The sequence below is a fragment of the Prionailurus bengalensis genome, chromosome A3 (assembly GCF_016509475.1).
Source record: "Prionailurus bengalensis isolate Pbe53 chromosome A3, Fcat_Pben_1.1_paternal_pri, whole genome shotgun sequence".
Classification (NCBI taxonomy): Eukaryota; Metazoa; Chordata; class Mammalia; order Carnivora; family Felidae; genus Prionailurus; species Prionailurus bengalensis.
This window is the reverse complement of record NC_057354.1, coordinates 133403143-133464090: the sequence shown is the minus strand read 5'-3', so window position 1 is coordinate 133464090 and position 60948 is coordinate 133403143. Positions and strand designations below refer to the sequence as shown.

Genomic DNA, 60948 nt, shown 5'->3' with positions numbered 1-60948 from the left:
CCATTTTTTTCTTAAGTTCAGTAGATGTGTATGTGCTCACATGGAAAATGTTTAAGACATAGGAGATGGAAGGAAGCAAGCTGAGAGTTGGGCTGTGCGCAGTATGAATACCATTTGTGTAAGAAAATAAAACATACGGGGCGCCTGGGTGGCTCAGTCGGTTAAGCGTCCGACTTCAGCCAGGTCACGATCTTGCGGTCCGGGAGTTCGAGCCCCGCGTCAGGCTCTGGGCTGATGGCTCAGAGCCTGGAGCCTGCTTCCGATTCTGTGTCTCCCTCTCTCTCTGCCCCTCCCCCGTTCATGCTCTGTCTCTCTCTGTCTCAAAAATAAACATTAAAAAAAAATTAAAAAAAAAAAGAAAAGAAAACACACGTACACCTGTAGATACGTGGGCATTACCTAGTAAGATCCCCAAACACCGTTCACAGCGATTATCTCTGGATGGAGGAGGGAGGGACTCTGTGCTCTAAACCCTCTGTGTTACTTAAATTTGCGTGTAGTTTTTCCTTTATGTCTCCCTTCCTTTACTGCTTTTTTTTTTTAACTATGACCACATAGTATTTTTCTAACTTAAAAAAATAGTAAAAAAAAAAAAAAATAGAGAAGGTATTACCAACAGATAGGTGGAGAGCTCAGAGGTAAGGATTTTAACTTCTGTTTTAGAGAACTCTTGGAGACAAGTTCAATAGCCTATATGAAAATTTATAAAAACAGACCCAATGTTTTGTTTTTTGTGTTTTTTTTGTTTGTTTGTTTTTATCAATACCTCTAGGGTCTAAGAACCTCGGGCCCTTACTATTTTTGTTTTTGGTTATATGGTTTGATATTCACTTGTCCCATGTTTATTTTGTGCCTACCAAATACCAGGCACTGGGAGTGAAGCACGAGGCTTTTAGTCCTCTGTCTCAGGAAGGCCACGTAGATCAACCCCGGTCATGGTCAAGAAGGGAAGAGAGGCAGAACCGATGCCTGCAGGCTCAACGGACGCTTACTGGATAGTTCCTGTGTGTATACCACGAGGCTGGGGACATACACGCGAAAGCGATACAACCCCTGGCCTTTCTCGAAGAGCTCCCACTATGGTGGGGACAGATGCAAACAGAAAATCACATACTGCAGACAGAATGTGGTAATGGGGTGACGCAGAAGGGACTGTGGGGATGCACAGGACACTTAACCCAGCCTAGGAGGTCAGGGAAGCCCCGCCGGAGGAAAGGGGAGTCCTGGCCGAGTCTGGAAGGTTGAGTGAAGTTGGCCGAGTGGGGAGCGGAGGAGCAGGGAATTGGGGGCACGGGGTGGTTCTTAGTTCTGTGTATCGGGAGGAGAACAGCAAAGGGCAGGTTGAGCTATTCATCTACACACCCTGCTACGGAGTTTGCACTTTATCTGGAGTGTACTCGAGTGACACGATCTCAAATGTGTGCTTTAAATAAGGTTCACTCTGGCCACCTCTGGAAATGCAGCAGAGGGAGAAAAGTCGAGGTGGGGACAATGCCCACTTGGGGTTGCTTCAAGCCGCGCCAACTCTGATGATTTCCACCTATATGAAGACCCCGGTGGCCTCCCCGTTTCTAAGTCCTCATCTTTTGTGGCCTCCTGGCAACATGTGCCCCAGCTGACCGCACCTTCCTCCTGTCTCACTTTCTGCACCCAGCTCCCACGAATCCATTTCCCTCCCACCTCGCCGATCTCCCCTCTTTGGCCCCCTCTGCTGGATCTTCTTCTTCCCAGCTTTTCTGCACTGGGGGCTCCAGGATCCCCTGGGGGTCCTGTTGTGTCCTCCCCCTGCAGTGGAGATTCGTCTTATCCCCAGGCTTTCAAGACCATCTCTGCGCTGATGACTCCCAGATGTCCGTTCGGCCCCCTCTTCCCTGGACCCCCCCAGTCCCGTCGCACCCACTCTTCCAGCTTCTACCCGGAAACCTTGTAGCTGTCTTCGACTCTCGTCTTCTCCTACTTTACACCCACCTGTCAGGAAACCCTGCTGGCTCTACCTTCAGGACACACCCAGGCACTTCTCACTGGCCGCGCGACTATCAGCTTCGGTCGGGACTCCCTGCTCCCATCTTCCTGCTCCTACCGCCCAGGTTACTTAAAGACGTGAGGGACATCAGGTCACCGCTCTACCCCAAAGCCTCTGTCTTAGTAAAAACCAAAGTCCACACACCTCCCCCCTGTCCTCCTGCTTCGTCCTCCTCTGGTCACCGGTCTCCCGATGTCCACCGTCCACACCTTTTGCAAAGGTGTGCCTGTCCCACTCCTCCCCCACTTCCTTGAAGGCCTTTCCTCCTCAGGCCTTCCAGCCCCGGCTCCGCCCGGGGCTCTCCAGCTGCCTGCGTTTTCTCCCGCAGAACTTGCCCGGCTCCTGAGCGCGGTTTCCAACACACCTTACTCATACTGCTTATTGTGGGTTACCCCCTAGGATGCTGAAGGCAGGCAGGGAAATCTGCTCACTACCTCCACGTCTAGAACAATGCCTGGCGTACAGGAGTTCTCCCTATACTTGTTGAACGAGCCAGCTGACCCTGGAGAAGGGAACTTCCGCTCAGAAGGCGGCCGGAGTAGGGGTGGAAATGCCGGAAATGCTGGAAGGTTCAGCAGTGGGTTAGGGATGGAACCCCAGGAAGGAGCTCTTGGGGGGGGGGGAGGGGAGTGAGGGGTGAAGGGGTTGAAGCCCAGATGGGGACTCCGAGAGGGCTAAGGGGTGCGCAGGGACTAGAGGGGATGGGGGGCCAGCAGTGAGGTGGGGGCGCAGGAGAGGGGGAGGGGCAGGCACTTGGGACCAGGAGGCTAGGACGAGGCTGATGCCGCCACTCGGCAGGTCCTCACCCAGGCCTCACGAGGGGAAACAACGGTTAGGAGACGGGCAGTTGCCCAGTGACTGTCACATAGCGGACACTAGAAGATGGACGCGCAGAAGGTTCGAAAGCCCGACAGCTGCGGTGGGCACGGCGAGGCCGGAGACATCTGAGCTTTCTCAGGCCACAGCCAGAGGCCTCATAAATAAATGGACGCGGACTGAGAGGCGGCACGAAGGCGGGGCGCTGCACAGACCCGGAGAGGGAAAGGTGCCCGAGGCAGCCGAGCTGCGGACCGCGGCCGGGGTGGCTCCATCACTGGAGCCGCGGAGGGCTTCGGTGGGCTAGCGGGGAAGGAAGGACCCCCAAGGCCCGAGAAGGACCCCCAAAGCTTGGCCGGTCCCTCAGGTGAGCCGCCGAGGGCTGCGACCTCGGCGCCGGGCGGTGGGCGCGCGGAGGGCGGCGGAGGGGCGGGAGGTGCGCGCCTGCAGCCGCGCGGCCACGCCAGTCCCCGGCCCGAGGCAGGCCGAGAGCGCGGGGCGCGCCGCACCTACGCGGCCACGCGGAGCGGCGGTCCCCGCCCCGGCGGCCCGCGCGCTGGCCAATCAGGCGGCGCCGCCGGCCTCCCGGCCCCGAGGCCCCGCCCCGGGCGGGCGCGCTGCCAGCCAATGGGCGGTCGAGCCCGGGCGCCCAGAGCGCGCAGCCCGCGCCGAGCCGGCTCAGAGCGAGAAAAGCGAACCCAACCCGTCGGGGCCGCCGCTCCGGACCCGCCGCCGCCGCCGCCGCCGCCTCCTCCCCCCCGGATCGGGTGTACTGTCCCAACCCGAAAGTCCAGTTCTGCGGCCCGGCAGCGGCGAGCAAGCGCGATGACACAGGAGTACGATAAGTAAGTGAAGCGCCGGCGCGCGAGTCCGGCCGTGCGGCTTCAGGCCGCCGCTGCGCGCCCGGCCGGCCGCACCTGCCGCGAGGCCCGGCGAGGCGAGGCGAGGCCGGGCGGGCGGGCGGACGGACGGACGGACGGGGGTGTGAGGCCGGGCGCGGGGCGAGGCCCGGCGGGCGGGGTGCGAAGCCGGCCGGCCGGGCTGGGGGCGCGTCTCGCCGACCACTTTCTTCGCCGCCGCGGCCGCTGCCCTTCAGCACCCCCTCCCCCGCGCCTTTGTTCCTCCGAAGCCCCCGGGGAGACCCTTGCCTTGGGGACTCCATTCCGGAGAGGACAGCTCCCTGCTCAGCCCCCCTCCGCCTCGGCGGCACCACCCCGCGGGCGCGCCCCCATCTCCGCTCGGCTGGTGGCCCGGGTGCGGGGAGGGAGATTCGTGGTGCCGCGCCTGTCGGGCTGTGGCCGCGACGCGTGGACCCCCCCGTGCCACCCCCTGCCCCCTCCCCCCCGAGTGGGGTCGCGTTTGCTCGGGGGGGGGGGGGACTCGCTCCCCCGCTGAAAGGTAGATGTCTCGGGTAATCAGTCCCCTGTCGCCCAGCGGTCTCCTGCCTGCAGTCCGCCTGCTAGAACTTCCGAAAGGAGAGATTTAGGGAAAAGTTGAAGTGCTCTGGTGTCCTGGCATTTTTTTCTTCCCCTTGGCTGGCTGTGTGAGTGAGAAAATTGTTGTAGGAGTTATTTTGCCACTTGCATCATTGATGGTAATTACAGATTACTGTAATTAAAAATCCTCAGAAAAGATCAGGAGGATGAAATCGTCGAAATCAGGGTGATAAACAGAAAAGTACTGGGCTAATATGTCTTTTGGAGTTTGTGATTAAAGAAATATTTTTGGCCCGTGCAAGGTGGTAATGTAAGATGTTAACATTAAGGGACACAGGGTGAGGGATATTCCTGTATTTTCTTTGCAGCTTTTCTGTAAATATAAAATTGTTCCGAAATAAAAAAGTTTTAAGAAAAAAGTGAATCGCACCAAACGAATGGGTATATTTCAGATGAGTAAATCCAGATCAGGCGTATTCCTTCCAGGTTGTAACTTACGTGTGCTCTTTTTCTGATTGAGGGGGTTAGGTTGTGTATGGGATATCTTAAATGGATTAACCTGGTGTTGTCCATTAAGTGATCACTTGAAATATATGTCAGAAATCTTGGAGAGCTCATTGGTGAAGGGTTTAAGACTTACCCAGGGCGGTGAGAGGCCTTTCGGGACTAGCACCTGCCAGTGCCCGGCTGTCCTAGGAGGAAGTAGACTAAGACAGGCAACTGGGGACTGTTTGTTTCTTGACTTAGGGTTTAGATAAGGCAAATTTCCAAAGCTCAAATTTTGGCCTCTGGCACGCTTTGGAAATGTAAGGCACCTACCTTCAGGGTGATCCCAAACAAAGCCATTTGCAAAAAATATTTTCTGTTGCCTGGACAAATTTGGGATGGGGGCGGGAGAAGAAGGGAAGCTGAAAAACTAGCATTACGGGAATTGAATGAGCCAAGTGCTGTCATAATCTTCTGGAAGTAGCTATTACACTATTAATAATAGCTTAGCCGTGCCCCAGTAAATCACCTCAAGATAGCACTGATTCAGTGGTTGTTAATACTCGGCTCGGAATGGTGTAGGCAGTGCCCTTTTGTATGTGACGTATTTATTTCTTGTGCGTGTGAGATTTAAATCCGCTCCTGCGTTTCTAAGCAAACTGCCTCGTTGAGTTTGTTTTGTGTTAAAATAGTACATGCACCACCTCGAGTCTTCTTTTCCTGCGAAATGTAAGCTCCTTGGATTTTATGCCTAGACAGGAGTTTAAGCCATTGGCTTTGAAAGAAGACCTGATTTTGAGGTTACGTGGTCGGCCCGTGTCCCCCACCCCTTTTCAAAGATGTTCTCCTTTCTCAAAATCCGCATCTGCTTTTAAAGGGCCTGGGTGACTGCCAGACCCTAACCTGTGTTGATTACTTGAAAAGATAATCAATCTTTCTACATTCACTTTTAGAGTAGGCAGGTCACCTTTAGGCCATTTAACATATTTCATTTGTGTGTTGCAATGAGGCCTGATCCTTAAATTTGCTTGTTAGAATAGTGATAATTCAGAGCCGTTTTGAACATTAACAGGTTTTTGGTGGGGTTTTTTTTTTGTTTTTTTGTTTTTTTTTTTGCCCCTTCAACTTCATTTTGCTGGAGTGAGTGTTCCATTTTTTCTCTTTATTGACTTATTAAATAGCGCCAACCGAACAGTTGTTGAGACTGTTTACATTTCAGGGTTTTGGAATCAGTCATGTTTGTTTTAATCTTTAAAATTAAGTCTTCTGTAAGACTGTACTAAGATCTCCGTTGATTTTTCTGGATTTGTCCCACCAAACGACAGTGTTGAAACGAAACCGTTCTTGCCCGGTGTGAGAAACTAGAAAAGATTTTTAAAAACAAGATTTCCCACCTATTTTTTTTTTTTTTTTTAAAAAGCTCCTTTCGTTCAGTGGCTTTATTTATTGTCGTAGATTCTCAAGTGTTTTTATCTCTGAGATAAACAGTTAACTCCCATGCCAGAAACTTATGCCTCCTTATTGATTTACAGTCCCCTTTGGCCACATTCCATGCTCAATCTGCTGGGAATCAGTAGAATATTCTAACTTTCTCATATACCCCGGAGGATTAAGCGAAGTTTCCCTTTTTCTTTCCGCCCCCTCCTCCTCTCCCCCTCCTTTGTGGGTAGGAAGGTTTTTAAGGCATGATATCAACAGGAGAAGGAAGGAAGTAACATGTAGCAGCATGATGATCGAACCATGTAAACTCTTCTTGAGGAGGGTACAGTCCTGATCGGAGAGGTCTGAAGGGAGTGAATGTTCTGTTTTGCCTGACTTTGTCCTTGTGTTTGTTTACTTAAGTGGTTGAATAGCCCGACATTTTCTTAGAGCATTTTTTTGTTTTGTTTCGTTTTGCCCAATACTAGATCCTGGGTGACAGGTACAGGTAAACCGCCCAAGGTTTAGGTTCCCTGGCTGCCTAAATACCTTGCGTCTTACTGGGTGACCCCTCGGCGTGCATGTAAGCGGGTTGTCTCCTGGTCTTGTCTTCCTTTTCTTTGCCAGGGCGGGTCACTGATGAAACAATAAAGAACAAAGCTATTTGATTGGAACGTCAAGGAATTGGTTGTTTGGGTCTTGAAAAATGAGCTTATGGTGCCTTGCGGTAAAAAGTGCAATATACATACGCGTGTTTCTGATTTCTCCGAAGCAAACGGCCGGTGTTGGTTCTTCAGAACGAAGCACTTTATCCACAGCGGCGCTCCTACACTAGCGAGGATGAAGCCTGGAAGTCCTTCCTGGAAAACCCTCTCACCGCAGCAACCAAAGCAATGATGAGCATCAATGGGGACGAAGACAGCGCGGCCGCCCTGGGCTTGCTCTATGACTATTACAAGGTGGATTCGCCTCCTCTTTTACAAACCTAACAACAGTCCGAGATGCACTTGATTCAACAGCATATAAAACAGTAATTTGCTGGCAGAGTGTAATGCAAGTTGCTTCTCTGGTGACTATAAATAGTCTAATGAGTACTTTGGCTTACTGTGGTTCAAAGCTGAAAAGGGACGATCATAGAATCAAAGGGTTGTTTTTGCAGTGTGTGCAGTAGCCCGCTGTGCTAGCTCTATCTGAGAGGCGAAGCTACCGCAGAAGAAAATGGTAAGAGGTGTCGCATCGAGATTGAACGTTTTACCAAAGGTACTTCTTAGTGCCCTCAAGAAGAGACCGTGGTTCATTTACCTGTGCTCCAGCCGACATTCTGACGCAGTCAGAGTGACTTCCTTTTCCTTACGTGACATGACAGAGCTTTTGATTTGGTTGTAGGAGTCGTGAAGGGAAAAAAAGCGATTTTCTAGTCTTGGACTTGCTTGTTCTACGCTCAGGGTATATCTCGTTGCCTATTTCTATAGGTCAGTCCTAATCATTTATATCTCTGCCTGAAATCATTTATGTCATTTATTCTCTGCCTGAAGTTTTACGTGGTGTTCCTACCTGGAGGTTTGTGTCCTCGTCGTCGTCCTCATAATACTAGCCAGCGCTTACTGATGGTCTGTATCACGCTAGACATGTTACCAGCACGTGTGTTCTTTTTGATCCCTCCAGAAGGCCTGCAAAATATGTGCTATTATCGCTATTTTGCAGATGCGAGAAAATTAAGTCCTCAGGTCACACAGCCAGGATGCGTAGCGGCCAGGGTCTCAGTCCCGGTCTGGATTGTGCCAAAGTCACCCTCTTCAGTATGCCATGCCGTCTCCTCTGGGACACACTTTGCTTCCTGTATTTGCTTTGGCATTTCTCTCTCTGCCCAACGATAGTATGTGGAGATGGCCATACGTCACAGTTTGGTTTTGCCCTGTTTTTTCGTTTTTAAAACTTCCAAAGCCATAGGAAACTTAAATTTGACTGGAAAATTAACCGCCAGATACAGTCACCTAGATTCACCAGTTGCTTGCCTTCTGTTCCCTTCTGGCACTGTATTCTTTCCGGAATACAAGAAATGCAGAGGGGACAAAAGCAAAGAAGATAGTTCGATTATGGTCACCAAATAGAGTGGGACCTAAACGCAAGATTTAATTATTTTCTTATGTGAGGCTGTGTATCCGGCTTGTTGTGTTTGAGAGGCTGAGGTAAGATTTGTTTTGTTTTGTTTCCCTTGAATATGAAGGGAAACCTGTGACTCAGGATGCTGGAAGAAATCTCTGCCTGGGAAGTGTAGCCGAAGGATTCCTTTAAAGTGGAGCTTAGGGGCGCCTGGGTGGCGCAGTCGGTTAAGCGTCCGACTTCAGCCAGGTCACGATCTCGCGGTCCGTGAGTTCGAGCCCCGCGTCGGGCTCTGGGCTGATGGCTCAGAGCCTGGAGCCAGTTTCCGATTCTGTGTTCTCCCTCTCTCTCTGCCCCTCCCCCGTTCAGGCTCTGTCTCTCTCTGTCCCAAAAATAAATAAACGTTGAAAAAAAATTTTTTTTAAAAAAAATAAAGTGGAGCTTATGATATATCTGTTCTCCTTACGGCTTGTTTTATTGACTCAATCCGTATAAAAATCATAAGTTCCTAAGTATTATGAAGTTTGAGGTTACATATTTTTTTAAGTTTTTTTTTTTTTTTTTTTTGTATTTATTTGGAGAGGGAGAGAGAGAGGGAGTGCACACACAAGCGGGGGAGGTGTAGAGAGGGAGCGAAAGAGAATTCCGAGCAGTCTCTGTACCGTCGACACAGAGCCCGATGCGGGGCTCGATCTCACAAACTGTGAGGTCACGACCTGAGCTGAAACCAAGAATCGGAGGCTTAACTGACTGAGCTACCCAGGCGCCCCAAGAAGTTTCATGTTTTTAACTGAAATTTTGAGAATGGGAAAACACCAGCAAGTGTAGTGGCAGAAAGACTGATGTAATAATACTGATTGTAGTGCTTGTATATATGTATGTTTTAGATATAGGGTCCTAGAAGTATCTTACATCTTAGGGGGAGATAAATCATCACGTCTGTACTTTAAAGGTCACAATCTTATGTCTGTATGTCAGACTTCTTATGATCGGTGTAGGGTGATTTTCTTTTCTAAATGAACTGATGAGTTTGAGGGGTTTTTTTTTTTTTTTTTTGCATTTGATCTGAAAGGTAGGGCAATGGAAAGGAGCAGCGAGAACACCGAAAGAGGCCAGTTGTGTTTTCAGTAGCTTCTTGTTTGTTCCATCACGTGGATAAGTGGGTAAAACCAGGCCAGTGGTTTTTGTTTAAGAGATGAGCCCAAACTCAATGACAAATTAAATTTGTGATGCCCTGGGTTTATTTGGCAACTAAAGAATCGTTGGCTTTTGCTTATTAACCTGGCGACCGGAACGGAAGCTCTTGCGGGCAGACGCTGCCTTCATCGCGTTGTCCCCGCAGCCTGGCATTGGGTGGGCAGTCTGGTAAACCTGCGAATGGTTGGGCTTAACTGAAAAATAAAAGGCTGGGTCTATACTCCACCAAGTGAGAACTGAATTGTCGTCTCGTGTGTTCATATCTAAGGTCCCAAGAGAGAGGAGATCGTCAACAGCAAAGCCAGACGTTGAGCACCCAGAACCAGATCACAGCAAGAGGTAACGTCCAATAGCACAAAATCCTACTCTTGAAAAATGCCAGGTTTCTGCGAAAGTAAGACTGGGAGTTTGTTTAAACAAAAAAGCTCTGGTGGAAGAGATAGGTGATAATTATGATTCTGTTGCTCCGAAAAGTTACCAGGTTCTTTAGACATAGTTGCCTTTTCTGGAAAACAAAGCATTAACTCTCTTTTCCTGCGGAGGGATGTTTTTGGTGAGAACGGAAGGGGAAGGGACGCGTTTGCTTATCCTCTTTGAGGTTCTCTCAAAAGAGGTGTGGCTTAATGCAATGGTAGGGGTCCTTTTAAAGAAATTAAGTAGCCAGCAATCTTGAATAATTGCCTAAGCAAAACTTAATGAAGTAGCTCGTGTTCCCAATTCGTGTTGAAGTTATTTTGAAAATGTTTTAGGTTAAAACTTCTAGAAAGTTAAGGCTTCGCTTTGGCCAGGAAAAAAAATTAAATACACCTTTTAAATTTCCCTGTGTTCTATTAGTAATAGAGGAGTAAAACATTTTTAAAGAAAGAATGACCACTCAGAATCCCACTGTCTTGACGATTTCTTTATTTACTCTTTGGGTGTGTGTGCACATTTTATGCGGTTGTGGTTGTATTCACAGATCGGATTTGATAGTTTGGGTTCTGCCTAATCCCTTCTGTGAGTGTTTTCCACGTTGCTGTTTTAATCGTCATAATTACCCTTTGGAGAAGGGCTGATGGCTTTTATTATGTTACTCTTTATCATGGGCATTTTCAAACAACAGAAGTAGAGAAATAATATAAACCCACATACGTCATCCCTAGCTTCAGCAGTTACTACGTGATTCCTCCTGTTTGATCTACTCTTCCCTGTTCTCCAACTGTTAAATTCACTTTGTATTTTATTTTATTTATTTTTTTATTTAAAAAAAAATTTTTTTTAACGTTTATTTATTTTTGAGACAGAGAGAGACAGAGCATGAACGGGGGAGGGGCAGAGAGAGAGGGAGACACAGAATCGGAAGCAGGTTCCAGGCTCTGAGCCATCAGCCCAGAGCCCGACGCGGGGCTCCAACCCACGGACGGCGAGATCGTGACCTGAGCCGAAGTCGGACGCCCAACCGACTGAGCCACCCAGGCGCCCCTCACTTTGTATTTTATTTGTTTTTTGCTGTAGTATTTTAAAGCAAAACTTCGTGTCCTAACATTAAGTCCCTGTCTAATTTTTTTACTACCACGAAGGCTTACTGACCCACTTTCTAGATCGCTTTTTCCTTTTTTCTTTCTTGAGGATAAATTCTTGGGAGTGAATTTATGGTTCGAGGTTCGAACATTTCATTGATCATGCTCTTTTCTGTAAAGGTCAGCCTGTATTGTTTGAGGGGGCTTTGAAAATTCACGAACTGTGCCCTGGACGGGAAATCATCTTCTGTTGCCCAGGATAGTAATTAAGCCAGAAAATAATTTTCTGCAAATTTATCTACCTGTACAGTGTAACCGTAGGTTTTCTTGTGATGGTAGAGAGAGCCGCGTAAGTGTAGGTACTAGGGAGAGTGGTGGCCGAGTAGGGACAGTTCATGCTTGGCGAACCCTTGTGCCCCAGGTATTATTATACACGATCTGGTGTGCCGTCTCATTTCATCTCGCCACGACCTTGTGAGCATAGATACCACTGTTATCCCCGCTCTAGAGAGGAGCACGCAGTTACAAAGAGATGAGATAGCTTGCTAAAGGTCGTAGAGTTTGAACCAAGGCGGTCTGACTCTGGAACCTGTACTTGAACTGTCTTCTGCTCCGGCCATTAGGTTTATATCTTTGAGCTTCTAATGAAATAGGATAATTTTATCAGGATTATTGAGAATAAAGAGAACTGCAAGGTCTCTGTGTTTCAAATGAAATTTTACTTAATACTTTTGGATTTTACTTGACTGATGACTATGAAGTCTTTTTTTCTTTCTCTAGTAATGGAATGTCATTGGCATTTTCTATTTATTTGGTTCTTCCCCAGTATTGTAGTATTGTTGTTGTTGTTATTATTATTATTATTATTATTATTATTATTATTGCTGCACAGGACCCAGCAGCCCACTGCCATTAGGAACATTTAAAAATTGTCAAAGAACTGTATCGGCATTGAATTTGAAAACACAGTTTTCTTTTCTTTTCTTAAAGAAACAGCATACCAAGTGTGACTGAGCAGTCCCTCGTTTCTGCTGGAGAAAACAGAGTGCAAGTACTGAAAAATGTGCCATTTAACATCGTCCTTCCCCATGGCAACCAACTGGGCATTGATAAGAGAGGCCATCTAACAGCTCCCGATACAACAGTCACGGTCTCCATAGCAACGATGCCTACCCACTCCATCAAGACAGAAACCCAGCCCCATGGCTTCGCTGTGGGAATCTCTCCAGCAGTGTATCATCCTGAGCCCCCTGAGCGGGTGGTGGTTTTCGACCGGAACCTTAATGCTGACCAGTTCAGCTCTGGTGCTCAACCCCCAAATGCTCAGAGGCGAACTCCAGACTCTACCTTCTCAGAGACCTTCAAGGAAGGCGTTCAGGAGGTACAGGAAATGAAAGCATCTTCCTAAGACATTTGTGTGTTTGTATAAGTACTGAGTTCCACCTCTTCCTTGTTACGTAAGCTTGAAACTCAGCCTGAAATGAATGGATTAGGAACAAAAGATTTTTTTTTTTCTAAGAGAAAAGGCCCATGGGTATAATTTGTAAACTAAACCTACAAAACCAGAAATGATTATCAAGGGCACATGGCTAATCTTACCAGCATTTGAGTTAACAATTATGATTTCAGCTAAGTGATTTGTTGGAGAAAGGGAGCCCCGTGCATAATCTTCCATCGACAACAGAGATCTCCACATAAGTCTCTTCTCAGCTTCTGTCCGAGACCAAAACAAGATTCCTGCGATTGCTCTTAGCATAAAATGATTTATCATGGACTTGCTTGGTCTCTCTCGGTTGGTAGTGTAGTCAGGGAGGCAGTAGGTCTTGATGACAAACGCGGTGTGTGAAATTTACAAGCTCACCGCCAAGGCTTCTGGGGGGTTTTGTGGCGATGAACACCTGTCAGGTAAAAATTAGGGACTGAAGATGCTCGAAGCCATCTTTAACGTCTCACGGGGGACAGGAGCATCTGTCTGCTTATGGAGTTAAGGACTAGAAGGGTAGCCTTTTCCGAGCCAACGCACCGATCCATCCAGCCACGGTACAGACCTGATACTGTATCTTCGCTTGGTACGATGGTTGCTAAAAGTCACGAGATTTTGGTTGCAGATTCTAGAGTTTGAACAGAAGTGAGATGTGTGGGAAAGACGGGAAAAGGGAATAACGTAGCACTCTGTGGGAGTACCCGCGGAGATTGTCCCCGTCGGATTGAGTGGCATGTGACATGGGTGGGTATTTTTCTTTCTTTTTGGTTTTCTCTTTACATCTTTGGTAGAGTGAAAATTTTTATTTTAAAGTGAATGTTGAATGAGCAGTGGGTTGCTGTAAGCCACATACTCCTGTGCTGTACCAGATAATTGGTCTTTAGTAAGCCTGATAACCAGTTAAATAGTTGTGGCTTATTGCATTGATATTTCAGGTTTTCTTCCCCTCGGATCTCAGTCTGCGGATGCCTGGCATGAATTCAGAGGACTATGTTTTTGACAGTGTTTCTGGGTAATCGTTGTCTTTTAATTTGATTTTTAACTTTCAGCTCTTACGACTTTTTTGTTAATTTGATACTGGAAAATCAGAGGTGGCTTTGGTGTGCTCTCACCTGTATCTCAGCTACAGTTACTGTGGTGTCGTCTTTGCTCGAGTCCCTTTAACCTTGGAATCTGTACTGTGTTTCCCGTTTCCTTAATTCTTGGTGTTGGTGCTTTTCCTTTCCTTCGGTTTCTTTATGTGATGGCTGCAGAATGGAATCGAAAAGAAGAGGTGAGGGGATTCAGCTGGATCCCCGAGCTGCCTTCTGTTTGCAAGAGTGTGTACTTCCGTGAGAATTTAGGAATAACATCAGGTGGATAAAGGCTTTTATTCGTGATTAGGCTCGCTAGCGGTAAAATAAATGAGGTCAGCTTTTTTCTGACCTGGCAGCCTCTTCTTTTAAAACCTCACGAGATTGTGTCACACGCTGGGAATACGAATATCTTCCAAATGAATTGTGGAAATGTAAAAACACCTCCAGAGGGTTTTTAAAAGAGCTTAGGATTTCATTTTATACTTTCGTTCTTTGCAGTTTTGGGTATGTTGTATTTTGAAGCGAACCCCGTTTATTTGAAAGCCTAGGATTTTGTGGGAATTGAGACTTCCCTTAGAGACCTGCCTCAAGGAGCGGGAGTCACAGACTCGAATGCCTTGAGGATCTCAGATAGGGGTCACCACCCTTTTTCTGTAAAGAGTCAGATAGTATATATTGAGGCTTTGTGGGCCTCCCAGCCTCTGTCGCAACTGCCCAGCTCTGCCGCTCCGGCACAAAAGCAGCTGCCGATAACATGTAAATAAAGGGTGTGGTTGTGGTCCATAAAACTTGATTTATAAAAATGGGTGTGATTTTCGACATCTGGCCTAGGAAGGCTATTTAACACCTTTAGGGAGATTTATGCGTGTTACTTTAAGGCGGTAGGAAATGTAGGGCATCGTGGAATGCCCATCTAGACATTAAATTGCAAGCAAAACCAACAAAAAGAGTGCGGTGCAGACCACATCAGATTTAATCAGAGGACTCCCAGCCACCTGTTTGCAACCTTTGCAATGTCTTCTGGTTGCAACCAGATTGGCAACATGTCTTGGGAGATTTCCTTCCAAAATCCTTTTTAGTCATGGGTATCTTTAGTATCCTTTGGTTCCCAGCTTCGAATTTTTAACGTTACTTCATAGAACCTCTAGGAGGCATTTTGTGGCCCCACATACGAGAGATTGAAGGATTTCCGTGTCGCTAAAGACAACCTTTCTTGTGGAGGAAGTACCAGTGCCATTCACGACGTGACGTAGTCAGTTGGATGTTTCCTGGCAGTCGCCTGTTGGCATACATCCACACTGAAGCGTTTCAGGATTGAGCTCAAGCATAAAGGAAGCTTCCCAAAGAGTGGATTAGAGATCTGTGACTTTTGTTTCATTCTTTAGGAACAACTTTGAATATACCCTGGAAGCCTCAAAATCGCTTCGACAGAAGCCAGGAGATAGCACCATGACATACCTAAACAAAGGCCAGTTCTACCCTGTCACCTTGAAGGAGGTGAACAGCAGCGAGGGCATCCAGCGGCCCATCAGCAAAGTCCGAGTAAGTTCTGTTCTCTAGGAAAGCTAGTCAGAGCTTGGCATTCCCCAGTCTGAAGAACATCAAAGTGAAGATCTAAAATTGCGGTTTCAGGGGCGTCTCGGTGGCTCAGTCGGTTGAGCGTCCGGCTTCAGCTCAGGTCACCATCTCGCGGTCCGTGGGTTCGAGCCCCGCGTCGGGCTCTGTGCCGACAGCTCGGAGCCTGGAGCCCGCTTCCCATTCTGTGTGTGTCTCTCTCTTTCTCTGCCCCTCCTCTGCATGCATTCTCCTCTCTCTCTCTCTCAAAACTAAATAAACATTTACAAAAAAATTAAAAAGTAAAATAAAATAAAATTGCGGTTTTAAGCCTTACCTGTAAAATATAAAAAAAAAAAAAAAAAAAAAAGGGGCGCCTGGGTGGCTCAGTCAGTTGAGCGTCCGACTTCAGCTCAGGTCACGATCTCGTGGTCCGTGAGTTCGAGCCCCGCGTCGGGATCTGGGCTGATAGCTCAGAGCCTGGAGCCTGCTTCCGATTCTGTCTCCCTCTCTCTCTCTCTGCCCCTCCCCCATTCATGCTCTGTGTCTCTCTGTCTCAAAAATAAAATAAAATAAAATAATAATAAAAAAATAAAATAAAATATAACACTAAGTTTTCCCGAAAGATCCTCGCCTCCCCCTTCAGCGTCTTCATGTTATAATGCCTTCTCTTTCATAGAGTGTGATCATGGTGGTTTTTGCAGAAGACAAAAGCCGAGAAGATCAGTTAAGGCATTGGAAATACTGGCACTCCCGACAGCACACAGCTAAACAAAGATGCATTGATATCGGTAAGTAGCTCCGGAGCCTGCTTTTATTCCCAGAGGTGCACGCATCCAGTTTTCTGATTCCAGTTATTTTTGGCAGTGACCAGCTTCCTGCCGAAAGCATTTGAATTTTTATGCCAGCTACTGATCTGTTCCAAACCCTGTCCTCGGCCTCCTGGAATCAGTGCTCTTAACCTTACTTCCTTCATGAGGACATGTGGCCCGTGCAGTGGCTTTCCATATGACACTGGGAGCAGAGGCTGTGTAGCCTGCTCACGCAAGCGTGCCCTGCTCTTTGGTCTGCAGAGTTTTTGGGTGAAATGTGTTCTCGAAGAGATTCCCGATCATTTGTAAATGATGGTAAGGCGGACAAAAACCCTAAAGAAACAAGTAAAAGGAAAAACGGCTAGCGTGCACTTACCTGACAGTGTCCCCCGGTTGCATGTTGAAGTGCACCGCTAGCCCCTTCTGTCTTCAAAGAGACCCAGAGATGCGTCACTCGGGGTGTAACAGCGGACCTGTGCAAATCCATGTTTAAAGAAGTGGTTTTATGAGAACGAATGCCTGGTCTCTTGCTGTGTATATAAGTTTCGTATAAAACCATTATCTATCGCAAGATGGCTCTTAACCTGAGTGTTGCTTCTTCTTTTTCTTTTTCTTTTTTTTTTTTTTGTTGTCTTTTTTAACTTTCATGGTCTCTTTTCAGAACAATGAAAAGAACTGAGTTCTGATCTTGGCTCTCGGGGCCAGTTTCGTGACCTTGGGACAGTTACTGAAACTTTTTAATCCTGAGTATCTTAATTTTTTTTTTTTTCAACGTTTATTCATTTTTGGGACAGAGAGAGACAGAGCATGAACGGGGGAGGGGCAGAGAGAGAAGGAGACACAGAATCGGAAACAGGCTCCAGGCTCTGAGCCATCAGCCCAGAGCCTGACGCGGGGCTCGAACCCACGGACTGCGAGATCGTGACCTAGCTGAAGTCGGACACTTAACCGACTGCGCCACCCAGGCGCCCCTGAGTATCTTAATTTTGACATAAGGGGAAAAAATTAAATAGTACATAAGCTTGCCTCTATTTTAAGAGCGCTGTGATTTTTTTTTTCTTCATTTTTTGAACGCTTTTCAACCCAACAAAATGTTAAATGAAGTTTTTCAGAGGTGATGATATGAAAAAACAAATCGTGCTTTGAACTGCTATAATCTCGTGTTGGAACCAGAAATCACAAATTTCTCTCTTTCGTCACTCATACAGCCGACTATAAAGAAAGCTTCAATACCATCAGTAACATTGAGGAGATTGCGTATAACGCCATTTCCTTCACTTGGGACATAAACGACGAAGCAAAGGTAGGTAACGGAGTTCAGGGCCTTTTCTGTTTCCAGCTTCGTGAGGGAAAGTGGGAGGAGTGTAATGATTTGACAACTGATCTTTTTCTCTCTTTTTTTTTTTTATGGTTTTACACGTTTTCATTCTTTTTTTTTTTTTTTTAAGTTTATTTATTTATTTTGAGAGAGACAGCCAGCATATGTGCGTGTGGACGCGCGGGGCAGAGAGAGAGGGAGAAACAGACTCCCAAGCAGGTTCCGAGCTGTCAGCGTGGAGTCCGGCGCGGGACTCCCGATCTCATGAACCGTGAAATCATGACCTAAGATGAAATCAAGAGTCAGATGCTTAACCGACCGAGCCACCCAGAGCCCCTTCGTGTTTTCATTCTTTTGCTCAGGGATAGGAGAATAGGCTCGGCTAAGAAGATGAGTTCTAGCCCTTAAGTCGTGCCGTGCGTGGAAAGGAGGCAAGACTTTGGGAGAAGAAATAGCCGCTGTGTCATCAGCGGTGCCCTCTCTTCCGCTGGGTCGGCGTCAGCTGGGTGGTTGACTTCCTCTCTCTTCAGCATTTTACATTTTCTGAAGTACAGCTTCTTGCCAGATGCTCTGAAACTGCCCTTGACCCCTCTCCGTCCTCTGAAAAGAACCACACGTGGCGCAGCACGCGAGCCCGCGGGGTGGGTGGGAGCCTGTCACTGCACGCTGTGCGGCGCGGAGCCTGACGCCTCGTTCTCTGTGTTCCGTTGCTCATTTGCAGAGCTCACTCCTGCCTCCTCTCTCCTTCGGGCACGTCGTGGGCTTATTCAAACGGTGCCTCTGTCGGAGCTTCTTCAGAAAGGCCCTTAAGTACAAGTTGTTGGTGGCAGTGCTCTCGTATCGTTGCTCTCAAATACAGCTCGTGGAAGGTTCTCCTCTCTCGGGGTTTTAAAGTGAAGAATTACCTCCAATTCACATGGTCATTTGGATCATTCATTTTTTTTTTTTTTTTTTTTTTTTAACGTTCATTCATTTTTGAGAGCCGGAGCGCGAGCCAGGGAGGGGCAGGGAGGGAGACACAGAATCCGAAACGGGCTCCGGGCTCTGAGCTCTCAGCACAGGGCCCGAACCCGCGAACCGCGAGATCGTGCCCTGAGCCGAAGTTGGGCGCTTAACCGGCTGTGCCGCCCAGGCACCCCTGGATCATTCTAATTGGAGTTTGGGGCCCTTTTAAGAAAAATGAAACATATTCTCAAGTCATTTCTGCCCTTCCCACAGATTCCTTTTAGAATAATCCCTCTCTCACTAAATTATTAGAGTTTGGGTATTTATTTTTTTTCTTTGGATCAGTTTAAAAATTGGGAGCTGAGGCAACACACGAGAAACATAAAATTTGGGGGCAGTTAGTGTAAATCTGCTCTTTACTCTTCCTTGCACTTTTCGACATCAAGGTCCCGGTATGAACTGAGGATAACCTTCCTGTCCTCAACCTCTTTTTGTTTTTTGTTTGTTTGTTTAATTTATTCAACAAGAATTATAGCCATTATGGAGTAAGTCTGCCTCAGGTACTAATTTTTACATCATTTAATTTTTTACTGCCTAGGGTTGCTTTTAAAAAATCCTACGAGCGGGTTCTTGAGGACCATGTTAACTTTGTAGTAGGATTGCTTTCCTTTCTTACCGTGGGCACCGTGTCCAAGGCAAAGACGTGTCCTCAGTGGAGGATGTGGTGGGTGGGTCTGCCGGTCTGTAAGGAAGTGCGGGTTATTGTAGTTGCACTGAGGTGTTCCTCCTGACCACCTTGATCCTACACAAGTGTCCTCAGGTTGCTTAGTCCAGAGTTCGGTGCTTGATTAAACCACAGATTCACTACAGAAGAGCTGTTAGGAGGAAAAGTAAACTTTTCACTTTATACCATGGTTGTTACGGCTATTTTGAAATTAAATATCATAGTAAGACCCAGCAGCCTGCAAGAACGGTTGGCTCTGTGCCCTCTGGGTGCTTCTGTTACAAAAGCAAACCAGGGATAGGTTTCCTGTTTGCCATTAGGGTCTAATTGAGAAATTGTGGAAGAGGTGATTGAGAACATCTAAGTCCTGAGCCCACTTTGCTGACTTACCTGTGACCTTGGGTTTAGTCCCTCAGTTTACTCCCCTCTATCCCCCTAGGAAAACAAAAAGCCTAGGGTGGCCAACTCTCTTTTCTGTTGGCACGTCATCAAGTTAACAAGCACTTGTCAGAGTGCGAGGAGAGCTGGGCGGAAAGCCCTGCATATGGGCAGGGTGCTTTGTTTGTTTGATGTGTCACTCTCCAGGATGGGAGTGAAGCCAAGATGACGGGTGGGATAACGGCTGCTTTTATTCTGGAAGACCTTCAGCATATTTGTATTAAAGAGAAATATTGCTGGAGGTGTGTCTTAAGTAGTCTTAATAGCTACCTGTTAATTGGTGTAGGTAAGTTCAGTTTCATTTCCCCCTTCAGACCCCCAGCGCTGACTTGATCTTTAAGCTTTTGCCTGCTGCCGGAAAGAGTTGGTGCCATTTCTTAACGAGGCCGTTACCTTTTGATGCTGATGGCAGGCATCTGCTTCAAGCGTGTGTTGGAATTCAGTATCTAGATTTTTTGCCTTCCCTGGCCAAGTGGATGTTTTCTGTTTTTACACTTAAAGTAATTGATGCCCCAGGGCAGCTAGAGTGAACAAGTAAACGTGCGGAATCTTGTGTAGGGTTTTTTTTTTTTTTTTTTTGCTTCTTTTTCAAAAGTATCCACTTTCTTTGCCCACTGACTTGTTCAAAGTTGGAATACAGTTGTTGATTCTTAATTCCAGTGCATTCTCCCCCATACACGTAAGGGTTTATTGTGTGTGTGTGTGTGTGTATACTGTATACATATATATATGTGTATATGTACATATATGTGTATGTATACATATATATGTATACTACATATAGTATACACATACTATATGTATACTATATGTATTGTATATATTATATATACTACATATATATTATGTTACATATATATGTAGTATATATATTATATATATATTATATATATGTATATATATGTATAAATGTATAAATATATATGTAGTATATATATTATATATGTATATGTATATAATATATATGTATATATATGTATAAATGTATAAATATATATGTAGTATATATATTATATATATGATATAATATATATGTAGTATATATATACTATATATACTACTATATATACACTATATACTATATGTTATACTATATAGTGTATATATAGTATATTATATATACTATTATATAGTATATAGTTATATATACTATTATATAGTATATAGTTATATATACTATTATATAGTATATAGTTATATATACTATTATATAGTATATAGTTATATATACTATTATATAGTATATAGTTATATATACTATTATATAGTATATAGTTATATATACTATTATATAGTATATAGTTATATATACTATTATATAGTATATAGTTATATATAGTATATATATATATACTGTATATATATAGTGTATACACTATATAGTATATAGAGTGTATACACTATATATATACTACTATATATAGTATATACTATATATTATATATAGTATATACTATATATTATATATAGTAGTATATATATAGTGTATACACTATATACTACATATATATATATGGCATTCCTTTTGTCCCTGACACATCTTAAAAAAAAAAATCTGGGGCGCCTGGGTGGCTCAGTCGGTTAAGAGTCCAACTTTGGCTCAGGTCATGATCTCACGGTCCGTGAGTTCGAGCCCCACGTCAGGCTCTGTGCTGACAGCTCAAAGCCTGGAACCTGCTTCCGATTCCGTGTCTCCCTCTCTCTCTGACCCTCCCTCATTCATGCTCTGTCTCTCTCTGTCTCAAAAATAAATAAACATTAAAAAAATTTTTTTTTAAAAATTAAAAAAAAAGAATCTAATACATCCTTTTGGCCATGCCAGGATGAATAAAATCAGAATTCTGTCCCAGTGTTGACACCTGAATCTTCCCTGTAGTTTCTGAAGCTTGCTTTGGAGGTGACTCTATTTTGATCCCATATCAGGTTGAATCTTGAACACCTTGGCTTATGTTCCACTTTGGGAAAAACACTGCCCAAACTGGACTCATCTTACATCGTCCCTGTATATACTCCATCCATCAGTGTTATCATATACCTATTACTGTAGGAACTTGAAGATATTAGGAAACTTGTCAAAAATCATGAGTTTTCAAAGCGGCAGGTAGGAGGAAGCTGCTTTGAAAAGCAGAAATAGCATAGGAGCAGTCCCCCAGGTGGCCCTACCCTCTGTGCTGTGCAGACCTATTTCATTCATTTGCCTGCCCTCCACACAGACTTGGATCTGTCTGGGTAGTCCGGTATCTTTTAAAGAGGCAGGAGTCTCTGGGTAAGTTAAACTTCATCGGCCACTCATACTCCCCTGTGGAATAACTTTTATCAGATTTCTTCCCCTTCAGACTACAGCTGAGATCAGCTGCTTGAGGTACTTTTGGCAGGGAGAAGCATTTGCCTTCGAAACATTGAAAGGTGGATCTCTGGTGAGGTGCGGAAGTTTAGAATTTGTGAGTTCTGAGGGCACGGGTCACGTGGGGAAGAGAGGACTAGGACGTGAGGAGGGCGCATGAGGAAGGTGGCATAAGACAGGCCCCTTCTTGGGCTGTACAAAGATTTTACCCGCAGCCGGCTGTGCTCCTCCCCCATCCCAGGGACTCATGATGTTAGCAAGGATCCAGTGCCCGCTACCACCAGGGCACTGCACGAGATGGAGGCTGACGATGCCAGTATTGCAATTCAGGTATCAGGGATACTGTGGGTTAAATCGGCTTTTGCAGGGTAGCCTGAGATCCTGATTCTGACTATAGTCAGAAGACTATATATAACCCTTCTGACTAATGTTATAGTCAGAAGGGTGTTGTGTGCCGTTCATACTACTTTATAAATGGACTTGGGAGACCCAAATAAGTTATAAATTGGGACGGTTTTATTCCTCAGTTACAGTATTTCCGACACTCAATCCTTAGTTCTGGGCAGGCTGCACATCTTGGCCTCGAGTTTTACATCTTGCTTGGATTGTAAAGCTAAGAGTTCATAAGAGCATTGGGATTTGGTTAGTGATATGAAGTAAGGGCCTCTCAAAGCCTGAAGATCTAAAATAAATAGAGGAAAAAGAAGTTAGGGAGAGAGAATTAACTTCTTTGAATGTCTGTTTTATGCTGAACGCTGCCGGGGTGCCTTACGATCGCACTTAACGAGGCAGTGCCAGCTGCTCAGTACCGAAAAAATGACGTGGTCCTGTAGATGAGCACGTTTGCTACTTGGTCATCACAGGCGACTTTCGAGCAGGCAAGAGTCTAGACCTTGAAATGGACAAAAAGTGTTTTTGACAGGAAGACTGTTTAAAACAGTAGGGGCACCCGGGGCGCCTGGGTGGCTCAGTCGGTTGAGCGTCTGACTTCGGCTCAGGTCATGATCTTGCGGTTTGTGGGTTCGAGCCCCGCGTCGGGCTCTGTGCTGACAGCTCGGAGCCTGCTTCGGATTCTGTGTCTCCCCCTCTCTCTGCCCCTCCCCTGCTTGCATTCTTCTCTCTCTCTCTCTCAAAAATAAATAAAATATTTTTTAAAAAATAAAATAAAATAAAGTAAAGTAAAGTAAAATAAAACCATAGGGGCACCCGGCTGGCTCAGTCGATGGAACGTGCGACTCTTGATCTTGGAGTCGTGGGTTCGAGCCCCACGTTGGGGGTGGAGAGTACATTAAAACAGTAAAATCTTTGAAAGGGTAATAATTCTCGTTAATAGAGGAGCGTTATGGATTCACTAGTATAAATTCCTGTAGTAGAAGAACACTTTGCTAACGGGAAGTAATTTATGTTGATTGTTGGGTAAGTGATGTTTAACCACAGAGAAAGAGATACGACAGCTGTGTCGGAATGAAGTGAAAATTGGGCCAGCCCACTCGGAGGGGACCCTGAGATCCAGAGGGAGATGCCTTTAATGTGGCATCTTTAATGTGGAGAATGCCTTTAATGAGCTAATTGGGACGGATCCGTGTTGATGGTATAGGAACAGACGGAATTATAGTTAACCTAGACAATATGGCAAACAAGAAAATAGCTACAGTTCAAAGCAAAGCTCAAGATTTCTTTGATCGTTGAGATGTAGCTGTGAGCTTCACGAATACTAAGCAGACCTTTTAACGATGGAGTGGGCCCCAGGGACACAAAATATCTCACAGATTTCTTTTCCGGTGGTGACTTCTGAATTTTTACGCCAGAAGGTGCGTTGTGGCACAGCTCCCGTTCACAGGTTTCATTTTGAAACTATTGACAGCAAAGCACTTGCTGTCAGACAGGCATCAGGCTCCTGCTAGAGGAAGCCGTGTCGAGAAGTCAGACGTGGGGTCTGATCGCGTGTTGCTGTCTTGCGCCTCCGTGGCTTGCGACAGCCCGGAGGCGCGGCCCTTTTTCCTGCAGGGCCGTCGTGGAGCCGGGTTGCTGTTTCACATCTTCGTTAGACTCTCAGGAGGCAGCGCTGCATTTCGGTCTGTGATCGGGCTTTCCGCGGATAGATGGAACTATGCCTTTTCCTTGGTGGCATGATCTTGTCGCGGGGGGGGTGACAAAATCAGTTTCCACATACGTTTTGTCTCCCCACGGTCCTTGAGGAGGGAACGAGGGAGCCGTCAGAGATAGGGCAGAACCAGAGCACCCCGTCCTGTGGGAAAACACCCATCCTCGAGAGCACTTTGTGCTTTTACGTTTAATCTGTCGGCTCTAAAAAGGAGCGCCAAGGCGTTCTGAAGGATCGTCACTCTGAGCCAAATGTTTTATGCGTCATGGAGAGAGGCTCATGTTACAAGGGAAAGAGGATTAAAATAGAATGCATAGCCCCCCTAGGGGACTGGAGCCCTGAGCAGCTTTACCGCGAGGGGCCTGTGCTTGGACGCAGCCCTGGCTATCTTTCCCTTTTGTCTTCTTGTCTCGGCAGAAATGTGTGGCGTTCCTGGGGAGGGATTATTGGGGCTGGCAGAGTTCATTCTGTCAGAGGGGCGTAACCATCCCGGTCACTCGAACTTAAGGCTTTCTGTAGGTGCTTGTGGGATACAGGTTTATGAGTTTAATAACCGTTTGTTGTTTTGTCTAAGCGTAATATTTGGAATTCATTGTGAGAGTAATTTTTAATTTGTTTGGACTGAGCATATTGCGTGCATTTACAGGGATTCCATTCTAGTGAAGCATCAATTAAATGCTCTATTAAAGAAAGGTGTTGCCATGTTTGGTTGCGTTAAGCAGGGACAGGTTTGGTTTGTTTCACCGCTTTAAATTTCCAGTGTGAATGGGAGGGAGGAGGGAGAGAAGGGAGTCAAATACCTTACTTGCAATTGCAATCAAACGCAGGCAGGTGATTTAAAACAAAAGCGTATCCTCCCTGGCCTAGAGAGGAGTCAGGAGGCGTTGCTACTTTTAAAACGAAGGATAAGAGGCTTTTAGTGTTCAGGCGGATGCTGGGCTGACTGCACTGAACGGGCTTATCCCTGTGTCCTGTCCTTCGAGCTCTGGGGAAACGGACAAGAAATAAAGAGCCACGTAAGGCGGCCACGCAGGCTTCGGAAGTGTCCTGCGTTTGACTCCACGGGTTTCCTTTTGTGCAGGTTGACAGTACGTATTTATCAAAGTGAAAAATAAACTTTTTTTTGGTGCCAGAAAGATAGTCCTATTCCTCTGTAGGGAATGAATAGTCCTAAGGGTTTTCATTTGATCGGGTTTGGCAATGGCGAGAAGTTTTTCCTGGTTGGAAATTGTGGAGAGTGCCTTTAATTAGCTGATACGGATTAAATTCTTAGCAACTGGAAGGTTTGCTTCGAAGAAACTCTCCTGGGTCTGACTGTGAGGAAGGCTGCTCTTTGAAGCTTTCGTTTCTTTTTGCCGGATTCTGGCCTCAAAGTATTTCACGTGGCATACACTCTTGTCGCCTGAGCAAGGGGTTCGTCCAGATGGAACGTAAAATGCACTGAATCCTGGTGGAAATTCAGAATCCGCAGGTAACAATAGCACACATTTATTGTAGCACATGCCTGAGGGTAAGAGCCAAGTGCATGATGTTTTTGCTTGGACAAGGGAGACACTTGGCAGCTGCAGAAAGCTTTAGTTCAGTAGTGAAACCCGTATCTCGTGAAACAGGTTTGGAGCGTCATGTCTATTTAGACACCATTTGTGCTGCCACTTGAATTTGTTTTTCATGCTCTCTCTCTCTTTTCTTTCTTTTTTTTTTTTTTTGGTCCAATTTCGCCCCTCCCACCACCCTACCGCTGTCAAGAGACACTGAGCTCCTCTACAGAACTTTTCTTCTTTGGCAGCTTGTCACCTCAACCCTCCTTTTCTACATCCTTCCTGGCAATTCCATCTAAAGTGGTTTTAGAAATCTGTCATTTCCACCAGTTTTGCTACTCGTAACTAAATCAGAGAGCTTCGACTCTGGCCTGACGTTCGTAGTAGCAACCGGATTTACCTGGAACCGATTCCAAGGCAGCAGGGGGCCCCGGACTTCGGGTTTCTTTCATACGGCAGATCTCTACGCGAGACTCCAGATCCTTTAGTAAATCTCAGTGAGCTGTCTACATTCGTTACGCACTTGGGGATTTTTTCTTTAGCTTCTTTTAAAATGGAAAATATAATCAGGATTTTGATTGGAAGTCTGCTTGCCTGCCGGGTCTGCCCTCATGACCCATATGCTTAGCTGCCCTATTCTGAACCTGGAGATGCCGGAATGTGGTCTGTGTTTGCCTGTGTCACACCTGCGTCCAGTTCTGCACATTTCACAACGAACGTCCTACTTGTTTGGGACAACAGGTGCCAAAACACTGTACCTGCCAAGTGTCCTTAAGTTCACCAGGTCCTGCTTAAAGGATATAACAGAGGGAGGTTAATACGTGGGTGCCTCTGGAACGTCTCTATGTGTCTCTCTTCCCATCTCCTTCTCTGGTTTCTCTGCCTCTGTTTCTCCGTCTCTGTCCCTTCCTTTTCTCCTTGTCTTTGTGACTTTCTCCCTGGCTCTCTCTGCTGTCTGCAGAAACAGAAGCTGCCATATGGGTGGTGTGGGAAGGCAGCACTGAGGCCACCGAAAGGGTGATGACTGCTGGGGCCTCGCTTTTTCTTCACGGAAACACCCCACGTAGAGGCGAGAAGGTTTCAGGTTCGTGCCTCGTTCTTCCCAGATCCCTCTCCTCCCCGCCCTCAGCCCTCCAATTCTTTTTCTTATCTCTTGATGGTCGTTCGTTCGGTAGTCTGAGAAACAACACAAACACTAATTGCACACTTGGAAGCTTTTAGTTCCATGTAGTAGGATTTCTTAATCACCTCATATCATCAGAGTAGTGGGGAGGTAGGACTCTCCGAGGCCGATCCGATGAGTCAGTAGCGGAACTGGATTCTACTTCTGAGTTTATGACTCAGCCTTTGATACCTGCTGGGGCTTCATTAATCAGGCGGGCACACGGAGTCAGTCGAGGAGCTACAAGGCAGAAGTAAGACAGTCAGGGCTTGTTTGGTTTTGTTTGTTTGGTTTGGGTTGGGCAAAAGAATACTGATCTGGATTCAGTGTCTGCTGTGCAGGGCTCAGTAAATGTTCGCGTCGACGCAGACTTTAGCCACGAATTGGATCTTGATTTCTTAGTTTACACCGTTTCCCACTCCCGTTGGCTTCAGTTGACAGAACTTCCTACCAGCCTACTGGGAAAATGGTGATTTTATTCTCATGAATCAGTGTTGTTGGATTTAGGGCGAGAATAAACTTTGTTTTTATGGGGCACCTGGGTGTCTCAGTCGTGTGAGCATTCGACTTCGGCTCAGGTCACGATCCCACGGTTCCTGGGTTTGAGCCCCACATCGGGCTCTGGGCTGACAGCTCGGAGCCTGGAGCCTGCTTCGGATTCTGTGTCTCGCCACTCACACCTTGTCTCTCTGTGTCTCTAAAAAAAAAAATGAATAAAAACGTTAAAAAGGAAAAAGTTTTTTTTTAAAAAAAACTTTTTTTTAAGTTTTTATTTAAGTGATCTCTACACCCAGCATGGGGCTCAAACTCACAACCCCAAGATGAAGAGTCACACACATGCTCTTCTGACTTGAGCCAGCCAAGAGCACCGGGAATAAACTTCGCTTTTGACCTCACGTTGTAATTTCATATGTCAGTAGAGATTTCTGACTAAGAAGAGTTGCTTTTAGGTATGTTTTCGAGTGGCTACCTTGACTGATGTGGAAGAGAGTGAAACTAAAATTTGTCCTGAGTTTTCTACTTTCAATTTAGTAGATCAGTTATGGTCCAGGAATAAAATTAACAAACATCATATCCATACTTGGCGAAGTTGGATTTTAATACTAGACTGGGTTAAAGTGATAAAAACTCCCAGAGGCAACTGGAACTGTATCCAGGGTGGCTGTGGCTGTCTCTGAGGGGACCACGTCACCAACTAAGTCTCGTGACTTAATATGAAGTCAGTAGGAAGTTGGCACGGAGACTTCCCTTTGATTAATACAGGGACCTTTAATTTCACGCCTCGTGATCCAAAAACAACCTGTGCTCACAGCCACTTGGGGGTCACTTTTTCCCTGTTTTTCTTCTTCCCTGGACAGTTCTCCCGTTAGATTCTTGTTCAGCTTTACTGTGCATCATTGTGCCAGTGTGCTTTCAAGAGCGCGGAGTTTGGTCCCGGCCTCGTCTCTGCCCTCTCTCTCCTGTGTCTTTTATTATCTGTCTTCAGAGCCTGAGCCTCGGCCACAACTGAACACTGTCTCTCTTGAGTTAAATGGCATTGAGTAGCCAGACTCTGAAGCGTGTAACGCTCACGCTAAAGGTAGATGTTTTTAGGGTATATGACAGATCTATAAGTACATTTTTGAAATGGAAAACATTTTTCGGTTATCAGTTTTTTGATGCGTCTTCCATAGGTAAATCAACCGACTTTTCTTTTTTCTTTTCTTCCTTCTGTCGGGTCTTTTCTTGCTTACGATTACCAGACCGTTGACACTCACTCGAACTGTGCATCGTAACTGACGGTATAAAATATTGACATAGGTAGTCAGGTTATCCATATGCTGATACTTTTCCAAAAGTCTGCTGTGTGTAATCTTGTTTGCAAGAGCAAAGCACCATTCTGACTTGAAGGATTTTTTTCGTAATGTGTTCTTTCTTTCTTTTGAGAGGGAAAGAGTCCGTGCACGCGTGCGCAAGTGGGAGAGGGGAAGAGAGAGAGAGAAAGAGAGAGAAGGAATCCCAAGGAGGCTTTGCGCTGTCAGAGGACTCTGTTTTCAGGGCTCTATCTCCTGAACCGCGAGATCATGACCTGAGCCGAAATCAAGAGTCAGACGCTTAACCAGCTGAGTCACCCAAGTGCTCCAGGCTTTTTTTTAACTTCAGTTATTCTCGACCAGTTTATTTCCTTCTAGGAAGTCTGTGCAAGGTAATTAATCTCTTGCTACGGTGTGGAAGAACTGGCCTCTGAAGTCATGTTGCAGAGGGTCGTCTTTACGAACTATACATTCATTCGTTCAGCAAATTCTTATACTTTTCTGTGCAAGAACTGTGAGGAAATAAAGAAATGATTGAAGCGTAAAGCCTGTCCTCAAAAGAGATTACACCGTCTATGTAATGACACAGGTCATAAGTGAGGTTAGAAAAACTCTGACGGTTTCTAGGGCAAAAGAGTACTTTCCGCTAAGGGGAGTGCTCTTGATGTGACTTTGAGAGCTTGCACCTGCAGAATATTTTTGCAGTCTATTTGATGGGGCTTTTTTTTCTTTTTCCTTATTGTCTTTTCCCCCCGCACGGATTAGCTGTTGCGAATTTCAGTGGAAAAGAGGCAGCTGGAATGGTTTAGCCTACAGAGGTGCTTTGACATATCGAGGCCCAGACATTGTGTAGTGTAGAAAACGGCATTTGGGACCTGTCTTCTATGACACTTGAATCGAAGAAAATGTAGACCGTACCACACCCATCAGTATAGCATGCAGCTGCGGGTGAAGGGTCACAGATTTGTTTATCAAAAGCAAAATTGTTAGATACCTGCACTTTCCATAATGGAAAGCTGGTCACCGTAGATAACGTTATCAAGTACAAGAGTGGATAGACGCAATAGAAAATCACCTCATGGCCCATTATGCGGCTTCATCTCGACCCTAGAACTTTTCTCTCTCTCTCTCTCTCTCTCTCTCTCTCTCTCCGGCTCTCTCGATATAGATATAGATGTAGATATATGTCAGTGAGCCTCGAAATATCGTAATCTTTCCCGAATTAATTGAGGGTGTGTGTATAGTCGATTTAATTATCCACTCAACAAATAATTATTTTACGTCCAGAATGTGTAAAAATCTGCTGTCCGCCAAGGTGACCTAGGTGTTCAGGTCATCTTGGAGGAGAGTTATGAACATAAATAACCTGTGAACTTGGGTAACATGTTTCTGACCTCTAAGCCTCCATTTCCTTATCTGTGAAATGGGGTCAGAATAGTACCAATTTCCTGTGTTATTTTGAGGACCAGAGTCTGGTATGTTGTAAGAAGGCAATAAATACAGCTCAAATATCATAGCAGCACGTGGTTTGATTTGGCTGGAGTTGAAGAGGCTGGGGTCATTTATTTAGTGAACGTGTGGTTCTTATCGGCCAAGTACTGCCAGGATGTTCTGGGAACATAAAGATGAGTCAGATCTGGTCCAGCTCTCAGAAAACTCAAAATTTAGTGGAGGAGATTGCCACCCATGAGTCCATCGACAGAAGAAAACAGAAAGCACTAGAGCGTCCCTCAGAATGGGGGGTGGGGGGGGTCAGAGGAGACCGTTGGGGACGCTACCACCCACGAAAGGATAGTAGGAACTGGCCAGGCGTTCAGAGCCGGGGATGGGCCGATGGCCTTGGGAGGTAGGAGTGCGGAACCGAGACCACTGGACCTTGCCTGAGGTCTGCAACGGGTGGGGGTGGGGGGTGAGGGGCGTGGGGGCCAGATCCCGAAGGCCCTGACACGCCCCAGCAAGGCCGGGGACTACACCCTGTAGATGAATGTGTCTCAAAACCTTAGGGTCTGTTGGCCAAGTGTACTGGCCAATGCTCAGTTTCTTTGAGATTTCTAATACTGTAAGCTTCTTTAAAATCATAAAAGATCATGTAAGATTTTTTAAAATCATAAGTATGTTGAAAATCACAGAGCATATACCTGCTGCCAGGAAGTGTCCATGCCAGTGTTTGTGCTTGGGTGTCACGTTTGGTCCAGATGAAGACCAGATGAGCTCTCGGGGTGCCCTGTGATCAAGCATTTTGCAGCTGTTTGGATAGAGCAGTATTTCTCAAACCAAGATCTGGATATTTGTTTAGGGGTTAGGGAACTTTTTTTCTCTTTTAAAAAGGATACATGGGGGCGCCTGGGTGGCACAGTCAGTTAAGCGTCCGACTTCAGCCAGGTCACGATCTCGCGGTCCGTGAGTTCGAGCCCCGCGTCAGGCTCTGGGCTGATGGCTCAGAGCCTGGAGCCTGTTTCATATTCTGTGTCTCCCTCTCTCTCTGCCCCTCCCCCGTTCATGCTCTGTCTCTCTCTGTCCCCCAAAAAAAATAAATAAACGTTGAAAAAATAAAATAAAATAAAATAAAATAAAATAAAAAGGATACATGTAGGGGCTCCTGGGTGGCTCAGTCAGTCGGTCGAGTGTCCGACTTCACCTCAGGTCACGATCTCACGGTTCATGAGTTCAAGCCCCACGTCGAGCTTTCTATTATCAGCACAGAACCTGCTTCAGCTCCTCTGTCTCTCTCTCTCTCTTTGCCCTTCCCCCACTTACGCTCTGTCAAAAAGAAGTCAAATATTTGGGGAAAAAAAAGGATACATCTATTATTGACATTGGAGAAATAGCGCAGTAGGCAGTAGAAAACGTGACTAGAAAGGTCCATCAGCATCACCTATAGCATCTTGAATGCTGAGGAATCTAGTTGCTATTATGTAGCCAGTGGTGAGCTCTAGAAAAGTTTTTAGTAAGAAAAAATGAGTAAAGTTCGTAGTGATAACTGTGCTTGGCGATCGCCTAATGTCACCGAAGCAGTCTCTTGTTTCATTTTGTCACCTGATTGGCAGCCATTTCATTGTCCAGAGGGCTCTCTACTTGGGGTTGGGAGAAAGAAGGGTTAGTTTGTGTAAATTGAGATTAGCTCTTTTTTATTGAGTATTTTGTTTTTGAGGGGCAGTATTGTGTGTATTTTAAGTTCTGTGAGGATTTGACAGTTGCTAAATTACGATTTAGAGATCCTGTGTAGCTGTTTGCAGACCCGTGGTTTTTCTGTCATTACCAGCCTTTAATTCAGTACCGATGTGTAAGAGGCATTGGGAGAAATACAAAAAATGTACTAAACACTGGAAAACATTTTAAAAGTTTATTTATTTTTGAGAGAAAGAGAGAGAGAGGGAGGGAGAGGGAGAGGGGTGGGGAGAGGGGGGCGGGCAGAGAGAGAGAGACAGAGAATCCATCCCAAGCAGGCCCCGTGCTGCCAATGCAGAGCCAAACACCGGACTCAAACTCACGAACTGTGAGGCTATGATCTGAGCCGAAACCAAGAGTCCCTGCTCAACTGACTGAGCCCAGCAGGCACCCCAAACACCGGAAAACATTTGAAAAGCGTGTAACAACCTCTGTCATCGAGGGCCTTAGAGCACTTACATTTACAGTGTGGCAGAGTCCCCGAAGTGTTACGTAGAGAGGTGGCACGTTCAGCACCCCTGTTTGTTCCTCTCTCTGGCCTAGGTGACAAGGGTATAGAGATGTGGCTCTTTGCCCCAAACCGAAGCTCCGAGTCTGGTCTCGGGGGAGAGGAGGCGAGCTTCTTAAGTACAACTTGCTAAGTAGTGAAACGGCTGTCATTCTATTTGGGTCATTAGAGAATGCTTCTCGGAGCAGTTCTGTCAATTGACCTTGGTCTTTATTCATGGGCGATGTCAGTAGACAATGAGGTATGAGCTGGGGTGGGAGTTGGGTTTGGACGGCCTTGATTATTTGGATCCCTTCCGTCAGGGAAGTGAACCACTGACGGTGATGATGATTTATCTAGCCTCTTTCACTTTCTGGGCCATCAAGGTGATGTTACATGGACGAGTTCCCGTGATCCCTCATGTAATGAGCCTAACACTGTGTTACATTGTTTTCGTTTAAAAATCAGATCTCTTGGGGGCGCCTGGGTGGCTCAGTCGGTTAAGTGTCCGACTTCGGCTCGGGTCGTGATCTCACGGTTCATGGGTTCGAGCCCCGCGTCGGGCTCTGGGCTGACAGCTCGGAGCCTGGAGCCTGCTCCAGATTCTGTGTCTCCCTTTCTCTCTGTGCCCCTCCCCTGCTCGTGCTCTGTCTCTCTCTCTCTCTCCAAAACAAATATTTAAAAAAATTGTTTTAAAAAGTAATAAAAATCAGACCTCTTAAAAAGAAAACTTTATCCCAGCTGTTATGAGGGTGGTTCATGTCTTAGCAAATCTAAAGGTTTACTTTTTTGTTCCACTCATTGAATAAACTAAATTATAAAATTAAAAGAAAATAATTTTCACCATTCTAGCAGCAATGTTATAAAAATATGCAAAATTCTACCCAGACCTCATTTAAAAAAATTTTTTTTAATGTTTATTTATTTTTGAGAGAGGGAGAGACAGAGTATGAGTGGGGGAGGGGCAGAGACAGAGAGGGGGAGACACAGAATCCAAAGCAGGCTCCAGGCTCCGAGCTGTCAGCACAGAGTCCGACGTGGGGCTCGAACCCACGAACTGAGATCATGGCTTGAGCCAAAGTCGGACGCTCAACTATCTGAGCCATCCAGGCGCCCCTACCCAAATCTCTTAGTGGGGAAAAAAATTAAGACTATATTATTTGGATGTCAGGTTCTTGTACACGAATAATAATAGAGAATGAGTATTAGAGTTGTGGGAAACTTTTTAAAACGAACAGGCTTTTTGTTCATGAAAAATATCCTAATATAGTGTACTTAAGTCGGCCAGTTTCATTATTTGGCTTCTGATTCAATGCTTACAATTTTTGTAACTTTGGACTGATAAATTTCAAGTGCTTTGTTAACACTTTCTGTGAAATTATATTTCTGTAGTTTCTCCCCACACATTCACTCGTGAAAGCTCACAGATCTGAGTGCTCTCTTCAGACTGGACGGTCAGCATGTTTTACCAGCATTGCGCCTTGGTTTATTGTGTTAACGAAGCCCCCAAAGTGAGTTGGGGGTTTTTAAAATATGTTCTCTGTTGCCCTCACTTCACTGGCTGGGAAATGAACCTCTGAGGGCAGCCTGTGTTTTGAGCTTACTGTGTCCGAGTGTCTTTGTCCCCCTCCCTTCTTCCCTTTTGAGAAGTAACAGCGGGGACAGCGGCCCCCAGCTCTGGGAACAATAGTGCGCGGCGGCCATAAGCTTCCTGGAAAAAGCATCAGAAATTAGTTCAAGATCTGATTTCTTGTTGGTTCTGCACTTGCAAGCATCTGGAATAAAAAAATCAGTACAAGTTAAGCCTTTGATAATATCAATCTTTATTTTGTTGTTTTCCTCACCTTTTCAGCTGAGGTTTGAAAACAAAATTTAATCTTCTGAAAAGTTTTAAGTGCGTGAATTCTCAGCCAAGAATGAGGAACTACATGAGAAAAACGGGCTGGACGTTTGAAAAGGAATCTTGCAGAGCATCTTCGACTTGTTTAGCAGTTTATTCTGTGGTTGGTTGGTTGGTTGTTTTTTTTTTCTCCTAGCGATTTTGGTTGGGAGCATTGGATGCTCGTCTTCAAAGATTTATGTTTCATTTGTTTGAATAAAATCAGACTTTTCCTCAAAATCAGTGACAAGGAAGTGTGAACAGAGAAGAGGTTATCACATGCGTGTATTCCACGGAGGAGGTGAACCTGTAATAATTCTCCTTCTTTGAACCTCTTTCCCACCCTCTGGGGAAGATATTGGCGGCTTTTCTGTGATCACGTCTTAGGAAGTATTTTTCTCTGCACAGTGACAATGGCCTGAACATTCGTTTTATCCAGATTTGGGTGACTTGGCCTGTTGTCCTGCTTATTCGGGGTGTCGCCCATTAGGTGGAACCCATCCCGGTGTTAGCGCTGCGAGGAGCAGACTGTAGCCACCTTGTTGCCCCCTCTCCCCCTGGACCTGGACGCGAGCTCTGCCTTTCGTTTCTACACTGGGCCTCCGACCTGCTTTGGGTGCTGCTGATTAAAGATTTGTCACCTTCCTAAATAAGATTCCCTAGAAACAACTTCTCCCTTAAAATTACCCTAGTCCCTTCTGTGGGTGTGGGTTGTATTGATAAAATGTGTGGTTCGTGGGAAGAGTGAGACGTCAGCGGGAGCTCCTTCTTAGGAAGTCACTTGTATAGAAAGTGGAAATACTGAATTACAAAAAGGGAACTAATCCTTCCTCGCTCCTAACTACGCTGTGATGTGATATAACGGTAAATTAGTGTTCGAGCACCTTAGAGAATGGTTTATTTAGATCAGGGCTCAGCAAACCGCAGCTCTCTGCAAACCCTGGCCAGCCAGCTGCTGTTTATGTAAATAAAGTTTTATTGAAAACAGCACCACGACATCCACCTGCGGCTGCTCTGCCTTGTTACTGAGGGGTTCCCAGGTTGCATCCACGAAGGCCGAAACACCGTTGGGCCCTTTCACACACAAAATCCAGCCGCCTCCTGGTTTACACCGACAGGCGACAGCTGTCTTCTGTGGCTGCTTTGTATGCCGCCTTAGCCCCATTTATTCACTGCTCCCTCTGCATCGTCCTTCGTTGGTTAAAAACATGTGCTGCTCACCAGGCACCAGAAACAGGGCTGGCCCAGCATTGTCTCTGTCTCCAGGGCTTGGCAGCTCGGTGGGGGTGACCCCACAGGTCACCCGAACGCACGGTTCACCCGCACACATCAGCCCCTGCGAAAATCGCACGTCACGTGAGGGATAAACAGAAGTATTGTTTGAAATATTTTTTTAACTGTATTTATTTTGAGAGAGAGAGCGAGAGCGCGAGTCAGGGAGGGGCACACGGAGGAGGTGGGTCTCGAGAGAGAGAGAATCCCAAGCGGGCTCCACGCTGTCAGCGCCCAGCCAGACGTGGGGCTCGAACGCACCAACCGTGAGATCTTGACCTGAGCCGAAATCAGGAGTCAGACACTTAACCGACTGAGCCACCCAGGCACCCCAAATTTGATAGAGTTTTAATAGGTTTTTGTCTGGTCACTATTTCATGAACTGTGGGTTTCTGACGATTTGTATGACCTTACTGAATAGTAAGTTTGAGCAGATGCTTTAATCTTTATCCTTCCATTGGTTGAATGAATATTATTATTCGATAGGGTTATACCTCTGTAAAAAAAAAAAAAATTCAAAAAGAAAGCTTGATGGGATACTATAAATACATGTAGGAATATCTGAACTCTTTACAGAAAGGAAACCATATGTTGGGGCTTGTTTTAATCACCTCAGAGTTTTGGAGTCAGAGGAGGCCTTTGGTGGATCAAAGCGGTAAGTGTACAGAAGATTAATCACCTGACGGCCGTGGCTTTTATCCTGACTGATTGCTGGAATTACTTGGGGAGCACCTGAAGAAGGCCTTGCGTCTGGAACCCACCCCAGGCCAATGACAGCACAACCTCTAGATGTGGCTTTACTGTCTCCAGGAGGGGCTGACGTCCTCCGGGTGATTCTGATTGAGTCAGGGACCTGAAGCATCCAAGTTCCCAGGCAGTGCTGATGTTCCTGGCGCCATGCTTTATGAACCTCCGCTTTATAAGATTCTTAATTCCGTACAAATAGTTCATATAATTACTCGAAGTGGCAACTTTACACGGCACTTTTAAAATTACATGATTGGTAAAAAAATTGCTAAATGTGTTACACAAAATTACTGTCCCTAATAAATACATAGTAGAGAAAAAAGCATTCACAATCTTTTAACGTAAGTACAATCCTAGGACTCAAGAACTGATCTAGACACGGGGCACCTGGGTGGCTCAGTCGGTTAAGCGTCCGACTCGATTTCCGCTCGGGTCCTGACCTCGCCGTTCAGGAGTTGGAGCCCTGCCTCCAGCTCTGTGCTGACCGCGCCGTGCCTGCTTGGGATTCTCCTCTCTCCCTCCCTCTCTGCCCCTCCCCTGCTCTCTTTCTTTCTCTCTCTCTCTCTTTCAAAATAAATAAACTTTAAAAGGAAAAAAAAAGTGATCCAAACGTCATCCAATACAACCTGCATTTGACAGGTAAGGACCTCGCCCATGGTCACGGAGCTGAAACTCCAGCGTTTTCATTTTCAGACCAAAGGCTTTCCCTTCCCGTTGACCACGTTACCCCTTGCTAGAGCACACACGCGAGGCATCTTTGCACTCCTGCCGGTTTTCGGTCGAGGCTTGCACATGGCAGATGTGTCCCCTTCAGTGGTGGCAGCGTGGACCCGGGACTGCCCTGCCGGTTCTTGCCGTGAAGCCAGAGGCTTCAAGGAGCACCGCCCCCCGTTTCTTGAAGGTCTTCGGCCCATCGTCTTTCTTGTACCTCACGTCCCTGGCCCGGAATGCTTACGCTGCCCATCTTGTTGGCTGTTCGCGGCCGTGCTTACGTATTTCTCTCGACGAGGCGGTGGTTTTTAACGTTGAGTTAGGAATGCTGTGAGCTTTTCTTTGTTGCATTTAGAAATACCGCCAAGTTTGGAAAGAACTGATTTTCAACATCGAAGAATGTGCATAAGAGAGCCGTTGCCAGTAATCCTCAGTAAAAGGGTAATGTCCCTCTGAAGGCTCCGTGTTCAAGCTGATCCTAGGATTTGGTTCCTGCTTAGTTTTGCTTTGAATAGAAACTCGACACTGGGAAGCAAGGGGAGGTTAGGTTTTAGGTTGGATTACTGTGAAATCCTCTTGTAAATGGAATATCACTTTGGGTCAGAGCCTTCCTGGAATTGTTGAGGGTTAAGTGTAACTTTCCCAGGCTGCTGTTTTTGAGTCATAAATGGAGCCATGTGGCCTCGTATGACAGAGAAATTTAGATTTTCCATTTGGTTATAAAATGAAGAAATAACGGTGATTCGGTTACCTGATGGGCTCAGATGTTCACAGGGACTACTGTCTTTCTGTCTGTCTTGTTGTCTGCCTTCCTATTTTGTCTTTCCATAGCCTGTCTCCTTGACTCAGATTTATACATCGTACGTGAAGTGTTTTTTAACAGCATACAATTGGCCATTGAACGACACAGATTTGAACTGCGCGGGCCCACTTACGTGTCAGTTTTTTCCAATAAATATATGGGAAACATTTTTTTTTTTTAATTTGCAACAATTTGAAAAAACTTGCAGATGAACTGCATAGCCTAGAAATAACTGAAAAAATTAAGAGAAAGGTACTGTGAGGCTCTAGCATATGAGCGCATAGACAAAATATGCGTTAATTGACTATGTTATTGGGAAGGCTTCTGGTCAACAGTAGGCTCTTATGTAGTTAAGTCTGGGGGGAGTCTGAAGTTGCACGTGGATTTTCAACTGTTGGTAGTGGGGGGCAGTTGGTACCCCTAACCCCTGCGTGGCCCAAGGGTCAGCGGTACAGGAAAAGAGACCAAGTCAAAGCACTAGGTTTCCGTAATGGATTTGAAATTCCTATGTACCACTTTTGGCCCGTATATCTAGATTGCGGTGTTTTTCAAAATGAAAGCATTCTGTTTATTTACTGAAAATGAGTTAAGTGGGAAGTAAAATGGTAGCAGGCTGGGAAAGGCAACCCTAGGCCGGGCACCGTGCTCCTATGTATCGAGGAAGCTGCCGTGTAGAGAGCAAGGGGCTTGCCTGCTGCGTCTTGGCGCTGCGTGTAAAAACGGCAGACCGTTCCAGGTAGTGAAGAAAAGCCAGGTGATTCGGGTACAAAGTCGATTTGGGAAAGCGAGGTCACAAGGTGTAAAGGGGGGAGCCCCGGATATGAATTCCAGCCCTTTGCTTTCTACCCTGGGGACAGTTAAAAAAAAAACAAACAAACAAAAACAACTCTCTGAGCCTCACCTGGAAAAGAAGGATTAACTGTCGCTCAGGGTTGTGAATGAGAGCGTGTGTATAAAGCGAGTGCCCCGTGCAGGTCTGGAAGCGTTAGGTGCTCACCGCTGTGGGCTTCACGACACGGGTGGGGTGAGTGGCGGCCGTCTCTGGAGGTGTCACCGGAGCCCACGTGCCTGCAGAGGTGGAGGGAGACACGGGGAGGAGCTGTGGAGGTGGCTCGGACTGGGACAGAGGGACACAGGAGGAGGAGGGACAAGGACAGAGATGTGAGGCAGGAATGGACGTTCGAGGTGTGTTTTGGGGACGGTAAATAGCCTGGTCTGAGGGACACAATGAGAGACGACTTTTCAGTCTGTTAATGTGGACAAGTGCTCAGTCTTTTTCGGGCGTTTTGGTCTTTTCCTTCTTGAAAATAACGTATAGACGAGAACAAGAATAAAACTCCTGTTTCGGCATTTGCAAACCTTCTAGAGAGCGGTGAGATCTTCATCGTTACGGTTACAATCTTTTTTCTCCTTACCCTTCCCACCCCCTTCTCTTTTATCTGCATTCTCAGAGTCGTCCCCCCCCCCCCCCCCCCGCCACTCTTCTGGCTTAAACTTCTCCCTGTCCGGGTCTTGGTTCAGCCAGTGGCACCCTGCGCTGTTGTGGCAGATCTGTTCGTGGTGTTAGGGCTGGGGAGTTGTTGGCCCCTGGACTGGAAGGAGTCCAGCCTAAGGGTCTCGGGTCTTTGAAAGGCGCCGATTTTTAAAACTGTAATTCCAGTAGTATCCACTGTGTGGTGCTCACGCACCAGATACACATTCTAAAACTGGATGGTTGAAAGGGAGCTCGAATGCATCGTGACCGCCTATGAGAGGTTAAAACCCGTATCACACACAAAAAGAGAGAAATGGAGCATGTTCTTTCGGTGTACCAAGATTCACTTGAGTCTCTCCTAAGCAACAACCTCCAGTGCCGCTTTGATAGTGTGATTCACTGATCTCATAAATTCCCAAATATTCGGACATGCATAGGGAACTACAGGCCATCAGAGGTGGTGTAGGCAGGACACGGGCAGGTTCTCAGTTGGTACTGAGCTCCAGACCAGCTGCCTAGAGAACGTGGGCTATCGGTCATATTTAAAAATGACATCAAGAAAGACGTCCAGCCTCTTCCACAGTATGATGCTAAGCAAATATCCTGGAAGGGAAAATTGACAGGGGTTCAAAGCTGCTGTCTGTTTTTTTCCCTTAAGGTCTGCCATTCCTCTGACCAAAAGAAGCTTTAAAATAGACCCTTTATTTTAAAAAGTTTCTTTTAAGTGAGCAGCTGAGCTCTCATTTAGAACATATTTAAGTGATTTCAGTGATGTTAGTATTTTTACAAGCTCTGCTAAGGTTGACTATTGGTGCCTGTTACTTACAATGCTGTTTTTTCCCTCTGCAGGTTTTCATCTCTGTCAACTGCTTAAGCACAGATTTCTCTTCTCAGAAAGGCGTGAAGGGGTTGCCTCTTAACATCCAAATTGACACCTATAGTTATAACAACCGTAGCAACAAGCCTGTGCACCGGGCGTACTGCCAGATAAAAGTCTTCTGTGACAAGGTAAGATTGTCCGATTGGGTAGGGACCCTTAGAATGAAGCGTGTGAGTTCTAGTCTTTCTCCCAGAAGATGACCAAGGTCCTCGTAATATTTAAGGCTGACGTAAACGTATTGCTAACAATACTAAGTAGCCTGTTTTAAACGAGAAAGTATTGTGGTAGCCATGCAAAGACACATGATATCGGGGAGGGGGGAAAAATCTCATTTTAACAGTAGAAGGTCCAGTGAGTACGTTTCGTTGGGCGTGTCGGTAGAGTCAGGCGGTGCGCGTAGGAGCCATGAGCTCGGTCGTAGGTGGCGCCCAGCTTACTGGACTTGTGGACAGCGGCCGCCGTGCTGGAGTTCTTGAACTTGGTGTCTGTGGACTCCGTGCGGATAACCGGAAAGGGCTGTCCTTTAACTGGCTCACCCCCGCTCCCGGCCCTTTGGTAAGTCGCCAGCCAGCGGGCTGAAGCAGGAGAAGGTGAGATTCAGGTTCTTCTGCACAGCAGCAAAGAGGCAAAAAGAGAAAGTGTAGGCCCAAATGATCGCGGCATCATTTCTTTTCTCTGGAGAGGAAACGATCGCTTTTGTCAGGTGCGGAGCCGCGGGCTGGGCTGGATGAGATCCAGGGAGCCGCGGGGAGGCCCGCTGGGCGTTGAAGATTGCAGACCGCGCTCTGCTCGGGACCTGCGTGTTGGCCATAGAGAAGTGAGCGCTCCGTTGAACTAAGACTGAAGACGGCTGTGACTTTTCCCTCTCAGAAAATCGTGGGCCACATTCTTTGCCATCCCCTCTTTTTAGCCTGTAAACCAACCGACCGACCCTCTTTATTGTTAAGATTCTTAGAAGGCGGGCCCCCCTGGGTGGCTCGGTCAGTTGAGCGTCCGACTCTTGATTCGGCTCAGGACATGATCCCAGGGTTGTGGGCGCCAAGAGTCGGACACTTAACCAGCTGAGCCACCCAGGCGCCCCCAGCACACATTGGTGATTTCACGGTTCTATAGGCCAGAAGTCGGACGCAGATCTCGCCGGGCACAGATCGAGCTGTTAGAAGGTTGTATCTCTTTCCGGAGTCTCTACGGGAGAATCTGTTTCCTTGCCTTTCTGTCTTCTAGAGGCACCCGCATTCCTTGGCTGGTGGTCCCTTCCCCCTTCGAAGCCGGGAGACTCACGTCACATCCCTCTGACACTGCTTCCGTCGTCGCATCTCCTTGTCTGGTTCTTCTGTTTTTAAGGACCCTGTGATTATACTGGGCTGACACAGACCATCTCGGACACTCACCCTTCTCTCAGCGTCAGCTGATTAGCAACCTAATGTCTCCTTTGCTGTGCAAGCTGACATATTCATAGGTTCTGAGGATTTGGGTGTTTACGTCTTTGAGGAGCTGTTAGTCTGCCCACCACAGGACTTCGATGTATGCTCAGTTTTACAAATGATGAGTCACATCAAGTGTGGAGCCGGGATTTCTGACCCCGAGGCACATTTCTTTCCTTCATACTGCATTCCTTTTATCAGGCAAAAGAAAACCTTAAGAGGTGTCCAAAGCCTACAAACTGTAAGCCCCAATTTTTTATTATTTGATTCAACAGACTTAAAACTATTCTAGTTGGTTCCCAAGTGCTTACTCTGTTTCTGATGTATCATTCTGGGACCGTACAGTTTGTGGATTTATCCTGGTCCATGGATCACCCTTAGAATATCTGTATTAGAGCATGTCAGCTTGAGTTAGAATGAACTGGAGTTTTCCGTGTCAGATGGTGAAAATACAAGCAGTTTCTCAGAAAAGGAACAGTGTCGATTCATGATCTTAAACGAATTTGGGTTTGTTTTGTTTTGTTTTTGTTTTGTTTTTTCTTTCCAAGATTTTATTTAAATTCAAGTCAGAGGCACCTGGGTGGCCCAGTCGGTTAAGTGTCCGACTGGATCTCACCTCAGGTCTTGATCTCACAGTCATGAGTTCAAGCCCCACGTTGGGCTCTGCGCTGGGTGTGAAGTCTACTTGAAAAAAAATGAAACTCAAGTTAGTTAACATCTAGTGTAGTATTGGTCTCAGGAGTAGAATTTAGTGATTCTGCTCATCACAGCAAGTGGCCTCCTTAACGCCCATCACCCATCTAGCTCATCCCCCAACGCTCTTCTCTCCAGCAGCCCTCAGTTTGTTCTCTATGGTTAAGAGTCTCTTATGGTTTGCCTCTCTCTCTTTTCTTTTAAGTTTACTTACTTATTTTGAGAGAGAGAAAGTGAGCAGGGGAAGGGCAGAGAGAGGGAGAGAGAGAATCCGGAGCAGGCTCCATGCTGTCACTGCGGAGCCCAACGTGGGGCTCTGTCCCACCAGTCATGAGATCGTGACCTGAGCTGAAATCAAGGGCTGGATGCTTAACCAACTGAGCCACCAAGACACCTTGTCCCTCTCTGTTTTTCTTTTCTTTTCTTTTTCCTTCCCTTCCCCTATGTTCATCTGTTTTGTTTCCTAAATTCCACGATTTACTTTGCTTAGCATAATACACTCTAGTTCTATCCATGTCGTTGGAAATGGCAGGATTTCATTCTTTTTGAAAAATTTTTTTTTTACATTTATTTATTTTTGAGAGAGTGAGACAAAGTGAGAGCGGGGGAGGGGCAGAGAGAGAGGGAGACACAGGATCGGAAGCAGGCTCCAGGCTCTGAGCTGTCAGCACTGAGCCCGACGCGGGGCTCAACCCCACAGACCGTGAGATCATGACCTGAGCCGAAGTCAGACACTCAACCGACTGAGCCACCCAGGGGCCCCGACAGATTTCATTCTTTTTGATGGCTGAGTAATATTCCAGTGTCTGTGTGTGTGTGTGTGTGTGTGTGTGTGTGCGCGCGCGCACGCGTGCATGCGCACCTGCTACATTTTCCGTTCATCAGTCGATGGACATTTGAACTCATTCCATAGTTTGGCTGTTGATAATGCTGTTATAAATTTCGGGGTGCATGTGCCCCTTTAAATCTGTATTTCTGTATCCTGTGGGTGAATACCTACTAGTGCAATTGTTGGGTGATAGGATAGTTCTGTCTTTAACTTTCTGAGGAACCTCCACACCGTTTTCCAGAGTGGCTGCACCAGTTTGCGTTCCCACCAACAGTGTAAGAGGGTTCCCCTTCCTCCGCATCCCTGCCAACTTCTGTTGTTTCCTGAATTGTTAACTTCAGGCATTCTGACGGGTGTGAGGTGGTATCTCATTGTGGGTTTGATTTGTATATCTCTAATGATGTGTGATATCGAGCATTTTGTCATGTGTCTGTTAGCCATTTGTATGTCTTCTTTGGAAAAATATCTTCATGTCTTCTGCCCATTTCTTAAGTGGATGATTTATTTGGGGGATGTTGAGTTTGAGAAGTTCTTTATAGATTTTGGCTACTAGCCCTTTATCAGAGGTGTCATTTGCAAATATCTTCTCCCATTCCATAGGTCGCTAAATTTTTAGTTTTGTGGATTATTTCCTTTGATGTGCAGGTTTTCCTTTCTTTCTTTCTTTCTTTCTTTCTTTCTTTCTTTCTTTCTTTCTTTCTTGAGAGAGCGTGAGCAGGGGAGAGGGGCAGAGGGAGAGAGAGAGAATCTTAAGCAGGCTCTAAGCTAAGCGTGAAGGGGCTCCATCTCACAAACTGTGAGATCGTGACCTGAGCCGAAATCAAGAGTTGGATGCTTGAATGACTCAGCTGCTCAGGCGCCCCTACAAAGATATTTTGTTAATCGGTGGTTGTACACAGATTAGAAACCGGTTCTTTTGCTGTGTACACGTGTGCCGACGTACAACTTTTCTTCAGAGTTGCAACATTGAGTGTGGTTTGGGACAACGCGCGGTTTCATCTTCTGGAGTCGCTGCTTGCCTACTCACCGGTTCATTTAGATTACGTGGGGTAGGAGCATATTATCCAAGGTCTTGGATGGCATGGCCACCGTGTAGGCCGGTCACTATTTTCTCTTCTTCCCATTGCTTGCGTGTAAGCTCCGTACCGTTTGGGTAAAAGGGGATCACACGGAGCTGCAGTTAGAAGGTGGGCGTCCGTACCTGGCAGTGCTTTGTGTGGCCTGTCCGAATGCCCGGAAACCTTCGGCCTTCCTGCATATGCTGTCCTTGCAAGGCCCCTAAAATGACCAGTTTTTCCCTCTTGCTGGAGCAGAGATCTCCACGGGGATGAAAACTGTTGGTCTCCTTTCCCCTTTGCCTCCCTTACGGCACACGGCAGCGGCAGGAAGCGTCATCTAATTGCAAGGTATCTAAGGGACGTGGGAGGTGATGTACACACGGTTTTCATCCCCAGATTCTACCTCAGAGCCCAGGGTTGCAATAAAATCCTGCATGGGAAGAAAACATGCATTGCTGTGTGTTGATTTTTGAAGTCCTTGAATCTTTCAACCACGTGAAACTCCTCTATGACCTCACACCTTGATTCTTGTGTATCTTGTTATAACTGCTGTTGCCCCTTATGGTCGTAATTGCTTCTGCTGTTTTTTCTTTTGCATGTTTTATTTATTTTTGAGAGAGCACAAACAGGGAGGGGCAGAGAGAGGGGGGGGACAGAGGATCCAAAGCAGGCTCCGAGCGGACAGCAGAGAGCCCAGTGCGGGGCTCAAACTCGTGAACCGTGAGATCACGACCTGAGCCAGAGTCAGACCCTCAACTGACTGAGCCACCCAGGCACCCGCGTGTGCTGTTCTGCATTGTCTCGTGCTGCCTCTTCTCCGTGGAATATCCCACCTGCCTCCTTGATTCCCGCCTTTCTAAGATTTTCCTCACCTATTATTTGGTGCCTGTGAATTCATTTTTCTCTGCTGGTTCTTAAAACTCTCACATTCTATGAATCTGGTCTACATCTGCAGTAAGAAACTGGAAATAAGACCTCTTTTCGTATCCTGCAGAGGTACTTGCGTTGTTTTTCTGTCCTAAGAAGAAGGTTTTCTTAGTACTTTATTATGAATTGCTCAACTGGTTTGATGAATGGAATTTTCTCTTATTTCAGAAGCAGCAGTGATTTAGCAGCTTTTCAGACAAAACAGGAACAGGAATTGGATCTCTAACCCTTGAAAATTTGGCAGCTCCTCTTTCTAAAAGCTTGTGTGTGTGTGTGTGTATCTGTAGTTTATCCGTATAGAGGAAAACATCATTGACATTTATTTCTTATAGATAGTTTTCTTCATCAGAGTGATACCCACCATAGCTGTAACCAGGAACAGATGTCATACATCAACTTTTTAGGTCATGGCCTGTGGTGATTGCCCAAGATCAGTCTCTTCAGTTGTTGTGTGAGAGAGTGAAACAGCATGAACTTAAATGGTTTTCTGTAATGCCATAGGACTTCCTTTAACATCTCTTGCAGAGTCTGTGATGAACCTTCCAGCTTTCGTACGCATGAGAAGTGTTTCACCTCTGGTTTTTATTTTTTGAGAGAGACAGAGGGCATGAGTGAGCGAGGGGCAGAGAGAGAGAATCCCACGCAGGCTCCACACTGTCAGCGCAAAGCCTGAAGTGGGGCTTGAGCTCACAAATTGTGAGACTGTGACCTGAACTGAAGTCAGGTGCTTAACCAACTGAGCCATGCGGGCGCCCCTCACCTCTGATCTTGAAAGCTCCTTTTGCTGGGTATAAAATTCTGGTTGCCTGCTTTTTCCTTCGGTGCTTGAAAGACATGACTCTGTTGTTGTCAGGCTTACATTTCTAATGAGAAATCTGCTCTCATCGGTCTCTTTGTTCAGTGTGTCTGTTTTTCTGTGACCCGTTTTAGATTTTTCTCTTCTTACTGGTTTTGAACAATTTGATGTGTTTCTTTACATTTCTTGTACTTCGAGTTTGTTGAGCTTCTTGGATCTGTGTGTGTAGAGTCTTCATCCTAGTTGAAAAAATTTCCAGCCATTGTTTGTTCAGATATGTTTGTTCTTGTGTCCTTCTTTGAGAATGCCAGTTGCACACGTACGTGTACGGCTGCTTAAAGTCCCACAGCTCACTCGTGCTCTTTTCATTTTCTAGGATGACTTTCTGTCTCTGATTCGTTTTGGATAGTTTCTGTGCTAATGTCCTAAGTAAAGTTCATCACTCTTTGCCTTTGCCTTGTCTGACCTGCTCCTAATCCCATCCAGTGTGTTTTTCATCTCAAGACGTTGTAGTTATCATCTCTGGAAGATCAGTTTGGATCCGTTTTAGATCTTTCATATCTCAATATGTTGTTTTTTCACTGACTTTTTGGACGTATGGAATGCAGTTATAGTACCCGTGTTAATGTCCTTGCCCGAATTCTGTGTCCATTTTGGGTGCTTTCAGTGGTTTGCTGTCCTCCTCAGACGGTCACGTTTCCCTGTTTCTTTACGTGCCTGGCCATCTCCCGGGACACTAGACGTTGTGAGTTTTATCTTGTCAGGGGCTGCATGGTTTTGTAATCCTCTGAATCTTCTCAAGCTTTGTCCTGAGAGCAGGTAAAGTTACTTGGGAACATTTTGATCCCCTGCAGGTCTCACCGTTACGATGTGAGAGGTGGGTCAGGAACAGTGCTCACTGTCAGCTAATTATTTGCTGACTGTTCTACCCACTACCCTGTGAATTTTAAGTTTCTCCAGTCTGACTGGTGGGAACAGGCACTATTTTCAGTGAGTTTCGGGCACTGTTTTCTCGTCTTTACTGAGGGCTTTCCCCCCACCCTTGGGTAACTTTCATAATTACACCCGTTTATCTCAGTACTCTGCTGACTACTTGAGGGGACCCTCCACAGATCTCTGGGGTCCTTCCTGGGGTAACTCTTTCCCCTTTGCTACTTTGTCCTGCTTCCTTGATCTGTCTGGATTTTCAACTCTGTCTCGACCCAGGGAACCTAGACAGGGCCCACCTGTGGACGCCCCTCCCTGTGCTGCAGCCCGGGAGTTGTGAAGGCAGTCCGAACCTGGAGGGCTCGTCTTGCTGGTTTCCTGGTTGCCTGGTAGCCCAGGCCTTGAAAATCCTTGCTGTGTGCAGCCATCTTTTTTCTGTTCAGGGTGGAGGGTAGATGATCTGTGAGGCACCCACCTTGAGTGGAAGTGGAAGTCTCGTATTCTTTTCTTTTTTTAGTTTTTTCTTTATGTGTGTTTATTTTTGAGAGATAGAGACAGAGCACGAGCAGGGGAGAGAGAGAGAGAGAGAGGGAGACACAGAATTCGAAACAGGCTCCAGGCTCTGAGCTGTCAGCACAGAGCCTGACATGGGGCTCGAACCCACAGACTGTGAGATCATGACCCAAGCTGAAGTCGGACACTCAACCGACTGAGCCACCCAGGCGCCCCAGAAGTCCCGTATTCTTTATGGAGGTATCTGATGACTATGGGAGGAGCTGTCCTATTGTTTTAAAACCACCTTTTGGGAAGTGTAATTTATCATCAGAATGGAGCTATTGTTAAACTGTCGGAAGGGACCGAGAACGACACAGACCAACTCTGTACAACGGTGCGGGGAGAGCAGACTTATTTACCTGTGTGTCCATGTCGAGAAGGTGGTGTTTCTCGAAGGATCAGCGTCACATGGCAATGTTTCGAAAAGCAGGTTGTGTGTTTACCAATATGTTAGTATATTAACACCTTCTAGAAGAGTCAGGAGGGGGTTTGTGTTTGGTTTTTTAAACGTGGTTTTATTATATAATAGCGCCAAGATCCGTGCGATGATTTTTATTGGCTCTCTTTGCTGTCAGGGAATTTATTTTCAGAAAAATAAGCTACTTGTTCATATTTAACTGGGTGACTCGGTAACGAAACCTATGCCACCCAGAAATAAATGCTACCAGATGAAGTCAAATGATTAATTAGTAGTTATGTTTTTTATTATACTGACCTGCTTAATTTCAGGTCATGTTTGTTAGTAACACGGTTTTTTATTTCTGCGGGTTCAACTGCATGGCACCGCCGTTCGTATAATCGATACACGTCGTGTACATATGCTCCCTCTATCGGACGAGGAGTCCGCTTTTTCTCTTTGAAGTGATGATGCAGATTTCTGGTTAAATCCTTGCGCTTGTGAGTTAGAGCGGTCAGATCTGTCATTCGGTTGACGCCAGGTCCTTGGACAGGATCCCAGCTTCCAGTGATGTCATTGCCCGCGTAGGGACATACACTCGAAGCAGGGGTCAGCTTGTGTGCCAGACAATGGGAACAGTCTCTGATGTTCTTGAAGGCAATGTGGTACATTAGCAGATTTTCTCAGCTTTTCATTTAACCTGACCACATGCATTGTGGAGGGGATTTGGCTTTGTTTATTGGGTTTTTAAGTAAATGTTGTTTCCCCATGGTTTCACATAGTTACGCATAGTTTTAAGAACAGGCTTTTTAGAGGAAACCGCTATAAGCTCCATGAATATAATAAGTAATAGCGCTCATCTCCAGAGATTTTTTTCCCCCCATTAGTCAGATTAGGGTTCAGTATTTTAAAGAGGATCAGATAAAGAATCGTGCCTTGTCTTCTCTTGACCTATAGGGAGCTGAAAGGAAAATCAGGGATGAAGAACGAAAGCAAAGCAAAAGAAAAGGCAAGTGTACTGACCCCAGCTCCCAGTTGAATGCCTGTAAGTAGAAATGTTTCCGCCAAGTGTTTCAGACCTTTTGCATTCAGAATGGCCACTGTGTTTTCAAGCAGAACATATAATCATGGATACGTAGTACTGGGAAGTGGTAGCATTGCTTCCTTTACCAGTTACAAAACCAGCCGAATGGCCGAACTAAGGGATTTTCTTGCGGAACCACGGGAGAGGATTCTTGAGTTTTTCCAGAGTTCAGACTATTTTGGCTGTTAGTTTTAGTTCGGGTTGCTGATTCCAGTCCTGAAAAATAACACATATTCTATCTGAATAGCTGATGATAAAATTGGGACTTGTCTAGATTTTGAAGAATAATGCTAATGCCCTTGAGAATTCAGGACGTCTTACTCCTGAATGAGTGTTGTTTTCCTATATACAGTATTCTAACATTTTAGAATCTGTAGGGCTCCTGTTTGGACATTTCACTGGAAAGGCTTGCTTGCTTTCAGTCTTTATTTCTTTCTGTCTTTCTGTCTTCCTCCCTCCCTCCCTTCCTCCCTCCCTCCCTTCCTCCCTCCCTTCCTTCCTCCCTTCCTCCCTCCCTTCCTTTTCCCTCCCTTCCTTCCTCCTTTCCTTCCTTCCTTCCTTCCTTCCTTCCTTCCTTCCTTCCTTCCTCCTTCCCTTCCTCCTCCCTCCCTCCCTCTCTCCCTCCCTTTCCTCCTTCCTCCCTCCCTTCCTTCCTTCTTTCCTTCCTTCCTCCCTCCCTCCCTTTCTTCCTTCCTTCCCTTCCTTCCTTCCTTCCTTCCCTTCCTTCCTTCCTCCTTCCCTTCCTCCTCCCTTCCTCCCTCTCTTCCTTCCTTCCTTCCCTCCTTCCTTCCCTCCTTCCTTCCTTCCATGTAACCAGTGTTCATATTCACAAAATCCTGTATCCCTCAACTACAAGGGGAAGAAAATGCTGCTCTGTGGCAGTAGTGTTCCATCGGCAGTACGTGGGCCGCTAGCACCTGGTCTCTGAACAGTCTGTCTGGCTCAGCAGACATTTGCCCCGTAGCACATTGGTCAGGCCCCCCGACCGGCATCCACGTACAGACGCCCAGGAGAGCTCATCACCGAGCACTGCAGAGCAGATGACAGGGGAAAACAGAGTCTACAATTTAGTAAATAAAAAACCTAGACAGTCATACTTATTTTGAGCTTCTCTAAGGTTAAGTTCTGAGGTCAAGTTGGAGGTCTAAAGGTGTGGTAGGCTCTGAAAGACCAGAGTGCATTGCTGTTAGAATGTCAGCTGTTTAATCAGGATAGCTAAGGTGAAATTACTTCTGAGTTATGTGTATGCAGTTTTAAGCTTTAGCCTTTCAGACAGAAATTAAACATGCTGCTTCAAATTTTCTTTATGTGTCTGTCTATATTTAAAAATAGGCTTTTCTCTGATTTTGGTAAGACGTTCAATTGATTGTAGTATAAATACAAGCAACATATTTCTTCACGTAAACCGTGCTCTTCTTCTTTGTTTAGGCGACGTGACCCGTACCTTATATAGTGCTGCAGTTTAAGTTTCTTAAATCTGAGCAAAGTGCTCTGTGGCCTGTATCTAGTCTGTGTATATAAGCTGTTGACCAGGGTGTCCGCGTTTTGTTTTTTTTTTCTTTTTCAGTTTCCGACGTCAAAGTGCCGCTGCTTCCCTCTCACAAACGAATGGATATCACGGTTTTCAAACCCTTTGTTGATCTGGACACTCAGCCTGTCCTTTTCATTCCCGATGTGCACTTTGCCAACCTTCAGCGGGGAACTCACGTAAGTAACCAGGATCCCGGATCCCGGGGCGGTTGTGAGGAACTGAGACTCGACACAGAGAAGGTCTTTGGCGTTCGTTGTAAACGGAGGCCAAAATTTAGCGAGGTTTGACCAGTGTTACGGGTCAGCTGTCTGGAACATTCAGTTGGGAAGTGTGTGTAAGCACTGTTGACAGAAATGCAGGACCAAGCCCGTCAGCGTCAACTTCACTCTGTACCTGCGTATTTGTATCTTTGTTCATTTAAAGATGCTGGAATAGTAACATAATTTGAAGCCTGAGTCTGTGATCTTGTGGATTTAACTCGTGTGGTTCTGGGCAGGAAGGAAAAGCCAGAGGAGTCCCCAGGGTAGAGGCCCTAAGGCCAGAAAGAACGCCCAAAGGCTCTTTTCGTGGTTTTGGTTTACTGAATCGCAGTTGGCAAATGGATCGCCGGACCTTGGCAACTAATGTGAAACTAGCCACACCCTGCTTTGAGCAGAAGCTTCGTGGAGATAACAGCTTGCATAGAGTGGAGCCCGCTTTCTGTGCAGAGCTCAAAAAAGTAGGCAGAAGAGACCCTGCCGTGCGCTTGGTGCCCAGATTTCTCTGGGCTCATGACTTTATTTAGAGTTCTGGGGTGGGGGTGGGGGGCGTTGCCGGTGTATCCAGTTTCTAATGAGAAGCTTCTGGTGAGCAGGGGGTCAGCCAACTTTCTCTGTAAAGGCTCAAATAGTAAATATTGCAGGCTTTTGGGGTTACACAGTGTCTGATGTGACTGTTCAGCTCTGCCGTTGCAGTCCCAAGACAGCCATAAACAACGTGCCAGTGACTGAGTGTGGCTGTTTGCCACTGCGTACTTTATTTATATAAACAGGCATCGGGCCAGACTCGGCTCGTGGGCCATAGTTTCCCAGCCGCTGGCTTAGAGGAGTTCCGGATACCTGTAAGAATCTGGTAATTGAAAAATAAGGCTAAAGGATGGTGTACGAGGTTGGTCAAATTCAAAATTATTTTCATTTAGGAATAAGTCACTTAATGGCCTGAAATAGTTTGAGCATATACTCGAAAAGCTGTCTTATTTTTTTGGTTTTTAGGTCCTTCCTCTGGCCTCAGAAGAACTGGAGGGTGAAGGGTAAGGCTTCTGTTTTGTTTTATTTTGTTTAAATGTTTATTTTTGAGAGAGGGAGAGAGAGCATGAGCAGGGGAGGGACAGAGGGTAGGGGGCGGGGATCCAAAGCGGGCTCTGCGCTGCGGGGCTCAAACTCACAAACGTCGAGATCATGACCTGAGCCAAAGTTGGATGCTTAACCCACTGAGCCAGCCAGGCGCCCCTGTTTTGTTTAACAGGTTCTTTTTATCTGTAAACAATCTCAAACTTACAGAAAAATTGCAAGTATACTACAAAGAACTAATTTTTTCCTGAGTCCTTTGCAAACTCGGTGACCCACCATTCCTAAATACGTGTGTATTTCTTGCAAACGAGGACAGTCTCCCACATAACAGAGTCGGGATATTAACGAGCCGTTAGTCCCAGCCAGTCCTCGTTCCTCATTCGAGTTTTGCCGGTTGTTCCAACAATGTCCTTTATAGCAAAAAAGGATCCGATTCCGACCCCGTGTATTCAGTTGTCTCCTTCAGCCTCAGACAGTCCAGTCTCTCCTTGACTTTCCTGACCCACTACTTCTGAAGATTAGAAACCCGTTGCTTAGAATGTCCTTCAGTTTGGGTTTCTTCGTTGTTTTCTCATGATTAGATTCAGATGACTCTGCACCTCGGCAGGAATTTCCCAGACATAATGGTGCATCCTCTGTGCGTCCTGTCAGGTGGCATAGTTTCCGTGTTACCCCCTGCTCGTGCTGTTCACTCGGATCACTGGATCAAGGCCGTGTCTGCCAGGCTTCCCCCCCCACCCCACGAAGCTATTTTGTAATCAGTGCTTTGTGGGGAGGTGCTCTGTGGCTTTTAAAGATCTCATTCCTCATCAGACTTCGAATGTATTCATTTTTTTCTTTATATCGGTACGGGCTCCTGGTTTCCAACTTTATTCAACAAGTCGCACGTCATTTACTTGCTCACACTGTCGCAGTAGGTCGGCGGACGCCTTCAAGCCGCCCCTGGGTCCCCTGCCGTGACCCTCCCCCCAGCTCCTGGAGCGCCTTCCTCGCCTTCAGGCACGATGTCTTCCAGGTGCTTGTGTTTTCCCTTCCCAGCTTGAGAACCTGCTCCTTCTCCAGAGGGAGCCCGGCCCTGGGTGTGCTCCTGACTCTCGCGCCGTTGCTGTCACCCGCCTCCCCCGGCACACGGGCGCCCTCCTTGGTCCGCTCGGGCCCTGACTGCCCGCGCCCCCAGACCCCCCTCCTCAACAGTGTCTCCTTCCCCTCTTTCTTTGCACAGACACTACTGTATTCTGACCCTTTGGGATTTTATGCTGCGATGGTCTCCAGGGTCCTGTCCCAGGTTCTGCTGCGGGTCCTGGAGTCCCCTCCAGTCTCCACCACACACACGCTTTGAGTGCAGCATTCTCGTCTCTCGAACCTTTGAAAGGTTTCCTAAATGCCTGCAGCATTAAGTCGGAAGTTCCTTATAGCCAGATGATCAAGGTATTCCATAGTAGAGTCCAGCCTTCTGGATTTGTCTTCCTGCAGAGCATCGTATCTTAGCCAGCCCGGCTCTGTGGCTACACTTCCCCCCTTGGTTGACGTGTTCTCTCCTCTGTTAGCACCTTGATGTATGTATCTCAGGTCCTACCCCCTCTATAAAATGTTTCCTGAAAAGAAGCCCTGCGTTCCTGCGAAGGCAGCTCGATCTAGTGTGAGAGCGATGGAGGGTGTCTGGCAGGCGACCTGAGTATAGTCCCAGCTCTGCCATTAAGTTGTGTGAGCTGGTTCAGTCACTGTCTTCCCTTGGGCCTCAGGTTTTCATCCACAGACTGAGGAAGCTGGGCCAGGTAAAGAACCAAGGTCATGTTAAATCTAAACTTCGGTGACGTACCCTAAATCTCTCTTTTGTTCCCGCAAGCGATGTTTTCAGTCGGCATCACTGATTGCCTCGTTTGGATTGCCTGCAGGTCTAACTTGAAAAGGGGTCCGTACGGATCAGAGGATGACTTTGCCATTCCAACTCCTGCTAAGCTGACTCGGGTGGAAGAACCAAAGAGAGGTGCGTTGGTGCACGTTTCTTGTGGGAGCTTTCAGTTAGAAGTGAATTCTGACTCCGTCAAAAGCATGAATTGCTCAAACCAACCCTGTCTGGCTTGACTTTCTCGAGCATTCTTCCATCAGGCCAGCCCTTGGCTTGAAGCTTGGGCTTCTAGCAGAGTTCCAAGAAGCTGAGAGCCACGTTCCTCAAGATGGAGTTGACTTTGGTTCACGTTTACTGTTCCTGATGCGGAGGCCTCTTTTTATTTCAGCCGCTCTCCAGAGTCTCTTATTTTGCTCATATGAATAACCGTGTCCTTTCTCTCTCCCCCCTGCTGTACTCCTGGCTGGGAATTAGTGCTGCTGTATGTGCGGAAGGAGTCAGAGGAAGTCTTTGATGCCCTGATGCTTAAGACTCCGTCTTTGAAAGGCTTGATGGAGGCCGTAAGTAGTGGAAACTTGGAAACCCTCTTTCGAAAGTAAAACCCGCTTAAGTAGAAGTTTTCTCTGAAACAAATTTTATCAGACCTTCCAGATTCTCTGTTATGCTGAAATCTCTGCAGCCTGTGCTGTGTGGCCCACGTTGCATCCAGCCACGCGTGGCCCTGAGTCATCTGCCGGGCCATCCCCGCTGGGTCTCACAGGGTCTCACCCAGCAGACTAGTTGGCAGACAGTAACCTCTGAGTGATGTCTACTGAACTGAATTGAGTGCTTTTGTTTTTGGGGTTTTTTTTTTTTAATGTTTTATATATTTGGGGGCGGGGCAGAGAGAGAGGGGGACAGAGGACCCCAAGCAGGCTCTGCACTGTCAGCGGCAAGCCTGATGCAAGGGCTCGAACTCACGCACCGTGAGGTCGTGACCTGAGCTGAAGTCGGATGCTCAACCGACCGAGCTACCCAGGCGCCCCCTGAATTGAGTGCTTTTGCGATGGTCGGTGCAGTGGTTTTTTGCTTGTTCGTTTGTTTTCTTAACCATTCTACTCTTTTTTTGGGTTTAGTTATTTTGAGAGAGTGCAAGCGGGGGAAGGAGTAGAGAGAGGGCGGGGAAGAGAGAGAATTCGAAGCAGCCTCCACACCGTCAGCATGGAGCCTGATGGGGGACTCACACTAACTGTGAGATCGTGACCTGAGCCAAAGACGGACTCTTAACCGACTGAGCCACCCGGGCACCCTGATCCGTGTCGTAGTTTGTTATATACTTGGTTAAAAGCAGATTGCCATTTAACAAACCATTTAGACACTGACAAAAATTATTTCTAATCAAATAGAGATCTTGGAAAATTTCATACATAAAAACAGTGGCTCCTTGGTCGACCTTTGAAACGCCTGATCCTGGGGAACGACGGAGCTTATGTCAAGTCCTCACCCAAAGCCTATTTTTGAAAATCTAGACATGTAGCCGGTGATGACCATAAGTCTTTCTCACAAGACCTCAGCAGTGAATAAAGTTACCCCAGCCGGGCCTTCTGGGACTTCAGCAAGAGATGGCCTGAGAAGGAGCCCATTTTGGCTTTTTGCTCCAGGACAAAATCCAAGGAATCTACACTGTATCCTGATATTTATCAGCCCCCTGTAGGTCATAGGCATCTTTGAGCTCAGAGCATGTGCGTAACTGGGCTAGAAACCTGTTTCCTCTGGTTCTCCGGACAGCTGCGGTGCGCTCAATTCAGTGAACAATATTTGTTAAGCATCTGCTTTATGCCAGATAGTGTTCTGGCTTCTCGAGTTACAGGAGTTAAGTGACACATTGCCAAATGGAGTTTGGGTGCTAGTTAGGAAGGTGGGGACAATAAAATAGGCAAAGAAGGAACGCCTGGGTGGCTTGGCAGGTTGAACGTCTGACTCTTGATTTCGGCCCAGGTCATCACCCCAGGATCATGGGATTGAGCCCTTAGTGTGGAGCCTGCTGAAGATTCTCTCTCCCTCCCTCTGCCCCTCTCCCTGGCTCATGTGTGCCCTCTCTCTCTCTAAAATAAAAAGAAAAATTTTTTAAATGGGCAAAGAAACTAATAAGTAATTTTCCAGGCACTGATAAATGCAGTGAAGAAAAAGAAAGTGGCGGGGTACAGGGACGAGGACTGGGGGAACCACGGTCTCTCGGGGTCCCTGAGCTCAGAGGCATCTCCCAGCATATTGCCTTCCCCCACCACAGCCAGTGCCACCGTTAGCCTCTGCTCTGTGTTGTTTTTCAGCTTCCTGCGGTTTCTCCTCGGTTACCCTTTCTTACCTTGTCTTCTGGTAACCCTTCCTCATTTAGAACCACGCAAACTCCTAATTATGGAGAGAGAAGAAATGAGAATGGTTGAGACTTTACGGTGCAGATACAACTTGCTTGTAGCCCGTAGAGAATGTGTCAGTGTCACGTGCCTCTTGGGGCTGGGGTTTCCTAATGGATGTTCCACAAACACCCGAGGAATTACTAGCCAGTGATACAGAAAAGCGGTGGATTTGTTTGGGGCGCCTGGGTGGCTCAGTCGGTTAAGCGTCCAACTTCGGCTCAGGTCACCATCTCACGGCTTGCGAGTCCGAGGCCTGCATTAGGCTCTGCGTCCGCAGCGCGGAGCCTGCTTGGGATTCTCTCTCTCTCCCTCTTTCCCTCCCTCTCTCTCCGCCCCTCCCTTGCTCGTGGATTCGCTCTCTCGCTCTCTCAAAATAAATAAACTCTAAAAAAATCATTAAAAAAATTGAAAGATAAACATTGATCATTCTTTTAAAACAAAGGGAAGTGGATCTGTTTGTACGAGTGGGCCGAAAGGGGTGTTTTGTGAGCCCGACAGCGGTCCGAAGGCTGGCCTCCTGGCCTTTCTTCGTGCCGCCTTGAGTTCTGCTCTTTGTATGGAAGGTCAGCTGTGGCCCCAGTTTAGGGGTGGTCTGCACAATTCTGAATAAAGCATTTGGCCCAGACGGAGTCAGCTCATCCTTGGATTAATTCATCCTCTCTCTCTCAAGATAGCCTCTGGGCGCTCGTAGGAAGCCTGCAGACTTGACCCTGTACTGATTTCCCTGCTGCGTGTGGACCCTCGCCGATGGTAGCAAGGGGGGTGGGGGAGCTGGGGCCCAGGAGGGGCGGAGGGCCCCACCCCAGCGGCTGCAGCCACAGTGGCCGGAGCCCTGATGGTTTTGTGAAAGTCTGTGTTCTCCCTGGAGAGGCCTCGGGTAGATCTGGCCGAGGCGCCCTTCCTGGCTTGTGATCAGGGACTTGGACGTTTCCTGTGGGCTGTGGGACATTGAAATGTTTGTTTCCTTCTGGAAGCGAACTCCTGCTTTGTGCCGGACGCTCGTCAGTCGTCACCGCGTCCCGTGGTACTCGAAGGGAGGGTCTCTGCTGATGAGGACAGTCACTTGTGTTGATTTCTACACTCGATCAGAATACTCGTGGCGGTGTGGCTGCGTGCCCTTACACGCTTCTCAAAAGCCGTAGAGTGTGAACCTAATGGGAACTGCGGATGCTAGTTATGATGCTGGAGCGATGTTGGCTCCTCACGGACGACGAAAGCCCCGCAGGGACGTGAGATGGTGGCACCCAGGGTCTGGTGGGTGTGCAGCTGTGTGCTTTCTGCTCAATTGTTTATAAACCTAAAGCTCTCTACAAAGTGTTCGTTTTCTAAAAGGATGACCATACGGGACACTTGGGGACTTCAGCAAACTGGGGGGAAGTGACAGGCACCTGATTGCAGCCCCTCCAAAGGCAGGTGACGCCCCCGCCCCCACCCCCCGGGGATATGCGTGGTTTCGTGTATGTCTTTGCACGTGCATTTTTGAAAGACAGAAAGCTGAGTGACTGGGCACAGTATTTATAGTTTGTGTTTTAAAGCCATGAGATTAGCATTTTGTAATTATTTTTCTTGGTTCTTTTAGATCTCAGACAAGTATGATGTGCCCCATGACAAGATTGGGAAAATATTCAAGAAATGTAAAAAAGGGTAAGCATTAACTGGCATTTCTCCTCCCTGTATATAACATCAGTCTCACGTCACATGGACGCTATTCACGTGCTTTTGTGCCCAGCCTAGAAAGAGTTGTACAGACGTGAATGCGAGGATGTGTTTTTTCTTAAGTTATCCACACGAAATTGATCTACCTTTCTGAGACAACTTTGTGGATCTTTTTTTCCAAGCAAAATTTTTGTGTGCTCTTGCCTTGCTTGGCAGCAGTGAAATGGCTCCAGATCCCAGAGCCCAGGTCGAGATTTAGGAAGGGTAACCACGGTCGCTACCCCGCTAACTGAGCCCTCATCGTGAGGCAGGCACCCGATCGGGCACCTCGCACGCTAAGTTCCCACACTGCCCTCTGAGCTGGTGTGATGTTCAGTAAGTCAGGAGTTCACACGCAAGGCAGCTGAGGGGCAGAGAGCCTGAGCCGCGGCCACAGTCGGGCAGAGGTCAGTGCCAAGGCCCTGGTTCCGGCTCAGTCTCTGCTCCTTCTGTATTCTCCTGTCCTGGATCGTGTTTTCGGTCACGGGACGTTGCTGCCTCGTCCAGAAATGAACGTTTTTAGTCCCGTTTCACTTGAGCGTCTGTGCCGTTTGACACGGGTAAGCCGAGTGTGGCTTAATTCTAAGGCAGGTCCTAATTGGAACTTTCTCGATGGGCCTACCAGGGAGCGTTGGACTTACTAGCAGTTCGGTTAAACTTTGGGGATCTGTTGCCAGGGAAGATGACTTGTCAGGGAGCCGTGGCTCCAGATCCCGTAGGTTAATTTTACCAGATGGGCCTTGGGAAGCCGGCCCGGCGCGGTGCTGCTCCCGCAGACGTGGTTCGTGTGTTGCGAGGGCTCCTGCGTATCGAGTCGTGACCACGTGCTGAAGTGGTAACAGGGAAGAGGCCGGCGCGGTTTGTTTTCCCCCGGGCCCCGCACTGTTATAAGCGCTTTACTTGAGCCCCTCAAGGTAGGCACCGTGGTTACCCCCATTCCACAGATGAGGGGATCGAGGCTTAGGGAGGTTTTGTAAATGACGCACCTCCCGTGCTGCAGCCAGTAAGCGGCAGCGCTGACTGGGAAACCGGGTCTGGCTCGCAGTCGGGCAGGGATGAGCACAAGGGTCTCGCTCGTCTTCCAGGATTCTGGTGAACATGGACGACAACATCGTGAAGCATTACTCCAATGAAGACACCTTCCAGCTGCAGATCGAGGAAGTGGGGGGGTCGTACAAACTCACCCTCACTGAGATCTAAGGGCACACCGCCCCCCCCCCCCCCCCCAGCGAGTTCATGAAGGTCTCACGTAGGTCTTACCCACCGGAAGCAGGTGCATCGCAGGCGTGGGCGGATGCCGGTGGAAGGGACTCCTTTCGAGTTGGAGACGGCGTTGCGTTTGGCTGGTAGTTAGCGTTCAACACGCCGCACTGGCGTTTTTCAGGCAGCCGAGGAATCCATATGCCATCGTGTTTGAATTTTCTGATATAGATACTTAGGATTAAAAGTGAAACCTTTATTCCAAGATTTAATAGACTCTCTGGGAACCTTTAGAATATCTGCTACGTTATTTATATAAAAATACTGGAATATTTGTCTCTTCAATGTTAGTGGGCCTGCTCACCAGTGCAAGTCAGAAAAGGCAGCGGGCTTGGCTTTCAGGGTGCTGTGCCCTTGCCCGAGCTCAGCGTGACCGACTGCCTCAGGGTAGGGGGAGCGGCGCCCCAAGGGGGGGGGGGTGCGCCCTTTCTCCCTCAGCCTCTCCGCCTCCAGAAAATGTTTACTCGAGTAGGGCATGTTCCTGAAATCTCCCCGTGCAACTTTCTTGAACATATCACCTGCCTTTCTCATGAAGAACCTAAATGGGTGACAGTGTGAATCGGTTAAGCTAACCCTGCATTGTATATAAGTGCAATACGTTTTTGAAGGCCTGTGTCTGTAAATGTGTATATACGTGTCTTATACAAATGGATAATATATAAATACGGTGTCTGTACATACAGCAAAGAGATGCAACAAGGTCTACCTTGCAGACTTTCCCTAAACGAAAGGTTAAGTTATTTTTGGTAACGTCTACCAAGCAGACCGAGTCCTGTGCTTGGTGGAACTCACCAAAACGCCTCGTCTGCGTCCTCGCCAACAGCAGTCATCCCAGAGCACGGCAAAACCTGCCCAAACGGCAGAGATTCTGTTTGCTCTTTGAGAATGCGGTTGCTTATTCGGATCTCTGCCCTTACGAACGAAGCAAAGGAAGAACGCCAGCGCATTTCCCGTCTGTTGCGTATGCCGTTCTCAATCGTGTGTCCCCGCGCGAGTGAACACGCAGCAATCCTAACACATGCTGCGATTATCGTGGCCTCGGTGATACGACCCCAAATGGAGTCCTTCCTCATCTTCCTGTTACGCCAAGTGATTCCTAGTTCATCGTGTTCCAGCGCCTTCGGGCTTCGAGCACCTTGTGTGCTGCAGACCATTCTGGAAAGCACTCATGAGTGCATGAGACTGTATTACTCTGGCAGGGGAACAATTTGTACACGTGTTGAAATATATAAATGTACTAAAGAGTGTAATTTTATAACGAGTACAATCACGGGTATCCAGGTTCAGGGAGCTAGAGTAGGTCATTTGTGTAAGTAGGGCTTGTAGTTGCATTTTTACGTTAAACTGTCCTAATGAAGTATGTGAACTAAATTGAATTGCTGGTTTTCTAAGATAAGATACCATGGGACACGGGTCATGACTATTTTATATTTTGTGTTATGAAATTAATTTTTGTCTTGTTTGTTGTTTTTCACTGTATCACTGAAGATGCATTTTAAACCAAAGGGATTAAATTTTGTATATCTATTTCGTAAGATGTCACTTCCTGTCGACTCCATTTCCCTTTACCCTTCCGTTACTCGCTAACGCGCGGTGTGAGATCGTAACCTCGTGGGGCTGAGAAGAACCTCCCTAGCCTTCTCTCCTCGTTTCTCAAACGGAGAGTCCTCTTTTCCCTTCGGCTTAATTTTTCCGTACAGGTGTCTGAAATGACCCAAGTAACTGTTAAATAAGGGAGCCCCGAACGATTGCCACTGTTACCAAAACGTAACCACTAAAGCCGAAGGTAGACGCTTCGAGACCCAAAATCCCAAGGGTTCTTAGTTTTTTAAAAGCTTAACAGAGCATGTTTGGTTTAAAAAAATCTGCCGATAATGTTTCAGTTCGTCAGACGCTCTGAATCAAACAGCTGTCAGGAGTTTATTCAGGGAATCCAGGGCCTGAATGTGATGGACACTAAAATACATTTCTAACGAATACATGATCGGATTAATGACACGAACTGCCTGCTGGATCTCCCGTGATACCTATTCGTTGTTCACGTTAGTCCTTGGGCCGCAAGTGGAGAATCTAGGGGCAGACTCCGCCCCTGTCACTCAGCGGCCCCAGAGCCGGACTCCGAGCCTTTCGCCGGACTCCACGTTTACCAAGGCTCCAGGGAGCTCCCCGGGTTCCCTTCTGCTCCCTGACCTTCCCGCACGCAGCTGCGTCTCTTTCTCCCTTTGTCAGTTAGCAGAGAGGCTGTTTACAAGTCAGAAGCTCACAAGGCAGTCCGGGCTGGACCCGGAGCAGCAGGCCACGGAGTCGGCGTGGTCTGTTTAACGAGGCGACCGTCAGTGAAGCAGAAGTCCCTGAGAGAGCGCCCAGAAGGGGGTTCCGTGAGGCGGACAAGAGTCGGCAGGGAGGAAGTCCCAGGAGAAGGCAGATGTGGGACTGCGTCTTGGTGGGACCCCGCAGAGAGCACTCTGCACCTGGTTTCCGTCCCTCCGGCTACTCTGGGGGAGGCGGT

At 46.9% G+C, this 60948-nt stretch overlaps 1 protein-coding gene across 2 annotated transcripts; it reads left to right on the top strand.

Moving 5' to 3' along the window:
- Positions 1-3527: 3527 nt before the first annotated feature.
- Positions 3528-59974, top strand: GRHL1 (grainyhead like transcription factor 1). Of its 2 annotated transcripts, none has more exons than XM_043604552.1 (16): positions 3528-3684; positions 6953-7139; positions 9749-9819; positions 11970-12360; positions 13398-13474; positions 14924-15080; positions 15772-15883; positions 17113-17207; positions 39660-39818; positions 48254-48305; positions 49948-50087; positions 51162-51199; positions 53135-53226; positions 53563-53648; positions 57064-57128; positions 58265-59974. In XM_043604552.1, the coding sequence occupies exons 1-16, from the start codon at positions 3665-3667 to the stop codon at positions 58377-58379; spliced, it is 1857 nt and encodes a 618-aa protein (XP_043460487.1). In that variant the 5' UTR covers positions 3528-3664; the 3' UTR covers positions 58380-59974. The 2 variants fall into 2 exon arrangements, with proteins under 2 accessions (XP_043460487.1, XP_043460485.1); XM_043604550.1 differs by having other exon boundaries at positions 48254-48341.
- The last annotated feature ends 974 nt before the right edge of the window (positions 59975-60948 follow it).

What these genes read in the sequence shown, in the direction of transcription:
- GRHL1 (XM_043604550.1), top strand. Translation starts at nt 3,665, where the DNA reads ATGACACAGGAGTACGATAA. An exon ending in TAAAAGTCTTCTGTGACAAG is followed by an intron (nt 39,819 to 48,253) that starts GTAAGATTGTCC and finishes CTTGACCTATAG; the next exon opens with GGAGCTGAAAGGAAAATCAG. An exon ending in GAAGAACTGGAGGGTGAAGG is followed by an intron (nt 51,200 to 53,134) that starts GTAAGGCTTCTG and finishes GATTGCCTGCAG; the next exon opens with GTCTAACTTGAAAAGGGGTC.